This window comes from Miscanthus floridulus, chromosome 12 (genome assembly GCF_019320115.1).
Source record: "Miscanthus floridulus cultivar M001 chromosome 12, ASM1932011v1, whole genome shotgun sequence".
NCBI classification, from domain to species: domain Eukaryota; kingdom Viridiplantae; phylum Streptophyta; class Magnoliopsida; order Poales; family Poaceae; genus Miscanthus; species Miscanthus floridulus.
The window spans coordinates 67,481,253-67,542,200 of NC_089591.1; the positions used below are offsets into that span (position 1 = coordinate 67,481,253).

The 60,948-nt window shown below is 49.0% G+C and overlaps 1 protein-coding gene and 1 pseudogene across 1 annotated transcript; one reads left to right on the forward strand and one right to left on the reverse strand.

Moving 5' to 3' along the window:
- Positions 1 to 7,020: 7,020 nt before the first annotated feature.
- On the reverse strand, positions 7,021 to 8,226 carry LOC136497914 (uncharacterized). Its single transcript, XM_066493810.1, has 2 exons — positions 8,043 to 8,226; positions 7,021 to 7,943 (listed from the first exon to the last, which is right to left on the reverse strand). Exons 1-2 carry the CDS (start codon positions 8,156 to 8,158, stop codon positions 7,493 to 7,495), a joined length of 567 nt encoding a protein of 188 aa, XP_066349907.1. The 5' UTR covers positions 8,159 to 8,226; the 3' UTR covers positions 7,021 to 7,492.
- Positions 8,227 to 40,275: 32,049 nt separating this feature from the next.
- On the forward strand, positions 40,276 to 41,394 carry LOC136496042 (protein DMR6-LIKE OXYGENASE 1-like; annotated as a pseudogene).
- The last annotated feature ends 19,554 nt before the right edge of the window (positions 41,395 to 60,948 follow it).

Genomic DNA, 60,948 nt, shown 5'->3' on the forward strand with positions numbered 1-60,948 from the left:
CTCTGAATGCAAAGTGTATAAATCTGTGCTGCGGATCAATCTAGAGTGTAGCATAGAACTGATGGACCCAAGATAGAACATATAATCCTATCCATCCAAGTAATTCTGTTAGCCCTAGTAGATATGCTAGGTAGGGGCGAATATGCTCTCTAGCTGCTGCTACTATGGACTCAATGTTACACACCCTCTATGACCTTAATAGTGTCCCACTATTAAGATATACATTATAGAAGTCTTCCTTCAGTGGTGTGTATAAGCCCTCTAAAGCACGCTCATCCCGCCTCAGTGGAAACCACTGCTTAAAGTCCACAAATCAAAGCTACTGAACCTGCTTGGCCGTGGCGGCCTCAAATCTAGATGAGTCATTGGCGGTGGACCCTATGGTCTAGGAGGTGGACGAGAACCCCTCCGTTGTGTCTCTAACCTCAGTGTGACTGGAGCACTGGTACAACCAGAGCAGCGAAGCTATGGCTGAGGTGCTTGCTCTATCTCCTCGGCCTGCTCTCCCTCCTGAGTCTGCTCTGCTAGCTGTGGCTCCTGCTGTGACTCCCCCTGAGGCTGACTCTCATCAATAACCATACGCCACCCTCCAACCATGATAGTTCCAGCTGGACCACCATGACGGTGCTCAACCTGCTCTAGTGCAGCCCTCGTAGATGGAGAGAGCTGATCTACGATCTGGACTCCACTCCTAGCACTTCCTACCTCTACATGCTCTGCTGCTGCTGCTGCAACTGCGGCTGCTCTAGCTGTATCTGCATCTGGATACTTCCACTTCTTTGTTGCAAGCTTCTCCGTCGCCTTGCCTTTTGGATCTACAGGCAAGCGAGGCGGGGGCCTCTGATCCTCATCATCAGGACCTCCTCCGACATTCTTGACACGAGCCATCTAATGAAGCTAAAAGGAACAACTGTCGCTGATGAAGATCAACTGCCAACTATCACTTCCAAGGCTTGGCCTCGATCCGTACTCGCGAGCTTGGCCCTGAGTTAACTAACAACTGCAAATAGGACCTCAACATCACCGACTCGCTGCATGATAGAATAGAGGGTATACAAATAATTTTAATTATTCATCTAGAGATACAAAACCCTAAGAAAGCAAGCAATTAGGTGCGAAATTTGAACCGAGGGCTTGCTACCTGATGAACCGGCAAAACGACGAGAATAGGGACGGATCGGGGAACCACCGGGACGGCAATTAGGGTTCCAACGTCGTAACTCGGCACTAGATGAAGCTGGTAGCGCTAACAGTGAGCAATGCATCTCAAGTGCGGGGAGCAGAGGCATGGGCTTGGTGACCTAGGGCACGGCGGCACGTTCAGGTAGGGGAGGCGCGAGCGGTGGCATGGGAGAAGACGGTGCGATGGCGCGTGGACAGTAGTGCTAGAGCATGGCGTGGCGGCTTGGCTATGTGTGGGTACTATGGCGTGGAGAAGCATGGCGGCACTGATGTGGGTAGGCAGCGCGAAGTAGAGGCATGGGCAGCAACGCGCGTGGGCGTGGCGTGGAGGAGCGCGGCGGCGGCGCTAGGGCACTAGAGCACGCGGGTGAGCAGGGCGCGGGGCAAGCGGCAGTGCGGTGGAGCTTGCTACGTGGCTAGGGCTCGGGAGCATGGGTATTGTGGCATGGACAGGCAGCACTAAGAGGTTGCGGTGGCTCAGAGATGATGGCGTGGCAAGGATAGAGATTAGGTCAACGCGTGCGGAGATTATATGGTGGCTCCCATGGAGTAGAAAAGGAAACGGATGAGAAATCCTGAACCTGCACATTTTCTACTGACCGGACGCTCCGATGGCAGCGACCGGACGCTGCCACCCAATGTTCGATCAATTCCAGAGAGGTCCAAAACCCCTGGAATCGTGACCATACGTGTCCGGTGAACCCCGACCGGATGCAGCCAGAGTCCGGTGCAAGCTGTCTTCATCGTCTTCGATCGACTGGACGCTGGATCACCATCTGACCGGACGTTGGGAAAGTACTGTTTCAGCGTCCAGTCACTCCTTCTCAGCAGCAGTTCACCTCCTATGAAGTGACTAGACGCTGGACTTTAGAGTCCGGTGTAGCGTCCGGTCACTCTTTTTCCAGCAAATCTTCAAAGTCCTTCGTGCTGCCTGTTCCCAATCAAGTCCCAACTTCAATAAGATCCAAATAAACACCAATTGGGACTAATGTGAGTGACCTCTCTCAAACCCTTAAATTGTTTTTAAAAAATATTTTGCCTTAGGCTATAATTCTTTTTAAGAAAATAGGCAATAAGAGGGCAATTGAAGATAAACGACAAAGCAACATTCATGCATATGCAATGCAATACTTGAAAGTAAATCTAGTTGCTTGTCAAGTTTGATCCAAGGTTAAGCTTCTTCACACGCTTTTTGGCGGTTATCTTAACCATGTTAGACAAGCCCTATATGCATTACCATAAAGAGTAAACATGTTGTATATTACAATGCAATGCAAGGGACAACATGAGCTTATTTTTTAGTGAAGTTACTAAAATCAAGAACATTGAGCTCATTCCGCAATCGACAAAAAATCGCCTCATCTAGCGGTTTAGTGAAGATATCTACCAATTGATCCTCGGTCCTTACACCTTCTAATAAAATATCATTCTTTGCAACATGATCTCTAAGAAAGTGATGGCAGATATCTATGTGCTTGGTGCGAGAGTGTTGAACTGGATTATTTGCAAGTTTTACCGCACTTTCATTGTCACACAAAAGAGGTACTTTTTCTAGAACTACACCATAGTCTAGCAAAGTTTGTTTCATGTAAAGAATTTGTGCACAACAAGCACCCACGGCAATGTATTCCGCTTCGGCGGTGGACAAAGCCATACTATTTTGTTTCTTGAAGGACCAAGACACAAGTGATCTACCAAGCAAATTGCACCCTCCGGATATGCTTTTTTTATCCACTTTGCAACCAGCATAATCCGAATCGGAATAGCCAATTAATTAAAATATAGCTCCTTTGGGATACCAAAGGCCAATGCTTGGTGTGTGCTTAAGATACCTAAGGATTCTTTTAACGGCAATCAAATGGGTTTCTTTATGATTAGCTTGAAATCTAGCACACATTCAGACACTAAACATGATGTCGGGCCTAGATGTGGTTAAATATAACAAGCTACCAATCATAGAGCGGTAGAGAGTTTGATCAACCGTGTTACCTCCCTCATCTAGGTCGAGATGTTCATTAGTTGGTATTGGTGTCTTGATTGACTTACATTCATCCATCTTGAATCTCTTGAGAAGATCATTTGTATATTTCTCTTGAGAGATGAAAATCCCTTCTCTCATTTGCTTGACTTGAAAACCAAGAAAGAATCTAAGCTCTCCAATCATTGATATCTCGAACTCCTTCGACATCAATTCACCAAACTCTTTGCAAGAATCTTTATTTGATGATCCAAAGATGATAACATCAACATACACTTAACAAATGAAGATGTGCTCATCAAGCTTCTTGGTGAATAGTGTGGTATTGACCTTCCCAATGGTGAAACCCTTCTCGATGAGGAAGTCCCGAAGGCACTCATACCAAGCTCTTGGGGCTAACCGTAGGTCAAGCTAACTCACTAGACTCACCTAGGTCAAGCTACCCATCCATACCCCCTTTAATAGTATGGCCAAAGGAAAAATAAAGTCCTAAACTACTCTAAGTGTCTCTTCAATTCTAATCGACACTTAGAACTAGTCAATCCTTAACCATGTCGTCCATCCTTTGAAAACCAAAACGATTTCCATCGTAGGGGCATGACCACCATGATTGCCCAATCGATCTCCATTACCGTGACCTAACTTAATTACCTCTGCAAAACACACGTTAGTCACAGTAATCACGTAATTTTATTAATCACTGAAACCCTAACTAGGGGCCTAGATGCTTTCAGTTCAGAATCCACAGATGACATATTCTTGGAAGATTTCTGCATACATCGAAGAGAAGAGTGCCAAAGGGTCCCTGCATAGGGTGTTTCCTATTGGCAACCAGGACCTTGTGTACGAAGTCATGCTGCGTGACAAGGGTGGACTTGGCACTGGTCCAAGCGATATAACTATGGAGTGTCAGTTATGGCCAGAGGTTAACAAGTGCGAGTGCACATGCAACAAGCCCAAGTTCTACCATATTCCATGCTCCCATGTGCTTGCTGCAAGTGGAAAAGCCAACATTCCGATGACTTTTGTGTCGGATTATTTCAAAAAGGAAGCAGTATTTAACACATGGTGTGGTGAACTTCGAGGTTGGAGGACTGTTGCTGATTTCACTAAGGCAGTTAATGACTCAGACCGTTATTGGTCTCCTAATGTAGAACAAAGGGAGGACACAAAGGGACGTTGCAAGAGTCGATGTATTAGGAATGACATGAATGCTTCCAAGGCTTCAGACAAGCGTCCCTTCTGCCTCGCTTGTGGTGGAAATCATCTCAGGAAAAATTGTGATGCGTACCCCAAAAATAGGCTCCTAGATGGAACGGAAGTGCAGTGTATTCCAAAACGCAACTCGAGGAAGGCCACTCAACAAGGCCCTAGCGCGTAGCATTGTATGTACTGTTATGAGTTTCCAACTAAATTTGCATTACTTATTCATATGTTATTGTATTTTGAAATATGACTTGGTTTTGTAGGATGGCGAGCATGGAGCTCATCGACCCTGTTGTCGACCAGAGGCACCGCTCCAACTTGCAGGATGGGCAGCTTCCACCAGCCCTCCGTCTTCGTACCTACGACGAGTTGTGGATACTTGACCAGCGCTGGGTTCCACGGTATGTGTATTTTGTACCTTGTACGTTTGTGCCTTTCGTGTTGAAATTCGGTAATTAATATTCTTTCTTTAAAATAGGCTACGTGCTGCTGGTTTACTTCCATTTGCACGCCTGGTTGAGCGACACCGGCACAGGAGTTCGCGTTTTCCGGTCAACCGTGCACTCGTCTCTGCTTGCGTTGACCGCTGGAGACCGGAGACGCACACGTTCCACCTACCTGTAGGTGAGGTCATCGTGACTCTGCAGGACATCGCCATGCTGTTCGGTCTACCTCTCGCCGGTGCCTCCGTCGGCCCTGTAGTAGTGCCAGTGGATTGGGAGGAGCAGGTCCTGCACCGTTTTCAGGGCGTGTTGCAGCCGGGGACGGAGAGGATGAGCAGTTTGGCTTCCACGACCGCCACGGCCCTCTGATGGCGTGGTTGTCTCAGTTCCGTGCCGAGAGGATCACGGAGGACGAGGACGAGTGGAGGGTCCAGCGACACTTGGAGGCGTACCTATTGTGGCTGTTCGGCTGGGTACTCTTCACCAGTTCTCACCACAACACCGTCGACAAGCACTTCGTCCACTACGCGGTGCAGATAGCGTACTCACCACTTGAGGCGATTCTGCAGTACACTTGGGGATCAGCGGTGCTTGCAGCTACGTACCGGGCTTTGTAAGACGCTTGCACTCGCAAGACTAGGACAAGTACGTTGGCTGGTTGTCCGTTGTTGGTGATGTTGTGGTCGTTCGAGCGGTTCGATATCGGGAGGCCGACCCTTGCCTCGTACAAGCCGTACGAGGATCTCCACTACGCTTTCGACGAGGTTGGTGTGCCTGACGAGCTCGATGCCCCGACGATGGGCACACTCTGGGTGTCTCGCGACGTAAGTATTTTGTCTATACTATTTGCTCACTTATGTTCCAATTCTACTTTCATTGTTGACCAAGTTTGTTCTTTGCAGCCGAGGTGGGCAACAGGCACGGGTAGAGGCACGTACAATGTGTACGTCGCTGCGTTGGACCAGCTCACACCTGACAGGGTTCGGTGGACCCGTACACAGGCATGAACATACACTCCCGTGCTCTGCGTGGCTTGTCGGAGATGTGCTACCGTGACCAGGAGCTGTGGTGCACGAGGAAACGGTTGTTGTTGGACACCTTCGTCGAGCTTACCCTACGGCGCAGGTTCGTCCAAGGGTACACAGCCTACAGAGTCGACCGAGGGTACGCAGCAGGGGTCTGGTGTTACCCAATGTTTAAAATCAGAATGAAAAAGGCAACAGTGAAGCCATTGCAAATCTTTCATCAAGCACACAACAGATCTCAAAGTAAAAAGATATAAAGGATATTGCAGTACTAGCAAGTGGCAAACATGTTTGCTAATTCTACATGTAAGAGAAATACATGGTAAAATGTGGATGCAGTGCAGGACAGGACATATTCCAGAAAATACTTCACACATCCTACTCCGATAGCACAGATGTGCCAACGCTTTATCCAACGCAACATGTGACATTTACCATGCCTGAGATTAATGATTGATGGCACAGTAAAACAAACTGAAGACTATAAGGGCCTGTTTAGATTCCAAAAAAATTTGCGTAGTACCCGTCACATCGAATCTTGCGGCACATGCATGGAGTACTAAATGTAGACGAAAAAAAAACTAATTGCACAGTTGGGTGAGAAATCGTGAGACGAAACTTTTAAACCTAATTAGTCCATAATTAGACACTAATTGCCAAATACAAACGAAAGTGCTACGGTAGCCAAAATCCAAAATTTTTTTTGTTCTAAACGGGGCTAACTCTCACCACATAGCATAACTTTTTGTACGAGGCAGCTGAATACATGTTATTAAAACTGAATGAGAGACAGGTATATATCTGCTATCATAAATCAGGCACAACACCAGAATGATTGAACTGATGATTCTAGAAAAAAAAAATATTACTTTTGTACATAATATAGAAGTTCAGTTCAGAATATCACAATGTAGATAACTGATGCAGATCGCAGCAGCATCCAGAAACTAAATGGAAAATGATAACTAGAAATTATTCTGGAAACCCCACAAGTTTACAACTTCCGGAGGTCTGGTATTCATCAGTTCAGTTATAAGCACCTGGTATACGCTGATGCTTATATAAATGCATAACAAGAATGCAATTGCTCAGACAAGAAAGACGATCCCTTTGTTTGCACAATTAGATGTTTGAGAACTGGAAATTTAGAATCCAAATTGGATTTCCAGAGCTGTGGTATACCTCATTTCAGGAATAAACCTGGTATCAGAATTTTAGAAAGTAGTATTCAGGATTATACAATGCCAAGCGTAAACATTCATCTAGAGCAAAGGGAATTAGATTATCAGTCACGAGAATTTAACTTATACTAGTCAGCTCCTAAGATAATGAACGCCGATACAAACCAAACCGTATGTTTGCAAAGGGGTTCCCTAACACTGACAAATATGAATACAGGTGAACAAGCAACTAATATAGATACAGCATAGCAGTGCAACATACCAGCATCTGTATTTTCTTATTTATTTTCTTTTCTCAGATACTGGATGAACACACCATCCGAGCAAGAAAGCATATATAGAAGCAGACGTTTCTGAGATTGAGGACGGCGTCTGCTGCTGCACCTTCTCCCATCGCTGGATGTCTCTCGGATAAGCTAGCGCCATGGCAAAGGCCCCAGATTTCTTCCGGTTTCTGATGACACCAATAGAAAGGCCTCAGCTTTGAGGGACCCTGAGGTAGCCGAGATGGTAGAAGCCGTCCTCTTCCCTGAGTCGCCCCTCCCCGACGAGCGCACCGGTGCTCTGTTCCTTGACGCTACAAGAGTCGATGCCGAAGGTGATGACGAGGCCCTGGCGCGCGAGCTGGCGCACGGAGATGACGGCAGTGCACCCGTTCTTGAGTTGAGGGGCGTGATGGACTTGGGGCACCATGAACCGCGGCCTTCGTACGCAGCCCACGGCGAGGACCAGCAGGATTCCGCCGACGCGCGTGCGCACAATGGTCCCTTCGTCTGGTGGCTTTGGATCGGAGAGCAGATCCGCGCGGGCCGTGGCGTGCACGGCGGCGCCGGAGTCGAGGACGAAGTCGTCGCTGCTGTCTTCAGGCGCTGAGCACTCGGTCGACGATTCCCGATCGGCGGAGCGTGGCGGAGTCCCTTGCGTTTCGCTTGGATGCACATCAACGGAGAATCAAGTCAGGTCATTGCACGGTGAACCCCAATTGGGTAAAAAAATTTCAGGGAGGTGAGCGGTGCGGCGGAAGTACCTGGAGGGAGAAGGATCTGCAGCGGCGTCGATCCTCGGCGGTGCCGTGGACAAGTCAGGCATGAGGTTGTCGGGTCGAGGAGGCGCGGCGGGGCAAGACGGAGGCGGCGGCGGCATCTCTCCTACCTATGACAAAATTGGATATTTGGATTCCAAACGCTGACTCTATCATGTTAATACTTGGAAGGACAACATATGATATCTATGTATATAAATGTGAGTCCAATATTAAATCTATAAATAACCAATGTTTCAAGTTCATTTTTGCAATTGTCTCGAAGATAAGACCCATCTAAAGGCCTAGACGGCTTTATATATATATATCATGACTAACCCTAATCCTATCCCTTCGTTCATTCCTCCCGGTAGCAGCTGCCAACACAGCGCCGCCAGCCTCCGCTGCTCCGTCTCTTGCCTCGCCTCTTCCCTCCACTCCACTCTACCTTCCACACACGGCACACCTCTACTGGCCCCTTACTGCTTGGCCGCTGTGCGCGCCGGGGCATGGCAGAGCATGGAATCTGACAGTCGGAGCCGCCGGGCATGCCACCGAGCCGGAGCCTGCTCTTGCTATGCTGCACGTTCCAAGGAGAGAACTACGGCAGTTGGCAGCTCAAATCCGGTCAAAAACCAGCAAGCAACAGGGATGTGTCTCCACTCTTCTCTTGCAATTCCTTGCTCCATTTCTTTAATCCCTTGCTGTACCTGCTGCTAACACGTGGTCTGTTGAGTGTGTTACTAGATCCATCTGTAAGTGCAATGATGTATGTATAACGATGCTCCTGCCGTCTACATTTGTGTGCTGCTAGATCCATTTGTGAGTTCGATGATGTATGTAAGACGTGTTGGAATGGTTTTGCTTTTGTGTTGGAAGCTATTAGAATTTCATGGTGTTCAATTTGTTCTGCTCCTACACTTTTCTTGGCTATGGTTCCGTTCGCTGGTCTGAAACTTGGCTGAAAAACACTATTCTGGCTGGTTTGTTGTGAGAGAAAAACACTGTTTGGCTGGTTTGGTGAACAGTGTATTGAGAGGGGGATCAGCCGGGTGGCTGGTCTGATAAGACCAGCGAATGGCCCCTATACTCTTCCATGGGCTATGGCTGTGTCGTTGAAACGGGGATGGGATCCCCGTGGGGATAAATTCCCCGCTCGGGGACGGGGATGGGGCGAACTCAAGCCCCAACGATGTTGACGGGGACGGGGAATTTTGGTCCCCATGGGGATGGGGATGGTGTCGATGTTTCACCACCGATAGCCTGCCACGGGGGTACCCGGGGCAGTTTGTTCGGGCTTCAGCGTATGTAGAACTCGACGGTAAACGCAAGAAACAGTTGATTTATCCTAGTTAGGGCCCTCGACCGTGATCGAGTAATAGCCCTATGTCCAGTCGGCGTTAGCCTTTGCGTTGGATTGATCGTAAAGTGTTGTGTTGCGTTGTGTGTTGTTCTTTCCTCCAGGAACTCCGCCCTCCTTTATATAGTCAGAAGGCCAGAGTCCTAGTCGGTTTACAATGAGAGTTCCTAGTAGAATTATAGGATAATACTACTACTACTAAGATTATGAAAGCATCTAGGCCCCTAGTTGGATTTCGGTGATTAATGTCAATACAAGATTACTATGACTAACGTGTGTTTTGCAGAGACAATTAAGTTAGGTCATGGTAATGGAGATCGATTGGGCAATCGAGGTTGTCATGCCCCTACGATGGAAATCGTTTCGGTTTTCAAAGGATGGACGACAAGGTTAAGGATAACTAGTTCTAAGTGTCAATTGGAGTTGGAGAGACACTTAGAGTAGTTTAGGACTTTGTTTTTTCCTTTGGCCGTACTATGAAGGGGGGTATGAACGGGTAGCTTGACCTAGTTGAGTCTAGTGAGTTAGGTGTGGTGCACACTTGTTAAAACTAGCTCTAGGTAGCTCCTATGAATGCCTAAGATCTTTTGGAGCAAACTTCATTCACATATGTTCGGAAGTTGGAAGTGAATGAAGGGTCAAACACTGACCGGACGCTGGCTCCGGTGCGACCGGACGCTGGCCGCAGGGTCCGGTCAGTTCATTTGACCGTGAAGATCAAGTCTGGTGTGATCGGACGCTGGGAGGTCATGTGACCGGACGCTGAGAGCCAGCGTCCGGTCGACTCCAGTAAGGGTCCAGACTTGGGAAAGAGTGACCGGACGCGTCCGGTCAGTGTGACCGGACCTTGTGTATCCAGCGTCCGGTCGTTTACAGTAAGCATCCAAGAGCGACCGGACGCGTCCGGTCGGTACTGACCGGACCCTGACAGCGTCCGGTCATCACTTGAAAACTGGTTCACGGGTTGAACTGACCGGAGCGTCTGGTCATCACGACCGGAGCGTCCAGTCATCCCGCAGAGGCTCATAACGGTTCGTTTTTCAGGCTGGCTTATAAATAGAAGCTCCACTCGTGAGTGGAGTATCGTTTGCTCATTCCAACAACTGAGAAACACGTTTGTGAGTGCCAAGAAGAGCAAGGTCCTAGTGAGGTGTTTGTGATTTGAGAATCCAAGAGAGTAGCCTCACTAGCAAATCAAGAGTAGCAAAGTGTGCATCCATCTTCTCATTAGGCTTCGCGTGGTTAAGTGAGAGTTCGTGCTTGTTACTCTTGGTGATCGCCATCACCTAGACGGCTTGGTGGTGATTGGGAGTTTGGTGTTCACCCGGCGGAGCTTGTGGGTGACCCAACTCAAGTTGTGAGCGGCTTTGGGTGATTCGCCGCGACGGAGTGTCGAAGAATCAACCCGTAGAGAGCACTTGATCCTTGCGCGGATCAAGGGGGAGCTACACCCTTGCGCGGGTGCTCCAACGAGGACTAGTGGGGAGTGGCGACTCTCCGATACCTCGGCAAAACATCGCTGCGTTCCTTTCTCTCTCTATTTACTTTGAGCACTTACTTTGAGCATTTACTTTGAGCAATTCAATACTTGTTTTTACTTCCATAAGAATTGCTTGCTAGAGTAAGTTTGGAACTTAGGTTGAGAGGTTGTTGTGCATTAGTTTGATATAAACACTTTTCTAGGCACAAGCGGTTAATTGGGCTATTCGTAGGATTTGATTATTGCAAGAAAATTTAGAATTAGCCCAATTCACCCCCCCTCTTGGGCATCTTGATCCTTTCAATTGGTATCAGAGCCTCGTGCTCACGTTTTTAAGCTTAATCGCTTAGAGCAAGATGTCTCACGGGGATGGTCCTCCTCCTATCTTTGAGGGAGATGATTTTTCATATTGGAAAATCCGCATGGAGGCTTACTTAGAAGCTCTAGATGTTGGAATTCTTAAAGCCGCCTCTCAAGGGTTCCCAGCACCTAGGAATGTCGCACAACTTCAAGGCGATGAAGTGAATTATGAAAAATGGAATGCAAAGGCTCGCAACACCATCTTTAGAGGCCTTTACAAAGATGTGTTTAATCGTGTAAGGAACCACAAAGACGCCCATGCACTATGGTCGGACGTTTGTGCACTCCATGAGGGAACCAAGAGTGAGCGTGAGGAACGCTATCATCTTGTGATTAAAAAGCTAAATTCTTTTGAGATGTTTCCCAAAGAAAGTGCTAATGAGATGTATTCTCGATTAAATGTTCTTGTAGAGGAAGTCAATGGGCTTGGACTCACTCAAATGTTACCATCCGACGTTGTGAGAAAAATCTTGAGTGTCCTCCCCATTGACAAATATGGGCACATTGTGACCGTGCTACATCAAGGTGATCTTTCCGCCGCTACACCGACACAAATCTTGGGAAAGATCAATGCTCATGAGATGTACATGCACATCACACCACAAGATGGCTCATCCTCTACAAAGAAGAAAGAGAAAGACTTAGCATTCAAAGCTAGCCAAGACAAGGGCAAAGCAAGACTTGAGTATGAGAGCTCAAGTGATGAAGATGATGAAGAAAGCCTTGCCCTCATGGTGAAAAAGACCACCAAGATGCTAAAAAGGCTAAACAAGAGTGGCATCAAGTTTGATGGCAAAAAGAAGAAGTTCTTCACTAGCTCAAGAAGAAAGCCAATCTTCGAGATGGATTGCTACAATTGTGGCAAACTTGGTCATCTAGCTCATCAATGCACAAAGCCCAAGAAAGACAAGTTCAAGAACAAGGGCAAGAAAGATGATTCAAGTGATGAAGATGAAAAGAAGAAGAACAAGCCATACAAGAAGAGAGATGGCAAAAAGAGGGAGTTCTACAAGAAGAAGAAGAGTGGCAAGGTCTATATTGTCGGTGATTGGCTCACGGACATTGATTCATCAAGTGGATCATCCGATGATGATAGTGACGATGAAAAGGTGGCCGCCATTGCTATTGATCTTGCATCTTCACCACCACCATCGCCATCATCCTCTACACACCTATGCCTTATGGCCAAAGGTGAACGCAAGGTAACTAAGAGTGATGATAGTAGTGATGATGAACATGCTAGTGATGATGATAGTGATAGCGATGATGATGACTCACCTACTTATGATGATCTTGTCAAAATACTAAGAAAATATACTAAGATCATTAGAAAGAGTAGAGCTACAAATGAAAAGCTTGATACTAAAAATGATTCACTCTTAGCTAAGTGTGATACATTAGAAAAGGCTAATGATGAGCTCAAGGAAACAAATGATTCTATATCATCCAAACTCAAGGAGCTCAAATCTTCTAAGAAAGAGCTTAAAGATAAAAATGATAAACTTGAGTGGGTACACAATGAGCTTATCACTAGTCACAATAAGCTAAAAGATGAATATGCAACTCTAAAGATCAATTATGATACCCTTATTATTGCACAAGAATTCTTACCAAATGAGCCACATGATGCTACTAACCATGTTGTTAAGATTGATATAGCTACCTCATGTGATGATTTAATTGATGAAAGCATTGAGCATGGATCTAGTAGCAAGGGCAAGCAAGTGGTTGAATGCAATGACTATAATGAGTATGTCAAGCTCAAGAGTAACAATGAGAAGCTCATGAAAGATCTTGAAGAGATGAAAAGTCACAACACCATTGTGCTAGAAACTCTTGATCATGACAAAGAGGTAATCCTTGAGAATGAGAAGTTAAAAGAAGAAATCAAGAAACTCAAGGAGGAGAAGAACAATGATATTCTCAAGGAAGAGAACAAGAAGCTCAAGATGGAGAAAGAGCATCTCAAGGTGGGATTGAGCAAGTTTGCTAGAGGCAAGCATCTCCAAAGTGAGCTACTCATGAATACCGTCATGAAGATGGATAGAAGTGGCATTGGATATATGACAAGTGTAGAGAAGAAGAAGGCTCAAGCTCAACACCAACAATCAAAGCCAAAGCCAAAGCCAAAGAGATGTTTTGAATGTGGACAAGAAGGCCATTTTGCTCATGAGTGTCAAACTCCACCACCACAACCCTTGCCCAAGCATGCTAGACCCTTTGCTTTCAATGCTCACTACATGCTTAGAAAAGATTCGAGTGGAAAGATGAAAGTCATGTTCTTATGTTCCCCCAACAAGAGTAGGCCTAAGAAAATTTGGGTGGCTAAGTCACTTGTTGAGAAGGTGAAGGGCCCTCAACAAGCTTGGATCCCTAAAGCTTGAATCTCTTGTGTGTAGGTGAACTACAAGACCGGTGGAAGTCATTGGGTTATTGATAGTGGTTGCACTCAACATATGACCGGTGATCCTCGTATGTTCACCTCACTAGATGAAGAGGTAGATGGACAAGAGAAAATAACATTTGGAGATAATTCAAAGGGCAAGGTCAAAGGATTGGGCAAAGTGGCAATATCAAATGATCATTCCATCTCAAATGTGCTCTATGTTGCTTCATTGAGTTTCAACTTGCTATCCGTTGGTCAATTGTGTGATCTTGGCTTCCAATGCTTGTTCACCGAGAAGGAGGTGGTTGTATCTAAGGTAGATGACAATCAAGTGATATTCAATGGATTTAGATACAACAACTTATATCTAGTTGACTTCACCTCCGAAGATGCAAACTTGAAGACTTGCCTATTCACCAAAACAACACTTGGGTGGCTATGGCATAGAAGACTTGCTCATATTGGGATGAGCTCACTCAAGAAGCTTATGAAGAATGATTTGGTGAGAGAGTTGAAGGATGTGAAGTTTGAGAAGGACAAGCTTTGTAGTGCATGTCAAGCCGGCAAGCAAGTTGCAAACACTCATCCAACCAAAGCTTTCATGTCAACCACAAGAGTGCTAGAACTCCTACACATGGATTTATTCGGACCAACAACATATAAGAGTTTGGGAGGAAATCTCTATTGTCTTGTGATTGTGGATGACTATTCAAGATATACATGGGTGTTCTTCCTTCATGACAAATCCAAAGTTGCATCTTGTTTCAAGAAGTTTGCCAAGAGAGCACAAAATGAATTTGAAGTGAAGCTCAAGAAGATAAGAAGTGACAATGGCAAAGAGTTTGACAACACAAACATAGAAGCTTATTGTGATGAAGTTGGAATCAAACATGAAGTCTCCACAACCTATACTCCTCAACAAAATGGTGTAGTTGAGAGGAAGAACCGGACATTGATCACTCTTGCAAGGACAATGCTAGATGAGTACAACACCCCCGAAGCTCTATGGGTGGAAGCAATCAACACCGCATGTTATGCATCCAACCACCTATTTCTTCAAAAGTTCCTTGTCAAGACACCATATGAGTTGCTCAATGGGAAGAAGCCGGACGTCTCCTTCTTTAGGGTGTTTGGTTGCAAGTGCTACATCTACAAGAAGCGGCAACACCTAGAGAAGTTTCAAAGGCGTTGTGATATAGGTTTTCTTGTTGGTTACTCATTGAAGTCCAAAGCATATAGAGTATTTAATCATGCCACCGGCTTGGTTGAAGAAACATATGATGTGGAATTTGATGAATCTAACGGCTCCTAAGGAGCACATGAGAATCTTGATGATGTAGGTGATGAACCATTGAGGGAGGCTATGAAGAATATTCCGGTGGGAGACATCAAGCCAAAAGATGATGAAGATGATGTACAAGTCATTAACCAACCCTCTTCATCAAATGTACCACAAGATGGTGATAAAGTTGGAAGAGTAGAAAATGAAGATACTCATATCTCCCATGAGCAAATGGTGGTACAAGCACAAGATGTTGATGCTCCACAACCTCCTCCTCAAGTGGTCAATAGAAGAAATACACCTCTCCTACAAGATCATCCACAAGATCTCATCATAGGGAGTCCAACAAAGGGGGTGATGACTAGATCTCAAAAACTTACCTCATTTATTGCTCATCACTCTTTTGTCTCTTGCTATGAGCCTACCAAGGTAGAAGAAGCTCTAAAAGATCCGGATTGGATCAATGCCATGCATGAAGAGTTGAACAACTTCACTCGCAATGAAGTATGGAATCTTGAAGAGCGACCAAAAGGAGCAAGAGTGATTGGAACAAAGTGGGTGTTCCGCAACAAGCAAGATGATCAAGGTGTTGTTGTGAGGAACAAGGCAAGACTAGTGGCAAAGGGGTTCTCTCAAGTTAAAGGTTTAGATTTTGGAGAAACCTTTGCACCGGTTGCAAGATTAGAAGCCATCCATATCCTTCTTGCATATGCATCACATCATGAAATGAAACTATATCAAATGGATGTGAAAAGTGCATTCTTAAATGGCTTTATTAATGAACTAGTCTATGTTGATCAACCTCCCGAGTTTGAAGACCCTAGATATCCTAATCATGTTTATAGGTTGTCCAAGGCATTATATGGGCTTAAGCAAGCCCCAAGAGCTTGGTATGAGCACCTTCGGGATTTCCTTATTGAGAAGGGCTTCACCATTGGGAAGGTCGACACCACACTATTCACCAAGAAGCTTGATGGGCATATCTTCATTTGTCAAGTATATGTTGATGATATTATCTTTGGATCATCAAATGAAGACTCATGCAAAGAATTTGGTGAATTGATGTCTAAGGAGTTCGAGATGTCAATGATTGGTGAGCTTACATTCTTTCTTGGTTTTCAAGTCAAGCAAATGAAAGAAGGCATCTTCATCTCTCAAGAGAAATACACAAAAGATCTTCTCAAGAGATTCAAGATGGATGAATGTAAGCCAATCAAGACCCCAATGCCTACCAATGGACATCTCGACCTAGATGAGGGAGGTAACTCGGTTGATCAAACTCTCTACCGTTCTCTGATTGGTAGCTTGTTATATTTAACCGCATCTAGGCCCGACATCATGTTTAGTGTGTGTATGTGTGCTAGGTTTCAAGCTAGTCCTAAGGAAACACATTTAATTGCCGTAAAAAGAATCCTTAGGTATCTTAAGCACACGCCAAGCATTGGCCTTTGGTATCCCAAAGGAGCTTTATTTGAATTAATTGGCTATTCCGATTCGGATTACGCCGGATGCAAAGTTGATAGAAAGAGCACATCCGGAGGATGCCATTTGCTTGGTAGATCACTTGTGTCTTGGTCCTCCAAGAAACAAAATAGTGTGGCTTTGTCCACCGCCGAAGCGGAATACATTGCCGCGGGTGCTTGTTGTGCACAAATATTATACATGAAACAAACTTTACTAGACTATGGAGTAGTTCTAGAGAAAGTACCTCTTTTGTGCGACAATGAAAGTGCGGTAAAACTTGCTAATAATCCGGTTCAACACTCTCGCACCAAGCATATAGATATCCGCCATCACTTTCTAAGAGATCATGTAGCTAAAAATGATATATCACTAGAAGGTGTAAGATCCGAAGATCAATTAGCGGATATCTTCACTAAACCGCTAGATGAGGCTACATTTTGTAGATTGCGAAATGAGCTCAATGTACTTGATTTTAGTAACTTCACCAAAAATTGAGCTTGTGTTGTCCCTTGCATTCATTGTAATATACAACATGTTTAATTTGTGGAAATGCATATAGGGCTTGTCTAACATGGTTAAGATAACCGCCGAAAAGCGTGTGAAGAAGCTTAACCTTGGATCAAACTTGACAAGCAACTAGATTTACTTTCAAGTATTACATATGCATGAATGTTGTTTTGTCGTTTTGTTCCATTTGCTCTCTTGTTGCCTATTTTCTTAAAAAGAATTATAGCCTAAGGCAAGATATTTTGAAAAATATGAGGGTTTGAAAGAGGTCACTCACATCAGTCCCAATTGGTGTTTATTTGGATCTTTTTCAAGTTGGGACTTGATTGGGAACAGGCAGCGCGAAGGAAGTTTGAAGATTTGCTGGAAAAGGTGCACCGGACGCTGCTGTCCAGTGTCCGGTCAGTTCACAGGAGGTGAACTGCTGTTGAAGGAGTGACCGGACGCTGCGTCTGTGCGTCCGGTCAGAAAGGGTTCAGCGTCCGGTCAATCGGAGGAAGATCAAATTGTACTAACCGGACCCTGCCTGCGTCCGATCATGGACCACCAGACGCGTCCGGTCGCGATTCCAGAGGATTTGGACCTCTCTGGAATCGACCGGACGCTATGTGGTAGCGTCCGGTCGCTACCACCGGAGCGTCCGGTCAGTGGATTTCGCGCGTCTTCAGGACCCTTTTTCGGTTTCCTTTTCTGTCACGGTTTGGGGGATTATTTATACGGGCCTTCGAGTTTTTCTTCCCTGGCCTAACCAGCGCCGCCGTGACCCACGCCCAAGTCGCCGCCGCAGCCCGAGCCGCCGCACGGTTGCGCCGCCGTCTCCTCGCGCCTCACCTCGCACCCGCGCCTCTGTGCCCCTGCCTAGCCGCGCCGCCGTAGCCTCCCCGAGCCCGCAGCCGAGCCTCGCGCCCTGGCCTAGCGCGCCACCGAGCCCCGCGCCAGCTCATCTCGGAGCACCGCCATCCCGCGCGCCACCACGCCTGCTCAGCTCCTCGCCGGCCTCCTCGCGCCCAAGCTCGTCGTTCCACCGTTGCCAAGGCTGCAAATCTTCGCCAAGTGCTCTTGCCCTATCCTCCCATTGTTTGGTAAGGCGAGTTTTGCGTTTCAATCTTGATCTCCAATTGTGACCTAGATCAATTCTAAATGCACTGATTCCCCATTGCATTCAGGGCATTTGACCTAACCCTAGCCCGGTTCCGAGGATCCCCCGCGTGATATCTTATCTCTTCTCGGATCGCTGATCGTCAGGTAGAAAGCCACTCGATTCAAGTTCGCATCTACATTGCTTTCTCTGCTAGGGTTTCGCATCTATTAGACATATGGTATTTATTTGTATATCCATCTATTCTATCGTGCAGCGAGTCGGTTCCGTTGTGTTTTGTCCGGCAGTTGGCAGTCAACTCGGAGCCAAGCTCGTGAGTAAGGATCGAGGCCAAGCCTCGAAAGTGGTAGTTTGACAGTTGATCTTCATCAGCGGTAGGTCACCATCTTGTCAGTTCAGATGGCTCACACCAAGAATGTTGGTGGTGGCCCAGGTGATGATGATAGGAGGCCCCCGCCTCGCCAGCCAGCCGGATCTAAAGGCAAGTCAACCAAGCAGTTGACATCCAAGAAGCGCAAGTACCTCGATGCAGAGACAGCGAGAGCAGCAGCTGTTGCAGAGGCCGCAGAGCGTGCCGAGAGAGGTGGTACCCGCAGCGGAGTTGTCATTGCAGATCAGCCAGTTTCACCCGCAGTCAGAGCTGCTATTGAGGAGGTTGAGCGTCATCACGGTAGTCCAGCCGGGACTGCCACGCTTGCAGGACGACGGGTTGCCATTGAGGAGGGTCCATCAGCACAGCAGCAGCCCCCACCAGTAGAGCCTCAGCCAGCCCAGGAGACTCAGGAGAGTCAGGAGACCGAGCCGGCACCTCAGCTACGCCGCTCGAGTCGTACCAGTGCTGCAGTTCCACCGAGGCCAGTTACACAGCGCAGGGGTTCACGCCCTCCGCCTAGACCATAGGGTCCGCCTCCAGTGGTTCACCTCGACTTGAGGGCCGCTACAGCCAGGCAGGTTCAGCAACTGCGGTTTGTTGAGTTTGAGGTTTGGTTTCCTCCGAGGAGGGATGAGAGAGCAGCTGAGGGGTTCTACACGCCACTACAGGAGGATTTCTACAATGTATATCTCAACAGTGGGGCAGTGTTCAGATCACAGAGGGTCTGTCAGATAGAGTCCATTGTGGCAGCAGCCGGAGAGGGCATTCGGCAATACTTGTCATATTTGCTAGGACTGTCAGATCTGATTGGACGGACAGGGATATATGTACCTTCTTGGGTCCGTCAGTTTTATGCCTCGCTCTACATCGATCCTCATCACAGATTCATTCACTTTGCCTTCAACGGCAAAGACTACAGAGTGACTAGTGGCAGAGCCAGGGAGATACTGAGACTATAGGAGCAGCCTGTAAAGATGCATGAGGTTTGCTATGGACAGCAGGGGCCTCCCAGGCATCCTCATGGAGAGCAGGTGCCCCCTACAGATTTAGTGCGGCATTGCTTCAAGGAGCCTTTTGGTGAGGGGTCGAGCAGGAACCCCAGTGACTTGACTCCTATAGCGAGGATACTAGAGGCCATCATCAGGAGGACATTGCTTCCCAGGTTGGGATACAGGGAGGGCCTGACTCGCTTACAGCTCTGGCTTCTCAATGCCATCATGCAGATGACAGTGTTTGACATCTGGGACCTCCTTCTTTCAGAGATGGAGGATACTATAGCTGAGGGATTCAAGGGTCGCAGGCAGCTTCCCTATGCTCACTGGATCACGTTCCTCATCCGTAGAGTTGTGATTGATAAGCCCCCTGGCATGATGGATGAGTATACAGGTGCCACTACAGAGTTCCCAGCTTACAACCTATCATAGAGGATCAGACACACCACTCCTCCGGCACCCAGATAGCCTAGCCGTCGTCCCGACGTGCCAGAGTCCACAGCTCAGCAGGATGAGATCATCAGAGGGATTGCAGCCACTGAGGAGGAGGAGCTAGAGGCACAGCAGGAGGTGAGTGAGTACAGTGATAGCTCCGACGACGACTACCAGCCTATACCTCAGATGCCTCCACGCAGACACGATGCAGAGGCAGGTAGCTCCAATTCTGCTCCACCTGCTCCACAGACAGACCCCGCTCTCATTGCTATTCTTGAGCGGATGTAGTAGGATCAGACACGACAGGCACAGGAGACAACTACAAACTTCGCATAGTTTCAGGCTCGTCAGGACGAATTTCAGCGGCAGCAGCAGCTCCTTCAGCACCAGCAGTTACTTATGCAGCAGCAGCTCATGGGATTCATGCAGCATGTAGTGACAGCCATTGGGATCCCACTGCCACAGACTTCGCCCCAGCTTGCACAGCCTCCAACCACTTCGACGACTCCAGCAGTACAGCCCATCGGGTTTCAGAGTCAGGGACAGCCTCCAGCTTAGTTTCCGTCACCTCCTATACAGGTGTCCCAGTGGTTAGCCTCACCTGGTGTAGCCCTGTAGTTCACTCCTTATCACATGGGTTTCTCACCAGAGCAGACTTCCTCACTATTTGTGCCTAAGTCGTCCGTCTCTAGGAGTCTTGGAGCATCATTCAGTGAGTTGACCGGCATGCCTACTCCGCCTCACATGCATACTGCCGGTCCGTCTACAGCAGCTCCAGCTATCATGACTACTCAGAGGCTCCCCTCATCTGTTGCCTCGTCAGATCCTACGACAGACATACTTGTAGCTTCACAGGCAGCACCAGCCCCAGCTCAGACCCAGACCGCTTCAGCGACACTTCCTGCTTCAGAGGGTCAGTCAGTTCAGAGCTCAGGGTCAGATGATGATGGCGCCTAGTTCCATCTTGCTCCACGTACTTCAGCGCCCGACTCGTCCGCTGCAGCCCCGCCGACCGACCCTTAGGTTTTGGTGTTTGACGCCAAAGGGGGAGAGGGTTTGAGTATGTAGACTTAGGGGGAGCGAGTTTTAGGGGGAGCTAGTTATCTAGTATTAGCTTATTATATACATTTGGAGTTTTATTTGTGTGATACACTATTACTTATGTATTCGTGTGTCTACTTTCATGCATACTTTTATATATATGTGATAGTGCTATCTACGTGGTTGTGATATTTGACATGTGTGACTTCTACTTTACTTTATCTATATGTCATATCACCTATGTAATGCTCATTTGTTTTTGCTTCCGCGTTTACACTTCGAAGCAAATGAGCTTTATTTATTTGTACTCATGCTTAATTCATATTCTTTGAGTACATTGTGTTGGCTTGGGTCATATAAGCGTGACTAACTCTTTTGTTCTTATTGATAAAAGCTTATATGAACCAAGCCCGTCTAAAACCTCACTCCATAACATACTCGAGGTGGTATTGTCATCAATCACCAAAAAGGGGGAGATTGAAAGCATCTAGGCCCCTAGTTGGATTTTGGTGATTAATGTCAATACAAGATTACTATGACTAACGTGTGTTTTGCAGAGACAATTAAGTTAGGTCATGGTAATGGAGATCGATTGGGCAATCGAGGTTGTCATGCCCCTACGATGGAAATCGTTTTGGTTTTCAAAGGATGGACGACAAGGTTAAGGATAACTAGTTCTAAGTGTTAATTGGAGTTGAAGAGACACTTAGAGTAGTTTAGGACTTTGTTTTTTCCTTTGGCCGTACTATGAAGCGAGGTATGAACGGGTAGCTTGACCTAGTTGAGTCTAGTGAGTTAGGTGTGGTGCACACTTGTTAAAACTAGCTCTAGGTAGCTCCTATGAATGCCTAAGATCTTTTGGAGCAAACTTCATTCACATATGTTCGGAAGTTGGAAGTGAATGGAGGGTCAAACACTGACCGGACGCTGGCTCCGGTGCGACCGGACGCTGGCCGCAGGGTCCGGTCAGTTCATTTGACCGTGAAGATCAAGTCTGGTGTGACCGGACGCTGGGAGGTCATGTGACCGGACGCTGAGGGCCAGCGTCCGGTCGACTCCAGTAAGGGTCCAGACTTGGGAAAGAGTGACCGGACGCGTCCGGTCAGTGTGACCGGACCCTGTGTATCCAGCGTCCGGTCATTTACAGTAAGCATCCAAGAGCGACCGGACGCGTCTGGTCGGTACTGACCGGACCCTAACAGCGTCCGGTCATCACTTGAAAACTGGTTCACGGGTTGAACTGACCGGAGCGTCCGGTCATCACAACCGGAGCGTCCGGTCATCCCACAGAGGCTCATAACGGTTCGTTTTTCAGGCTGGCTTATAAATAGAAGCTCCACTCGTGAGTGGAGTATCTTTTGCTCATTCCAACAGCTGAGAAACACATTTGTGAGTGCCAAGAAGAGCAAGGTCCTAGTGAGGTGTTTGTGATTTGAGAATCCAAGAGAGTAGCCTCACTAGCAAATCAAGAGTAGCAAAGTGTGCATCCATCTTCTCATTAGGCTTCGCGTGGTCAAGTGAGAGTTCGTGCTTGTTACTCTTGGTGATCGCCATCACCTAGACGGCTTGGTGGTAATTGGGAGTTTGGTGTTCACCCGGCGGAGCTTGTGGGTGACCCAACTCAAGTTGTGAGCGGCTTTGGGTGATTCGCCGCGACGGAGTGTCGAAGAATCAACCCGTAGAGAGCACTTGATCCTTGCGCGGATCAAGGGGGAGCTACACCCTTGCGCGGGTGCTCCAACGAGGACTAGTGGGGAGTGGCGACTCTCCGATACCTCGGCAAAACATCGCCGCGTTCCTTTCTCTCTCTATTTACTTTGAGCACTTACTTTGAGCATTTACTTTGAGCAATTCAATACTTGTTTTTACTTCCATAAGAATTGCTTGCTAGAGTAAGTTTGGAACTTAGGTTGAGAGGTTGTTGTGCATTAGTTTGATATAAACACTTTTCTAGGCACAAGGGGTTAATTGGGCTATCCGTAGGATTTGATTATTGCAAGAAAATTTAGAATTAGCCCAATTCACCCCCCCCTCTTGGGCATCTTGATCCTTTCAGATTACATAGGAAGAATCCTAGTTAGACTAGGTCTTTTTCCTTCCTTGTGAGGTATCTCGTGGGTCCTGTATCGACAAGCCCCCGAGCACTTCATGGTTGAGCTCTGGAAGTGTCATCTTGTTCCTTCAGGTCTTGCCGAGCAGGAACAAGCATCATTCGAATGTTTTCTTGAGTGAAACCATGTAGCGCTTCTTGGGATCTTTGAGTGGTGTGTGCTTTTTAAAGAAAAAAGTATTCCCATCTGGGTGTAGCCCCCGAGCCTCTTGCTATTTGGAACAAGGAGCTGGAGGGTCTTGTCTTGAAATTGCTCTGATTCTTCGTCGAAGGGCTTCCGAGCATACATCCGGGTTCTTTATCAAAAAGAACTCGGATATAGCTCGGTCCAGATTCTTTTTATCGTGAGTCCTTGAAGAGGTTTGCCTTGAAGAAGTCTTCTTGGTGACGTGCGCTTTTTTCAAGGAAAAAAGTGCACTCACTGAGTGTAGCCCCCGAGCCTCTTGCTATTTGGAACAAGGAGTTGGAGGGTCTTGAATCTTACGTTGTTCAAAAGCGCTAAAAAACCTCTTCTGTCGCAGCCCCCGAGTGTATATTTTGGTTCTTTTACCCAAAAAGAACTCGGGTGCAGGGTCTTGGCATATTCTCTAGTAGTCTGCTATTGTCAGATGTGGTTGTATGGTAGTGGTTGAGTGTAAATGCCGTTTGTTCACGAGTTGTACAGTGTTGGCATATCCTTTCGAATATGCTTGTCCTTTGAGTACTATTCCTTCATGCCTGAGTCCTCTTTCATTGAATTATGTCTTTTCACTGTGCCCTTTGTTATGTTTGTTTCTGTTGGTGCTCCTGGTCCATGTGCACCGCTTCTTTGGTCTATAAATATCCTCCTGGTGTGCTATTTTGATTCATCGAGCATTTTGTTGCATGGTCTGAAATTTTCGTAGCCATGAATATGATAGTTTCTGAAGTAGAGCAGCCCCTGGGCGTATCTTGTAGTTCTTGTATATCTTGTCGTAGCTAGAGGGAGTCTTGTGATAGAGATTAGAGGTAGACTAATCTCGCAGCGGCATTGTACCAAGAGGTACGTTGCGGTAGTTGGAGGAAGTCTTGTGATGCGGGATACGTTCCTTCATCCAGCAGTTCTGGGTAAATCCTCCTTGCCTGCCCTACGACTGTCCGTTGTAGATCAATGCCTGATCTAGTGTCACATTGGACTTGGGTAGATAGATACCTGCTGGGCTTCCCTGTTTCATGTTGTCCCGCCATGCTGCTGACTTCTGCCTCGGATGTTCTGCATCCGTCCTTTGAAGAAAATAGTGTAGCCAAGTGCGATTTGTTCTACCGAGTAGCGATTTAGAACACGTAGTCGTTATAGAGCCTAGTTGTGTCTGGGTTTCTTTTTGCTACCTTGCTCGTCGTAGTACCGAGTTTGTTGGGTCTTGTAAGATGTGTAATCTTGTAATTTTTGAAGCCATTTATATTGGAAAGAATATTGTTTTCTAGGTTGTTATTCTTTTTTCAGCCGATGTCCTGGTTGTTTGTGAGATTCCCGAGTTCTTTCTTTAAGACCGAGTTCTTCTGTTCCTTGTGTGGCGACCCTACGTTGCTTTATTGTTGATGAGTTCTTTTTGTGGCAATATGTTAACTCTGCCTTAGTGTTGGATGGATAAGTCTGAAATCCACCCGTTGAACTATATCGTTGTGTAGAAGTGTGTCGTCCGTCATTTTAGCTTTGTCAGTTGTGTTGGAAAATGAACCATTGCGTTCACATGCCATGTTAAAACGAGCCTAATGGGCCGTATTCTTATTGCTGTAAAAATCTATTTAAGGGCCTTCTTTCTTCTTTTTCTTTACTTCCCTGCTTTTGCCTTGAAACCCTAGTTCTTACTCCGCCGTCGCCATTGTCGCCGTCATCTAAGCGCCACCACCTAACCGTTGTCGTTTCTCAGTTCCTTATTGCTTTCGCTAGTATATGGGTAGGAAGAAATCCACGAGCAAGTCCCAGGCAACCTTTGTAGATGAGGAGGCATCACTTTCTGTGATTGAAAATCAAGAATTCATGGCCATAAGGGCTGCGCAGAAGGTGTGGCCGGCTCCGACTACGACTGAGGATCAGTTGTGCAAGATGGTCAGTGATTGCCTGATCCAGGACAAGGAGATTGCTGAGTGGAGAGCTCCAAACTAGCATCGGGTTCCAATCTTAGGCTCTGGTGAGATTATTCTTTTTGTCTCCTTTATCCGTGCTGGTCTTTGCCTTCCTGCCTTTGCTTTTCTTCATTACTTTCTCAATTATTTTGGGATTAGCCTGAACCATCTTACTCCCAATGCTGTCCTTCATCTTTCTGTTTTTGTTCATCTTTGTGAAACTTTTCTTGGAATTCCTCCTTCTCTTTCTCTCTTTCGTTACTTCTTTTGTCTGAAGCCCCAACCCCGTAGCGATGACACCCATGTTCTTGGTGGCTGCGGGATTTAGTTTTGTCAGGGTCGTAAGAGTAGATTCTTTGATTATGATTTGGTTGATTTTGTGAGGGATTGGCGTGCCGACTGGTTTTATGCCACCAATATGATCCCTCCTCTTGCTGTCCATTCTTCTTCTGGTCCCGTGGTTAACGACTGATGGGAGAAGAATCCCATGATGGTGGATGAGCTCTAGGCAATCAAGCCATTTTTGGATAGGATATGTGTTCTGAAACAGCAAGGCTTGACCGGCTTTGGTGTCATCTCCAGTTTTCTTTGCCGTCGTGTTCAACCTTTGAAGGAGTGAGAAAACTACGATTTTGAATACTCTAGAGTAGAGGACCCTTCTCGTATGGTCCCTGCCCTTGAGTTGATTGGTGAGGAGGTGCTCGAGCGCCTTCAGAAGATGTTGAAGGGAGTGAGCGTCGTCCCACATACTATCCCTGAGTACTGTGCTAACTACCCGCCTCCTGCTGTGAGTTGTTTTTCCTTATGCTGGTACTTTTCGTATTTCCTTTGTTGTCTCCACTTTTCGCTTAATAGTTCTTGTCTGGTTGTTTTACTCTTTTATAGGAATTGGGGCGTAATTTTGTTGACCCGATCCCCCTTGACAACTGCCCCGCCATTGTGGAGCTTGGGGAGAATCTTGCTGGGGCATCTTTAACCAGTAAGTTTCAAACCACTACGATGTTTCTTGGTGTTTCTTCCGCAATTCTTGACACATATGTAGAGTATGTTCCTCGTCCAGTTCCTTGAGCTCCCCGTAGTGTCGGAAAAAGGGGGCAAGCAGATTGTTCTTCTTCCAGTTTGTCTGCCGCCAAGAATTCTCATCAATCGAGTACTCGTCTAGGTACTCAAGTTATAGGTAGCGTGCTCCTAGGTGAGCATATTGATATGTTTTGCCTTTTTGTTGTTTGCTTTTGCCTCTTAATCGAGTACTTTTCCTCTTTTACAGATGGTGCTGTGGCTACCATGCTTGAGAGTGAGGAAGAGGAGGAGGATGATGCGGCCCTTGTTACACGTCGGTGAGTTGTTTTCTTATTTTTCTACTGTTGAACACTTCTTTCTGTTCTGACTTTGACCTTGTTCTCTTGTAGTAAGCGGTCATCGACCTCGAGTTCTTCTAGAGCTCTGGTACCGACCATGCCACTCCAGTTGCAAGGTGGTGGTGATATTTTTCCTGCCATAGTTCCCCCTCTAAGGTCTTCTGTTGGTCTTGGGGATTTTACGAAGAAGAAAATAGCTAAGTGAGTGAATCCTGGTTATGTTTCTCTACTTCTGTTTTTCCTCTTCTCTGATTCATACTCTTATCGTCGATTTTCTTTATCATTTTGTAGGCCTTCGCCTTCCCTCAACCCTCAGTCAACTTCTTTTTAGTCTTCTAGTGCGCCCCTGCGTTCTGAGTCTCTGGACTCGGAATGTGTGGTCGGCGAGGTTACTATGAGGGTGATAGGTTTCTTCGGTGATCCTGATTTGCTTACTCCAGAGGTGACCGTGGCCGCGACGACGGAGCCATCTGGGGAGGTAGCCGGGGCTTCCTAGGGTACGGCTCTGGTCTTGTCTTCTTTGCCTCAGTCGGCTTCTCCCTCTGCTCCTCTTCCTAGTGGCGTTCAGCGTCTGGATGATGATGTGGTGCAACAATTCGATGCCACTCATCGGTTGTCAGAGCTGACCGCTGCCTGGGGGACCCTCGCGACTTCTTTTGGTGAAAAACTCTAGGTAAGTCTTTTCTGAAGTCCTTTCTTTAGATGTTCGTCATTCTTCTGTTCTTATGTTCTTCTATTCTTATGTCTTATTTTTCTCTTTCTGTTTTTTGCTCAGTCTTTTTCTCGGGACCATACCGGCTTCTTTTTCTCATCTGAAGCCAGGAAAAAGTTGTTTTCTGAGGTTAGTGCCCTAAAAATAGAGCTTGATCTCTGTCGGGTCAAGATGGAGACCGAGCATCAAACACACCAAAAGGAGGAGAGAGCTCTCCGTGCCCAGGTGGTTGAGGCAGGAAAACAAAGGGATGCAGCTGTGGAGGCCATGAAGAATGAGTGCAATGGTATTGTGGGTTCTTTTTGTTTCCTTTTGTATTCAAATTTCCTTTTCTGTTAACTTGTTTTTAGTGCCTGGTTTAGCTCTCCGAGTTGAAAAGCAGAAGCTCTCGGAGGGTATTGAAGAAATGAAGACACTTGCTCGCAATAGTCACAATAGGGCTGAAGAGGTAAATACTCGTGCTGAAGAAGAACTTGCGCTTGCCAAGTTGATTAGGCGTGGAGCTGACAGAGATCTTGTGCAGGCCTAAAAAATAGTTGAAGCCTTGACTGGTAAGTTGGTGACGGCTACTGAGAACTGGAATGCTTTGTGGAAATCATTTCGATCAGTAGCCGATCTTCTCCGGACTCCATCGGATGATGGTCAATCTTGGGCTCAGTTTATTCCCCAGGTTTCGACCCATTTCCAGGAGTTCGTGAATAGATGTGCCCAACTATGTACCAGGAATGTTCTTGCTCAGGTCCGGGTTCTTGCTCCAGAGATGCCCCTGTCCAAGATTGCGGAGGAAGCCGAGAGTCAAGAATATCTTGATGCTGTTAAAAAGATGGGGCCTGAGGTCGAAGATTTGGCTAGGAGGATTGTAGACAATCTTGATATTGATATTTCTTCTCCTGATGGTGATGCTTGATGTATTTTGACTTTAGTACTCCAGCCTCTATAATAAGGATATTATACTTCTTTTTTGAATGAAAATCCTTTATTTTTTGTTGATGTCTTCTTTGTCTGGATGTCTTTGATTTAGTCAAGTGTTTGTCATGCTTTTGACCGTGCTGTGTAAACAACTTGGTATTTGTAGATCATTGTCTTGACAAACTTTCTTGATTTGTCAAGTGCTTGTCTGACTACCATATGCGTCGTGTAAACAACTCGGTTTTAGTAGATCGTTGTCTTCACAAACTTTCTTGATTTGTCAAGTGCTTGTCTGGCTTTCATATGCGCCGTGTAAACAACTCGGTATTTGTAGATCATTGTCTTGACAAACTTTCTTGATTTGTCGAGTGCTTGTCTGGCTTTCATATGCACCGTGTAAACAACTCAGTTTTAGTAGATCGTTGTCTTGATAAACTTTCTCGACTCGTCGAGTGCTTGTCTAGCTTTGTTCTGGTTGTAGAAACATCTTAGGATTGGTTTGGGTGTTAGCTTATTAGCTACCCTCATCGGTGGGCTCAAGCATCTTTTGAGCTCTTTTGCTCTCAGCCGGTATGCTCAGGCGTGATTTCAGCCATTTTGCTTTTTGGATCGGGTGTCAGCTTATTAGCTACCCTCATCGGTGGGCTCAAGCATCTTTTCCGCTCTTTTGCTCTCAGCCGGTATGCTCAGGCATGATTTCAACCATTTTGCTTTTTGGATCGGGTGTTAGCTTATTAGCTACCCTCATCGGCGGGCTCAAGCATCTTTTCAGCTCTTTTGCTCTCAGCCGGTGTTCTTAGTGAAAACAACTCGGGAAGATTCGTAATAAGATATCTGTTGTCGAGGAGAACCATCTTTATTGATCATGATCGTTTACATGATTATTTAAAACAACTAGGGGAAATCCATAGTTATACACGTATTGTCGCGGAACACCATCTTTATTGATCATGAACGTAGATCTCTTGTGGCTTGTACGTGTATTCTTTCTTGATTTTTTTTCACGCGTAGAATCTTCTTAGTTGGCTGATGTGCCATGTATTGTTGACTTCTTTTCCATCTTCATTTATCAACTTGTACGTGCTTGGTCCGATAACTTTTGTGACAATGAAAGGACCTTCCCATGGACTGAGTAGTTTATGGTGTCTGTTAGTTTTTTGTATTCTTCTTAGTACTAGATCTCCGATTTGGAGTGATCGAGGTTGGGTATTCTTGTTGTAGTGGCGTCTTAAACCTTGGAGGTATCTGGCTGATTGAAGGGTAGCATTTTCTCTGGTTTCTTCCGTACTGTCGAGTTCTAATCTCCGGGTGTGTTCTGCTTCTTCTTCGTCGTATTGTTCTATCCTTGGTGACGTCCAGATTAAGTCGATCGGTAGTACTGCTTCTAATCCATAAACTAGGAAGAAAGGTGAGTATCCGGTGGCTCTGCTTATTTGAGTCCGTAGCCCCATACTACTTTGGGCAATTCTTCAATCCACTTGGATCCATAGTCCACTAGTTCTTTATATAATCTTGGTTTTAATCCAGCTAGTATAAGTCTATTAGCCCTTTCCACCTGTCCGTTGGCTTCTGGATGTGCGACCGATACATAATCTATGCCAAAACCACAATCCTGTGCCCAACTTTGGAATTCTATAGCTGTAAAGAGAGAACCCAAATCTGTTATGATTCGATTGGGCATGCCGAAGTGGTGCATAATGTCTTGGATGAACTCAACTGCTTTGGTTGCGCTGTATTTTGCGAGTGGTTTGTATTCAATCCATTTGGTGAACTTGTCGATTGCTACGAAGATATACTCAAAACCGCCTTTTGCTTTCTTGAGAGGTCCTACTTGATCCAGCCCCCAACAGGAAAAGGCCAAGCGGGAGGGATGCAGATGAGATTGTGAGTTGGTACATGAGCTTGTCTTGCGAACATTTGACAACCTTTGCATTTTCCGACGAGTTCTTCTGCGTCTTTCAAAGCGGTTGGCCAGTAGAATCCGGTGCGGAACACTTTGCCGACTAGTGTTCTTGAAGCAGCATGATTCCCATAGCATCCTGAGTGTATTTCGACTAAGATCTCTTTGCCTTCTTCAAACGAGACACGTTTTAGGAGTACTCCTGATAATGCGGCTCTTCTGTACAGCTTGTCCCCTACTAGGACGTAGTTCTTGCTTCTGCGAACAACTCGGGTAGCTTCTGCTTTATCTGCTGGCAACTTATTCTCTTTGATATAATCGATGAAAACCTAGGTCCATGAGGTGGTGATTACCAAAATCTGGGTGCCTTTTGCTGGGAGTTCAGGGGTTATCTCACCAGGTTGTTTGATAGAGGGAGCTGATAACTCCTCTATGAATACGCCAAGTGGGACCTTTGCCTTGTCCGATCCATGCTTGGCGAGGACATCTGCTGCAATATTAGAATCGCGCAGAACATGTAGAATTTCCAATCCTTGAAATTGTTTTTTGAGTTTTCGTATTTTAGCGCAGTAAGCGCCCATATTTTTTCTTTGGTGCAGTCCCAATCTTTATTGACTTGGTTGATGACTACTGCCAAATCGCCATATACGAGTAATCGCTTGATTCCAAGGGTAATTGCTATTCACAGTCTGTGGATGAGGCTTCGTATTCTACTTCATTGTTTGTAGCTTGCCATAGTATCTAAAGGACATACTTGAGTTGTTTTCTGTCTAGACAAATGAAGAGAATGCCTGCACTGGCTCCGCCTAGCTTGAGCGATCCATCAAAGTACATCTTCCAATGGTCAAGGATGGTATTTGGCATGGGTTGTTGAATCTCTATCCACTCGGCCACAAAATCAGCAAGGGCTTGAGATTTAATTGCCTTCCGTGGGGTGAAATCGATATTCAGAGCACCAAGTTCAACTGCCCACTTAGATATGCGCCATGTTGCGTCTTTATTGTGTAGGATGTCTTCGAGTGGGAAATCTATCACCACGGTAATCTTATGGCTTTGAAAATAGTGATGAAGCTTGCGTGAAGTGATCAGGAGGGCATAGAGTAGTTTTTGCACATGCGGGTACCGGATTTTTGATTCTGACAGTACCTCACTGATGTAGTATACGGGTCGTTGTACTTTATATGCGCGCCCTTCTTCTTCTCTTTCTACGGCTATCGCTGTGCTGATCACAGTAGAAGTTGCCGCAATGTACAATATCATGTCTTCGTATTTCTTTGGAGGTGTGAGAACGGGTGAGGTTGTGAGGTACGTCTTGAGTCTTTTGAAAGCTTCGTTGGCTTCTTCTGTCCATTCGAACTTGTCTATCTTCTTTAGTAGTTTAAAGAAAGGTAACCCTTTTTCGTTGAGTCTTGATATGAAGCGATTGAGGGCCGCCATGTAGCCTGTTAGATTCTGCACATCATTGATACTTCGAGGAGGGCCCATCTCTGTTATGGCTCGAATTTGCTTGGCGCTGGCTTCGATTCCACGATGACTGACCAAGAAACCTAGTAGTTGTCCTGAAGGAACTCCGAATACACACTTGCTTGGGTTCAATTTCCACCTCCACCTCTTCAGGTTTTCGAAGGTTTGCCTTAAGTCTTCAATTAGTGTGTCCGGGTTCTTTGTTTTTACTACTACGTCCACAAATGCTTCTATGTTTTCGCCAATCTGATCACCAAGACATGTTTGGATAGCTCTTTGGTACGTGGCACCAGCATTCTTGAGTCCAAATGACATGGTCTTGTAGCAGTAGGCGCCGAACGGAGTGATGAAAGATGTCTTACTTTGGTCTTATTCTTTAATGCAATCTAGTGATATCCTGAATAGCAATCAAGAAAGGATAATAGGGCAGATCCTGCTGTCGAATCAACTATCTGGTCAATGCGTGGTAGCCCGAATGGATCTTTCGGGCAGTGTTTGTTGAGATCTGTGTAGTCGACGCACATGCGCCACTCGTCTATGTTCTTCTTTTGTACTAGAACTGGGTTTGCTAGCCAATCTGGATGAAGGATTTCTCTGATGAATCCGGCTGCCATTAGCTTTGTGATTTCCTTTTTAATTGCTGCCTTCTTGTTGGGTGAGAATCGTCGTAGTCATTGCTTCACAGGCTTTGATCCTTCATTGACATTGATTCTATGCTCAACCAACTCTCTTGGGACACCTGGCATGTCGACCGGCTTCCAAGCAAAGATATATTTGTTGTCCCGAAGAAAGTTGGTGAGCGCGAGTTCCTATTTTGCCGAGAGGTGGGCGCTGATGGTTGCCGTTTTGGAGGGATCACCAGTGCCCAGGTCGATTTGCTTGACATCGGCTTCTTTTGGTGGTGTGAGGATGCTGGGCTTTTTAGCCGGTATCTCTAGTTCTTTTGGGCTTATTTCTGCGGCAATAGTGGCTACTTCTTTTCTACCATCGGCGGCTTGTGCCTTGGCTGCAATTTGAATTGCCTGAATGTCCCAGTCAAAAGTGTGCTGTAAATCACTTCGAAGGGAAAGGACACCGTTAGGCCCTAGCATCTTAAGCAATAGGTACGGGTAATACGGTATTGCCATGAATTTTGCTAGTGCTGGGCGCCCAAGGATTGCATGATATGATGAATCGAAGTCTGCAACTTTAAACTTGATGAACTCTGTTCGGTAGTTTGAGGGAGTGCCAAAAGTAACCGGTAGAGTGATTTGTCCAAGTGGCATAGCTGCCTTGCCAGGTACTATTCCATAAAAGGGGTGCTTGTTGGTGTAATCATCCTGTCGAGTTGTAGTCCCATCTTCCTTAGCGTCTCTGAAAAGATAATGTTGAGTCCGGCACCCCCATCGATTAGTACTTTAGTGACAGTCATGCCAGCGATAGTTAGATCTAGAACCAGTGGATAATGGCTCGCGTTCCCTACGCTAGTCCATTGGTCTTCTCTTGAAAATTGAATTGGATACTGTGACCAATTGAGATATCTTGGAGTAGCCGGTTCTGCTGCCATGATGGTTCGTAGAGCTAGCTTTTCTTGATGTTTACTTCTAGAATTTGGAGCTCCAGCGAAGATTACTGCTACTGTCCCCCTGGATTTTTGGAATTCCTTTCCTTCATGGTTGTCTTCATCTTTCTCTGATTGTCTTCCTTAGTGTTTACCTTATTATCCTTTCTCATGTATCGCACATTGAATGTGTAGCAATTTCCAGTGGTGTGATTTCCTTTAGGATACAAAATGCAACGCATATTTTCAATGTCATCATACCCTCTGGGTTTGGAAAACTTTCTTGATTTATCAGCCATCGCCACGGTGTTGTCTGGTCCACGTTTTCTTTCCTGATGTCTGAAGTTTCGATGATTTTGCTTGTCCAAGTTGTCTTGATTGTTTTTATCTGGGAACCTTTCTCGTGTCTTCTCCTCTGCAGTAATCATCTTTTCTACTGTTAGTCTGAATTCTTCATTGCTTCTCGGGTTTTCTTTGCAGAAGTCTTGAAATTGCCATCTAGCCATAATTTCGTGAGAGAAGGCTTCGATTACTTCTCGCTCGGTGATGTCATGTACTTGGGCACATAGTTCGCCAAATTGTCGATAGTAATTTCTAAGAGTTTCGCCTCCTTTCTGCTTAAGTCCTTTTAATTCTACATGGGTGATGGGGTGCGTGATGATACCCGTGAAATTTCCATAGAAAACTCTTTGCAAGTCTTCCCAATTTCTGATTGACCCTGGATTTAATTTGTCGAACCATTGGAGGGGCATGGTTTCTAGTGCCATGGGAAAAAATAAGGTCTTGATATCATCGTCTCCTCCGGCTAGTTCAATCGACTGAGAGTAAATTCTGAGCCACTGCTTTGGTTTGGTCTTGCCATCATATTTAGAGTGGTTGGACGGCTTGAACTTGTGAGGAAGTCATATTGAAGCAAATCTGTTTGCAAAACAGGGGAATCTATCGTGCGTTCTGCCTTCTTTGTATTCCGATTCGGCACCTCCTTCCTGCCAACTGTCGTCTTGGCGAGAGTAGTCCTGTGGGGATGTCTGAATAGGTGCTTCGCTTCTGATTTTCCTTGGTTGTTCGATTCGGTAATTTTGACTATGGTCCCTTCTACTTTCTCTGTTGTGACTTCCGCCTGGCCCAAGTCTCTCGAAAGCAGACTTCTTTTGGTTTTGATCTTCCTTCATATGAGATGTTGACCTGGCAGGTAGTCTTGAGCGGGCTCTTCTGTCGTGCGTCCTTAGGGCTGCTGATTGGAGGAGGTCTCGGAGCTATTCCTGTTTTTCACTGGGAAGTGATGTCGCTCCGAGTTCTTCTAGTGCTTCTCGGATTCTACTGTAGGGTGTATTCGCCGTGCGTCTTTCTTCGACTTCTTGTTCTGATTTTCTTCTGTCATACTCAGCCAGGTCTAACTCATATTTAATCCAAGCTTCCTTGTTCTGCCTAGCACGACATTGGCGTCCTTGTTTCAATTTGTTTCTTCTTTCTCTAGCTTGCCTCTGACTCTCGGTCTCACAATTGTGCCCCTGGATAAAGGGTGATATGTTGGACTCAGATTCGTCCGATGATCTGATGTCGGGTGCTTCTGGGGGAACCAGAGGTGATCGAGGATGGCGAACCATGAATACTTCTCGTGTGTGAATTATTCTGTTATTGGTGTTGGTTTCCACACTGTCGGAGTTGTTGATGATTTTAGTAGAGGCTTCAAGGTCATAGATCGAGTCTCCTTGGTAGGGTAGAATTGCTGTAGCCGTCATGCTGACTAGTTGGGTACCGCTGTCTTCAGGAACATAACCTGGCCAGTGGACAAAGCAGTCTTGAGATGTTACAGTTAGTACGAGGCCTTTCTGAGCTCCTTTTAGTGGCATTCTCAGCATCGGATCAAGGGATCCTTCGGGCCGTGCCTGATAAGATTTTGCCATGTTGTGGAGTCCGAACGGAAAGGGTTCTGACTTCTTGAAAAACTCTAAGTATACTCCGAGTTGTATTTTTGATAGGCCGAGGCCGCGTTCTGGAGCCCCGCCGAAAAAGAACTCGGTTTCCCAAAAGAACTCGGGTAAGACTCCATCTCGAATGCGGAGCCTGAGTTTGAGTCGGATGCGCAAAGCCACGAAATCTGAGTTGGATCGGACATCACGAGCTGCGCGAATCTTCCGGTGAGTTGATCTGTCGTAGTCGCCGAAATAAAGAGGTCTTCATGGTGATCCGAATCTTCAAGGAGACGGCTTTGGAGCTTGTCATCGTTGCCTGCCTCGCAGATCCATGAACCGAAGATGAAGGTCGATCCCGTCGAGAAGATCATGTTTGTCGAGGTCCGTCGAGCTCTCGGATGCAAATTCACCGAAAGCCTCTACCTGGCGCGCCAGCTGTCGATGTTTCACCACCGATAGCCTGCCACGGGGGTACCCGAGGCAGTTTGTTCGGGCTTCAGCGTATGCAGAACTCGACGGTAAATGCAAGAGACAGTCGATTTATCCTGTTCGGGCGCTCGACCGTGATCGAGTAATAGCCCTACGTCCAGTCGGCGTTAGCCTTGGAGTTGGATTGATCGTAAAGTGTTGTGTTGCTGTGTGTGTTGTTCTTTCCTCCAGGAACTCCGCCCTCCTTTATATAGTCAGAAGGCCAGAGTCTTAGTCGGTTTACAATGAGAGTTCCTAGTAGGATTACAGGATAATACTACTACTAAGATTATATGGGAAGAATCCTAGTTAGACTAGGTCTTTCCCCTTTCTTGTGAGGTATCCCGTGGGTCCTGTATCGATAGATGGGGAGCCATTGTCATCTTTAATTTTGATCTGTTTATTGGTTTTGCATAAATATATACTATTTCTTTAGAGAGCATGAAAACCTCGAGAAAGGCACTCATAATACTACAGTATTGTTCGGTGGGTATGTCGTCATGAAAGGGAAAGAAAAAGGCAGTGTGACAACTAAATATTCATTCAAATAGAATTTCGTGGGTCCATAGTGCGTGGTGGATGGTACCGCCGAGATGGTGTATTTTTATAAAAGAAAAGTCATAAAATTTAGATTTTAACTTTTAGTTTCTTTTACATTATTATGTTGTCAGTTGCTAAAAAAGTACATATCTTAAAGACTTTAAGTACAAATCTATTGATACAAGTTTTAATTATGTCCTAAACTTACATATAATTTGACTAATTGTTTATTCCAATTTTTGTATTTTTAAGCTTTTTCCTTCTCTTGTCAAACTACGCTTATCAATCCTACATAAAAGAGAGTAGGGAATATATTTCATAAGACATGCACATATTTAAAGAGTCAAGCATTTGTAAGTTTAAAGCAACATTTGGTCTCAGTGATATTTAAGTCGGTTATTCCGTCCAGGCTACAGATAAGACGTTTTGGGCAAGGTCTGACTAAAAATATTTTTAGTAATATTTTACAAACTTGATGCTCATATGCATAAATTTGTCAGAGTATTTTTATACAAGCACAAATTGTTTTTTTTTTTGCGAAAAAAGCACAAATTGGTTAAGATGTTTATTTATATCCTAACAGAAAATAGTGGTCGAAGCTACATTTTGGAGATTGTGTCGTTGTCCAAAACATCAATTAATTATTTGAAAGCTGAATGGAGTATATGTTTATGTCACTGGATTTATATATAAAGTATTTTCTTAGAGTTGAAATCAAGAATTAAAATCCAGTTTTATAGACCATGATGAGTCCAAAACATGCTTTATCTGATGAAAATATTGAGGGAGTATATATTCACAAATTGCAACTTTGCAAGCTTGAATGAAGAATGGCTACACCAAAATTATTTGCTAAAGCAAATCCTCAGAGAATCAACTTATACAAAGTTCAATATGAGAAAAAATGTAAATTATGTAAAGATGAACGCCACGGAACGAAAAGAGCGGAAAGGTACCGAATGACGGCTTTCTTGGTTTAGTCTCAGAATATATATGCTTGTTACTACAAATTTCATTTATTGCAAAATGATGTACACAAATAAAAGTCAATTAAAGAGGAAAACCAAATTCCAAAAGAGTGGGAAGGCACGAAAAAAATGTTTTTTTTTGGTAATGACTTATTTACGGCCAAATGTTTTCTAGGGAGACTGCACGGCCACCTCCCCAACTCACGTGCACGTCCACACACGTCCGTCTCTCTCTCTCTCTCTCTGTGGTGACCTTCGAGCTCCTCCCCGCGCCCGCGCCGTCACCCGCACCGGCTTGGGGTTCTGGTGGGTTCAGCGGCGGTGGGTTTAGCTCCTACGGCCGCGACGCTGGTGAGGTAGGCGGCTTCCTCCTCCTCCTCCTGGATCTACTAGTTAGGGTTCCAACGAACTCTCCTTCTCATCTTCCCTAACCCCCGCTTGCTTAGAAGGGAAGGTTTGGGGGAGGAAGGTCGACCAGGTAGTGGGGATGGCTGGCGAGAGGTTTAGGGGCCCTAGCGGCGGTAGGGGTGGTCAGGCCAAGTCAAGGCGGGGGAGCTCCGGCGAGTGGGGGGAGGGGGAGAAGGCGGCTGCCGCGGGCGCGCTAGGGCTTCGCCGGAGCTCTGTGGCCGTGGAGCTCTGGTGAAGCCCTAGCGCGCCCGTGGTGGCGGGAGGGGGCAGCGGCAGGGGCGAGGTTTGCCGGAGATAAAGAAGACACCGGGCGCGCGTGAGAGAGAGAGTGGGTAGGAGTGGCCGGCCATGCGGCTAGCCTAATGCATGGCCGGCCGTGCGTTAGATGTGTCCTTTTTTTTACTCTACTACTATTATGTTGAGCTACTTGGCAAGCAGCTGTTGGCAAGACAAAATTACTCGTACCACATTCAGGCATTCCAACTTAATGCATAGAATTAAAGATAAATCATAGTCAATATTTTAGATAATAATTGCCTTAAGACAGCTCAGAACATCAGTTATTTGTAATCGGAGGGAAGCAATAAATTCTACTGTAGTTCTCATCCATTTAAAGAATGCAATAAAAACGCAGGTGTATAGGTTATTCTTGATTAATTGTTGCTGAGAAAAAGCTGGTACCATCGCTTGACAGCACAGCGGTACACTACAGGGAGCTATCACAACGTAACGCACAACGCATTTTTACAAAGTTGATTATATTATTTTCGAAAAGCTGAGTTGATTATATTATAAACTGAAGACATGACCATACGTTCCCCGTAAGTCCGAAGTGACAACGGAGAGAACACGACAAGTGCAGAAATCACTACAGGCCCTGCTAGTGCTAGGGTTGCGATTCCACTGCGATGAGAAGATGGAGGCGGTAGCCTCCTATCAGGCTCAGCTTTTCTCCCGTCAGCCGATTGCTGTCGTGCAGGTCTTTCACGAGATGGAATGTAAGTGGAACGATTCCACTGCTGGCTGCTGCCTGCCTACCGTGGACGCCGAACGTGGAATGCCGCCGCAACGCAGCCGATAAACCAACCGGTGGACGGAACCATTGGAAGCTTTTTGCAACGCCGGCACGGCACCACCCGTCGTTGTACTTTGTATAAACCGCCGCCTTGGACGCCGCCCAGTCAGTGTTGGAATTGGTATCCTACCTGCACACACGTAGCCGGTTGCCTACTACTAGTAGCCTCCATGTAGAAGAAAAAAAAATTTGTCATGGATGAGGTCATCGAGCAAACGTCACTGGGACTGACGACAGCAGGTCAGCATCTCCAACATCATCAGCAACTCAGCAATCTCCCGGCCCGGCCGTCTTCTCAATCTCACGGAGATGCCAAATTGCTCGCCGCACTACTCAGCTCTTGGATCCGGCGATCGGCCGAGAGCAACCTCCATCACACGTCGGCAGATTTGATGGGGCCGGGCCTCTCGCCGCGTCAAGCTCCAATCAAGACGCGATGCTTTCTTCTTGCGTGCACTGCACAGGGGGTGCTAGCGAGGCCTAGGCTAGCGGCTAGCCCCGGACCCCGACCGGGGCCGCGAAAGATCGATCGAGTCGTGATCGTGAGGCATGCAAGCCACGGCCGACTAAATCGGCCGGTGGCTCCCCCACAGTCCTTGTACGTGAGGTCCTGAACCGTGGAAGAAGACCGGCCCCTACCGCTCTGTGTTTTGCGGCTGTAGCGTGCGATGCGTGGGGCGCGCGCCGACGATATTTTTCTCGGCGATCAAATTCGCGCGCGACGGCCGGTCACAGAAAGAAGGTTGTTGGCCATCGTCCGGTACGGTGGCGCATCCGCCGCGGCACATGCGGCCATGCGGGTGGGCACCGCCTAGTAGAGCGCGTGTCGGTGCTGTGGCTCCGGGACGGCGACGGTGATAACTCGTGGTCTCGTGGAGCGTGCATGTGTATACTAGACGTCTCGTGTGGCTAGATTTCCATCGTTTTCGTAATGCCATGCGTGGCAGATGACGGACCTCCGGGGCCGGGTATGCGTGTCGGGCTGATCCTCTCCCGGGCAAGGGTCTAACTGCGCGCTGACGTTCGCGGCACGACGGCGACCCGTCGTCACTCGTCACGGCCGGGTTGGAGGCTCAGGTGGCATGGGTAGGCACGGCGAGTGCTCTAGACGGAGAACACGGGCGGCGCCGGCAACGGCGGCAACCAACAAGTCCTGGTCGGCAGCCGACTGGAAACCTTGGGTTCGTTCTCCAGGCTGCCAAGATTAATCACGCGGCATTTTTCGAGCTGGATGAAGGTGATCCGGCGTGTCGACGTGTCGTTCTCTCGGTCGTTTTCGCTTGTGAAATTAAGCCACAGCTCAATTACGACTCCGACAAATCATAGTGGAGCCACCGGGATGCCTATAAAAAGAGCAGCAAACCGGAGCATGCTATGTCACCAGCACAAATTCGCCATTGCACGAGCTAAACCACAACAACTAGTAGCTAGTAAAAATTGCCAGCACACAGCACAATCCAGCTTCGTCCAGCCCCAAGAGCGAGCTTAATTAGCTCACGGTAACATAACATGGCCCCAGCCATTTCCAAGCCTCTCCTCAGCGATCTCGTGGCACAGATCGGGAAAGTCCCATTGAGCCACATCAGGCCTGTCGGAGACCGCCCGGACCTCGCCAATGTTCCGGCTCCGACTCCGGCAGGTGGAAGAACTCCCGCGCCACGCGCAGCATCCCCTCCACGACCGCCGCCGGGATGCCGTGGTTCGTCACCTGTCCACGTACGCTAACCAGTGTCAGCCTGGTTGTTAGTTTGTTCCATAAGGTTCGGTCACTTCGTCGTGGTCCGTTACGGTCAGTACGTACCATGAAGAAGCCGTCGGATTCGCAGGCCCTGCCGATGGCCTCCACCACCTTAGGGTGCTCCGGCCCGTTGAGCTTCTTGAGGTCGATGAGCGGGATCCCGGTGCCGGACTCGTTGTCGAAGGCCCCATTCGCTGGTCTGAAACTTAGCTGAAAACACTGTTCCGGCTAGGTTTGTTGTGAGAGAAAAATATTGTTCGGCTGGTTTGATGAACAGTAACTTGACCGTCGACAACGAGTCCGGCGCCGGGATCCCGCTCATCGACCTCAAGAAGCTCAACGGGCGGGAGCGCCCTAAGGTGGTGGAGGCCATCGGCAGGGCCTGCGAATCCGACGGCTTCTTCATGGTACGTGCTGACCGTAACGGACCACGACGAAGTGACGAACCTTATGGAACAAACTAACAACCAGGCTGACACTGGTTAGCGTACGTGGACAGGTGACGAACCACGGCATCCCGGCGGCGGTCGTGGAGGGGATGCTGCGCGTGGCGCGGGAGTTCTTCCACCTGCCGGAGTCGGAGCGGCTCAAGTGCTACTCCGACGACCCCAAGAAGGCGATCCGGCTGTCCACCAGCTTCAACGTGCGCACGGAGAAGGTGAGCAACTGGCGCGACTTCCTGCGCCTGCATTGCTACCCGCTCGAGAGCTTCGTCGACCAGTGGCCGTCAAACCCGTCGTACTTCAGGTGACCATCCATTCTCAATCCGTCTCTGAATTTGTGTTTTCTCGATCTGCAGTGCAGCTAGCTGACTTTACGGCTTTCTGTTTGTTCTCTGCACAATGGTGTCTTTGGTCCGTTCGTACCAAATCAACTAGATGACCTGTTAATTTGTCAAACTCAAACTTTTTCTTTTTTCTTTTCAACAAAAGGAAGGACTTGTCAAACTGAAACTTGAAATGAGTACATGTTCGACGTTGACCATTCCTGAAAGCATGAATGAAAAAGACAAACAATTGAACGACTATGACAGAAAGTCGACCTGTTGCTATTCCTTCACCAAAATATACAGCTCGACGCATGCAGCATGGCAAAATTGACAAGTCGTACGTGGTGGTTGCTTGACAGGGAAGTGGTGGGCACCTACGCGACGGAAGCGAGGGCGCTCGCTGGCGCTGAGGCTGCTGGAGGCCATATCGGAGAGCCTGGGCCTGGGGCGGAGCCACATGGTGGCGGCCATGGGGAGGCACGCGTAATGTTAGATAATCTTCTGTATCTCTTATGTGAGTGTACAGCAGGTGAAGGCGTCGTCGAAAAGGGCTCTTTGTTGTTGCACTGTAAAGCTGCAGGGGTAGACGCCGAGCGGCTCACTTGTCGCACTGTAGCCACAGCAGGGATAGGCACAAAGTCAGCCCTGCTGTCACATCTAGTAACTGTTGCAGCATGTTTATTGTACTAGGATTAGATGAATAGAATTGTATATATATAGTTTGTCACTGTAACTCAGTAAAGAGAGAGTTCAGATTACCATCTCCTATACATAGTTCTGGCCAACGCTGGTCTCTCTGCTGTGTGTGTATACTCTGTTCTCTCTTCCTTCTTCTATCTCTAGCCATACAAGCGCCGTCGCCGGACTAACCGCTGGCGATGACGGACGGTTCGGAGATGGACGACAGCAGTGGCACTGCTATGGCTACCCAGCCACGATAGGAGGTCGTTGTTCGCACGGTGCGGGAGGTCAGCGACACTAGTTGGTCGACGTTGACTCGCACCAACTATGAAGAGTGGTCAGTGACCATGAAGGTCAAGCTCAGAGCCCGACAGCTCTGGAATGCTATTGACAATGGCACCGACAATGAAGAAGATGACATATCAGTGTTGGAGGCTATCCTCGCTGCTGTACCGGCGGAGTACAGAGAGTCGTTGGGGGCAAAAAGCTCTGCTAAGGAGGCGTGGGAGGCTATTGCAGCAATGCGCGTCGGTTCCGACAGCGCAAAGAAGGTGATGACTCAGCTTCTGAAGCAGGAGTATGCCAACCTCAAGTTCAAAGATGGTGAATCGGTAGAGGACTTCTCCCTCCGCTTATAGACGCTCATCAACAAGCTGAAGAGCCACGGCGTCACCATCGACGAAGAGAATGCGGTCTCCAAGTACCTCCACTGTATGCCGACAAAGTACATCCAGATCGCTCTCTCCATAGAGACGATGCTGAACTTGTCCACCCTCACCATCGAGGATGTGATAGGCCGTCTGCGGGCGGTGGACGAGCGTCCTGGAGCAGGCAACAGCAACGAAGGACAGCGGTAAACTGCTGCTGACAGAGGAGGAGTGGGCTGCACGAAAGAACTCCGGGGTAGCCTCCTCCAGCCGCGGTGGCGATGGCAAGCGCCGCGGCAAGGCTTCTTTCGTGAAGAAGAAGCAGGTCCACCCAACGCCTGCCAGCGCTGCGAGAAGACGAGCCATTGGGCATAGGAGTGCCCAAATCATAAGCAGGAGAAGAAGGCTGAGGCTCATCTGGCGCAAGCTAATGATGATGATGAGGCCACTATCCTGATGGTGATGTTCTGTGTACTGCACGACGTCGAAGCTGAGGAGAAGGGAGAGGTTACGACGGTGGAAGGACCTAGAAAGGCCCTGAAGGCTGTCAACCTCGACGAACCGCACGCCCAAGTCCACCTCGGACGTGTGGGCGGCGAGTAGGAGCAGCGATGGTATTTGGACTCTGGTGCTAGCAACCACATTACGGGTTCCAAGGCAGCCTTCTCCGAGCTCGACAACGATGTTATCGGTACGGTGAAGTTTGGTGATGGCTCAAGGGTGGCTATCCGAGGACGCGACACCATCATCTTCAGGTGCCAGAACGGCGAGCACCGCGCGCTGATGGATGTATATTACATCCTGTAGCTGCGTTCAAGCATCATCAGCATTGGTCAGCTGGATGAGCGTAGTAGCGAGGTGCTGATCAAGGACAGAGTCCTTAGGATCAGGGACCGGGAGCAGCGACTTCTTGCCAAGGTGAAGTGGTCCCAAAACCGGTTGTACCTGCTCAACCTAAAGGTAGAGCAGCCGGTGTGCCTGGCGGCAAGGCACACCAAGGAATTGTAGTTGTGGCATACCCGGTTCGGACATCTCAGCTTCGACGCACTTGGTCGGCTAGAGAAGATGGTCCAAGGGCTACCCCACATCGAGCACGGAGACGAGCTGTGTGACAGCTGCCTGGCCAAGAAGCAGAGGAGGCTGCCGTTCCCAAAGGCCGCCAAGTATCGCGTGGAGAACGCTCTCAAGCTCGTCCACGGCGACCTCTGTGGGCCGATCACGCCAGCCACAAATGGTGGTCGGCGGTACTTCCTTCTGCTCGTGGATGATTGTAGTCGCTACATGTGGCTGCAACTCCTGACAAGCAAGGACGAAGGGGCAACGACGATCAAGAAGTTCAAGATGCACACGAAGGCCGAGAGCGGCAAGAAGCTCCGCGTGCTAAGGATTGATCGTGGCGACGAGTTCACTTCGGTGGAGTTCGCTGCATACTGCACGGATCAGGGTGCGGTACGACACCACACCACGCCATACTCGCTACAGTAGAATGGAGTGGTGGAGGGTTAGAACCATACAGTGGTCGGCATGGCTCGATCCATGATGAAGGCCAAAGGCATGTCGGCAAGGTTCTAGGGTAAAGCGGTGACCACGGCGGTGTTCATCCTCAACCGCATGCCCACCAAGGCCCTAACGGGCAAGACGCCATTCGAAGCTTATTATGGGCGCAAGCCGAGCGTGTCCTTCCTCCGGACATTCGGCTACATCGTCCACATCAGGAAGACGAAGCTGATCCTCACTAAGCTGGAGGACGGGAGCACACCGATAGTGTTCCTAGGCTACGCGGAGGGTACCAAGGCGTACCGGCTCTATAATCCACGCGGAGATAAAGTACTTGTCTCACGCGGCATCGTGTTCGACGAGAAGGCGGCTTGGGACTGAAATAGTCCGAGCATGGGGGAAGCTGGCGGCTTCACTAGCACCTTCGTCGTCGAGCACTTGGTCATCCACGGTGGTGGAGACACTGGGGAAGAGGTGCCGAGAACTCTAGGAGGGGTGCCGAGCACTCCAGCGACAGAGCCGAGCACTCTAGGAGGGACGTCGAGCACTCCAGGAGTAGTGTCGGGAGGTCCTACAGTGGTGGTGACCACTCTAGAACGGATGCCGAGCACTCTCATAGCGGAGCCAAGCAGTCTTGTAATGGTGCCGACCACTACAAGATGGGTGCCGAGCACGCCGTGAGGGGTGCAGACCACTTCAGGAGTGGTGATGAGCTGATCAGGAGTAGTGCTGAGCACCGCAACCGGGGTGCCGAGAACTCCAGGTGTTGTGCCGAGTACTCCAGTGGAACAAGAAACTCCATCGACGCCGATTGAGTTCGCCTCACCTCCAAGTGACATTACCGAGTTTGTGGATGCCTTCCATGATGGTGAGGAGGTGCGGTTTCGCAGGCTAGAATACATCGTCGGTGGCATAGGGCACTTAGGCCTAGCGAGTCGATTGCTCAATGACCCAGAGCTACTGCTCGTCAGTGTAGAGGAACCACCCACGTTTGCGCTGGCCGAGTGTGATGGAAACTGGCGACGGGTGATGCTGGAGGAGGTGAAGGCAATTGAGGAAAACGAGACATGGGAGCTCGTCGATCCACCTCTAGGATGTCGTCCGATCGGCTTGAAGTAGGTGTACAAGGTCAAGCGGGACGAGCTCGGTGCCATTGTCAAACACAACGCGCGCCTCGTCGCCTGAGGCTTTGTCTAGCGTGAGGGCATCGACTTGTAGGAAGTCTTTGCTCCAGTAGCGCGCATGGAGTCTGTCCGTTTGCTACTAGCCTTGGCAGCAGCAAAGGACTGGCTCGTCCATCACCTAGACGTAAAATCGGCCTTCCTCAATGGTGAGCTGGTGGAGACGGTCTTTGTCAGGTAACCTCCGGGTTTCGCCGTCAAGGGAGCGGAGCACAGGGTGCTCCGACTGCGCAAGGCTCTCTACGAGCTGTGGCAGGTCCCACGATCGTGGAATGCAAAGCTTGACTCCATGCCGGGCGAGCTTGGGTTCATGATGTGCGCAACCGAGCACGCGCTCTACACGCGGCGACGGGGGAAGGAGGAGCTCGTCGTCGGCATGTATGTGGACGACTTGATCATCACCGGTGCGCGTGCAGAGGACATCAACAGCTTCAAGCGTGAGATGGCGGCTTGTTTTCGAATGAGCGATCTTGGCGCAATCTCCTACTACCTCGGCATCGAGATGAGATAGGGGAAGGAGGAACTCAAGCTCGGTCAGAGCGTGTATGCCTCAAAGCTGTTGGAGCGGAGCGGCATGGCTAAGTGTAAGCCATGCGTGACTCCGATGGAGGAGCGGCTAAAGCTGACTAAAGACAGCACCGCGGCAAAGGTGGATGCAACACTCTACCGGAGCATCGTCGGCGGACTGCGCTACCTAGTCAAAACAAGGCCGGACATTGCGTTCATCGTGGGCTACGTCAGTCGCTTCATGAAGGATCCTTGAGAGGATCACTGGGCTGCGGTGAAGCGGCTGTTGCGCTACGTCAAGGGGACGGTAGATCAAGGGATCGTCTTCCCCAAGACAGGCGAAAGCAGGCTGCAACTCACTGTGTTCAGCGATGCAGACATGGCTAGGGACATCGACGGACGACGGAGCACCTCTGACGTGCTCGTCTTTCTCGGTTCGGCTCCAATTTCATGGCTGTCGCTGAAACATAAGGTGGTGGTGCTGTCTACGTACGAGGCAGAGTACGTAGCGGCAGCCACAACGGCGTGCCAAGTTGTGTGGCTGCGCCGGCTACTGGGTGAGCTGACCGGTGCGGAAGTTCACCCACCAGCACTGATGGTGGACAACCAGCCCACCATCGCCCTCACGAAGAATCCGGTTCTCCACGACCGGAGCAAACACATCGATGTGAAGTTCCACTTCCTCAGGGACTGTGTCGATGGAGGACAGATCGTCATCGAGTTCGTCGAAAATGGTCGGTAACTCGCGGACATCCTCACCAAGCCGCTCGACCGTCATCGACCCACGGAGCTGAAGAAGATGATCGGCATAGAGGGGGTTCAAGGGTAGCAGAAGGATTAGGAGAAGAATTGTTAGATAATCTTCTGCATCCCTTCTGTGAATGCACAGCAGGTGAAGACAGTGCCGAAAAGGGCTCCCTGTTGTTGCACTGTAGCAGATGAAGGGGTAGGCGGCGAACGGCTCACCTGACGCACTGTAGCAACAGCAGGGGCAGTCGCAAAGTCAGCCCTGCTGTCACATCTAGTAACTGTTGCAGCATGTTTACTGTACTAGGACTAGATTGATAGAGCTGTATATATAGTTTGCCACTGCAACTCAGTAAAGAGAGAGTTCATATTTGCCATCTCCTATACATAGCTTCGGCTAATGCTGATGTCTCTGCTGTGTGTATGCTCTGTTCTTCCTTCCTTCTTCTACCTCAACTATAGTATGTGGTCGGACAACGTCTCTCGTGCTCGACCGTGGTCGGCAAGACTAGTGAATGATGACTTATCTGAGCCGGTGATCCCACGGGCTTACGCGCAGCACATGGCGGTGAACTACTACCCGTAGCACGGATTCTATCATTTCTTGCAGTATTTCTCTAAACGTGGGGGTTCTGTAACGAAGATAGAGGATCGATTCATTAAAAAAAAAAGAAGGTGATAGATGGTCAAAATTCATTAGGAAAATTGTACTGAAGAGATTACATGCATAGGCTACACGTTTCCCCAGAAGGGAAACCATGATAATTTTGGCAAGTATCAAGATAGTAATTTTACTTTCTTTTCTATGATATATACGATGAACACAAGAAAATGGTTCTGCTTGAATCGAACCTGGCCGTATCAGTAGCACGACGCAGAGCCCCACCTGGGGCACCAAACAGATCTTCGATCTGAGCCATGGCGAGGCCGAAACGTCCTGTAGTGATTGAGGAACTGACCCTACTGAACTTATCTGCTCTTAGGCGTTAACTGGGATCAACAAATAATGATGACTAACGATTCACAGATGCAGCTGATACACTCAACATCCTTTGTATTATACTTCACTATTTCTTGCCTGGATAGCTGAAAGTTGGGGGTGGGGGGATGAAATCCACTAGCAACGGTCTTTCAAATTTAAGAAAATTTAAGGAAGTTAACATTGTACTTCTTTCATAAAAAAATAATAATTCATCAATTTGTTTTTTATTTCCTTTCCTGTACATTCTACAAATTTTGCTTTTATGATAAGTACATTCTATAATATATTGATACTGTCAAGGTCATTGTGCAGGTGTACATTTTTGGATACATGTGCGCACAATACTGATAATATTAAATTTTCGGTTTTCTCCTCACAAAAGGGAGGCACTGACATTAAGGTTGGTTCTACCACTATTCATGTGCCAAAATGTTGCAGGTATTGCACAGAACTGAACCTCTCTGTTCATGAACCCTTTGCCATCAACAGTTTTGCAATCATTTTTTATATGTTCCGTTTTTCTTCTATTTACTGAGTACTCAAATATTTATCAGTGTGCACCACCCAGCCGTAAGCCTGGGCAAAATACCTGATACCCATTACCCGTACCCGAATTATCCGAACCCGGACCCGAATTACCCGAACCCGAGGTACCCGATCCCAAATTCGGATAGCGATTTTGATTACCCGAAATTAGTTTGGGTAATTCGGGTAATATCCCCCGGTACCCAAACTACCCGAACTACCCAAAGATTTGTTTTTGTCTTTGTATTTATCATGTGTTGTTAGCTGAACCATTTAACTTATCACTTTATTAGAATATAATTCTCTCTATTTGAATGAGTGACTGTAATATATTATTCTCTACAAATTGCTATTGAAATTCTATACAAATTGCTGCTGAAATTATGTATAGATCGCTACTGAAATTTAGTGTAGTTTGTTGTTTTCTGTAAATTTGGGTATATCGGGTAATACCCGAACCCGAACCCGAATTATCGGGTACCCGAATTTGCGGGTAGTGTTTTTTCGGGGGTAATATTGGGTAGCAATTTTCATTACCCGAATTTTGAATTACCCGAATTACCCGACCCGAAAAAATTGGGTAACCCGAACGCCCAGGCTTACCCAGCCGTCCAGATGTTGTTGTTTGCTGAGGTTACCTTTTCCAAATCCTTTTACTGCCCGCGTTCTTCGGTGCCTAGAGGTGTCATTGACCTTATTAAGAAATCAGGCTCAGATGAGTGTAGCAGTGCTGTGCCAACTGTATATAAAGCCGGTTGGGCTGATGCAAGAGATCATTCAACCAATTCACACAATGGAGATGCAATTTCTGAAGTAAGATCCCAGAAGGTCGTTCACCAGACTGACAGGATAAACTGGCGATCTTTGCCAGTGCTCATTGATGTGTCCATAACGAGTGAGACATTGACATCTAAACAACCACCTTCAGATGAAACTCAAGAAGCTGGCAGAATGGACACTGCAGGTATAGTTCGTAAGTCTGTGCAACTGAACTGTCAACATGACGGTTTAGGTAATTCATCATGCTTACAAGAGCCTGAAGAGCAGCACTTCAGCCTGAAGAATCTAAACGCATATGCACTTCCCACAGCGCAATCACTGACCCCTGGTGATGGCACCTCTTCCTCCACAAGTGCCCCTGCAGCTGACAATGCTGGCACAGTTGCTGATTTCATGCAGTGGCACTGTCGACCTGAGGGTGAAGTTAATGTACAGGCGCAAGAACAATAAGAAAAGCAATTCAAAGTGAAGAATCTTGATACATATGCCCTTGCCACCACAGAAGCACAGACTCTTGGTGATGGCAACGGGATGCCTGCTCTCTGGTTGGATTCAGGTGCTGGGCACCATACTGTGGGCGATGCCAGTGTTCTATGCAACCTTCGGGATCCACCTGCTGGGACGGCAGTCAGAATGGCAGATGGCTTCCGACTCCCCGTCACTAAGATTGGGGATATACGGACGGATATTTTCCAAATTCCAGACGTGTACCTTGTGCCTGGTCTTGAAATGAATGTCATCAGTGTCCGTCAGTTTGCAAAATGCAAAATTTTCCCCACGTTCTATGAGAACCATGCAGATCTGTGCCGAGACGGAGAACAGGTCGGTGGAGCGATTGTTGACGACAATGCGTCCATCTATCGGCTGTACTACCTGGCAGCAGTCGGAAATGCTGGAGCTTCCACAAGCTAAATCCACTCCATATGTAGCACTCTTGGACCTGTTGTGGATCTTTGTACACAGGATTACATTTTTTGTGTTTTCTCATAGAAAAACTCGACTCATATTATAATTAGATAGCAATCATCTTTAGAGGAAGTGGGATATCATGTTTGTAGCGATACAATGCCTTGGCTTTTCATGGCTGGGAGTTTTCATGAATTCTTGGAGGGCTTTTGCCAGCAATACAATCGCCAGTGCAGTGCGACTATGCGCCTTACTATTGCATCTGATTTTTACCTCTGCATTCTCGATCTTGTAGCATCGTTTTTTCCATTTCTGTTAGTGTCTGTGTGTCAGTTTCATAAATCCAGGGTCCCTTATGAATCTGCTTCTCAGTAAAAGACTCGGCCCAGCAAACAAACGTTGCGAACAATGCGCAACTCATGAGCCGGCCCAAAAACCTAACGGCAGGTCAGAAGGACGATCCAGTCTCCGACTGGAAGGCCTAGCCAAAGGAGAACAACGCTCGCTTCCAACTTCGACCTGCCTCTCCGACCAGAAGGCCTGGCCAAGGAGGACCGACGCTCACCTCCGACTCCAGCCGTCTCTCCGACTGGAAGGCCTGGCCGGCTCGCCTCCAACTCCGGCGCTCGCTTCCGACTATGGTCCGCCTCTCCGACCGGAAGGCCTGGCCAAGGACGAACGGACTCCGGCCTGCCTCTCCGACCGGAAGGCCTAGCCAAGGAGGAACGGACTTCGGCCCGTCTCCCCGACTGGAAGGCCTGGCCGAGAAGGAACGACGCTCGCCTCCGACTCGCTTCTCCTGACCGGAAGTACATCGAACCTCTGCTTACAGCTCTTCTCCGACCGGGAGGCCAGAGCCGACTGGGGAATAACCGACCGAGGACGCCCGCTCAGTAAAGAACCAGAAAACGGACAGAGCAAGTAAGGCAGGACGCTCCAGTCAACCGCAATATCAGGGACCGTACCCTGCAAACCTGCAGGACAGTACTGTCAGGCCACGTTAGAAGGATGCACCGTAACCTTCCAAACATGTCAGAACACCAACTAGTGTTATAGGCGCCGATATTTATCCTATAGTATGGTAGGCGCTGACGTCAGCCGTACCAGAAGATCACGATGGAGCCTATCATATGCATCAGGACATCAACAGTGTTATGAGCACCGACAAACCGCCTTGTACCCGACGACGTGGGCAACAAGACTAGGAAACACACACTCTCTTCCTCTCACACTCTCTCTTGTAAAGCCATCCCCTTCATCTATAAAAGGGGATGCGCTCTCTCTAATAACAGGACGATTCACACACGATCGGTACAGACGATTCGACCACCAGGATCAGACGAACGATTCCAACAGAGCACACACTCAAATACTTAGCGCACGTAGGAGCTCCCGTCTCTCTCGGCCCTTCGGTCCAGAGTTCGACCGGACCTATTGCACCCCCATCTTACTCCCTCAACCCCATAACAAACTTTGAGCACCTAGACTCAGGAATAAAGTCTCTGCCCGACTCAGACTGGACGTAGGGCACGTTGTCTGAAACAGTATAAACCCTATGTCATTGAGTGCTAGGCCATATCCGATCGCAACATACGGCAAAACTACAAAGTATAAACCCTATGTCATTGAGTGCTAGGCCACATCCGATCACAACGTACGGCAAAACTGCAAATATTTATGTGTTGGTCACTTTCTGCACCGACAGTTGGCGCCGTACGTGGGGAGGACGCCGTACGTTCACGCTTTTGGTCATCGGATGGCCCACCTTTCCACCACCTTCGCCATGGCGGGCTCAAGCGATACGACTCGCTTTGGCTCGTTGGAGTTTCCCGTACTCCCACCTGTTGGGATGTGGGTTCCACCCATCTTCGAGCCGTCCCAGGCCTTCCTCTTCGGAAGCCTGGACTTCATCGCCGACCGGCTCGGCGTGCTTCACCTCCACGAGGAGGCACTCATTCCGGCACCCGTTGGAGGGGCGCCCTCCGTCGCCTTTGGGACTCCCGGCGACCTCAACGACGAGGCACCTGTGCTTCACTTCGAGCCTATGCTAGGCTCAAACCCCACTGTGAGTAATACACATACTATTATTTACTCGCTATTTTATATCTTCCACCAAATATCCAGAGGGACACCACTGTCCCCACCACGATCGCCATGCGACTGGTTCCCCTACGGCCTCGCGTCCCCCGCGGACGTGTACACCCAGGGGCTCCGAAGGATGCTGGCGCCGCCCCCTCTCACATCTGAATTTATGGGGATGGCGAGCATGCTCCCGCTTCTTTCCACGACCTCATAGATGACGAGGTTGAGAGCGACGGCTCCAGCATCGGTGACGTCGTGGCACCTAGACACCCTCTGTCCTAGGAGTGCGCTATGGCAGACGCCTCGAGACAGCCACCGATGGTGGTGGAGTCTCTACAAACCCACACCCCTCTAGACCCTCGCACGGAGGCCCTTACATGTGCGCAGGAGCATGACGAGGAGCTACGACAAAGGCGGCAGAACCAGCCATCACCTGCGCTGGCGCGCTCGGTGTAGCACCATGCGCCCTGCGCGCGTGACCCAGCAAGCTGCACCCGGGGCCGCGCCCGCCAGGTCCAGCGCAACATCATGGACGGGGGGAATGATCCCCCACAGTTCGCTCGGGCAGGGCAGAACATCGCCGCTGCGGCGATGCTTCTGCGCGGCCTTCTAGAGCCTACAGACCCCCAGGATCAGGCGGTCCACCAGAACCTCCGGGCACTGGTGGAAACCGCCGTCGTTCAACAGGCGAAGAGCTCCACGTCGTGACATCGACTCGCGGCCTCACTCCCCACCAGGGGAGCGGGGACACACCAGACACATCGCTCCATCCGCTCACCTCTATAGCCGCTAGGCGCGGAACAGGAGGCTACTGGCCGCACCACGGCCTGCCCTGGCGCCTGCTCCACACTGGCCACCTGTGCGCGAATGCCTCGGGCCTGAATTGAGACGCTCGTAGCATCATCGACAATCGGCGCTAGGCCTGGCATGACAATGACGTCTATCGTGTGGCGGTGAGAGCAGGCAGCCTGGGCTCTGGCTGAACCATCGAGGAAACCAGGGAGATGCACCCTAGACATGGTTGCCGGCCAGACGACTGGAGTCCTAGCACAGATGGCCTGAGACCACGGGCCTTTGGCCGACGCATCTAGAGAGCGCCGTTCCCACAGCGGTTCTGATCGCCTACCAACATCGCCAAGTATATCGAGGAGATGAACCTCGGTATATGGCTTGAAGACTTCCGGCTCGCCTGCCGAGCTGGAGGAGTGGATGATGACCACTTCATCATTCAGTACCTCCCCATCTACGTGGGGGAACATTTTCGAGCATGGCTCGAATTCCTCCCGCACGATAGCATCCGTGATTGGGCGAACCTCAAGAGGATCTTCGTCAGGAATTTTCAGGGGGCGTATGTCTGCTCTGGGAACTACTGGGACCTCAAGAGCTACCAGTAGGAGCCCAACGAGTCCCTACGGGACTACATCCGTAGGTTCTCAAAGCGGTGCAACTCCCTTCTTGATATCGTCGACACGGACGTCATCAGCGCATTCCTCTCTAGAACAACCTACGAGTCCCTGATCCACAAGCTTAGCTGCCTAAAACCCCGAACCACCCACGACCTGCTCGACATCGCCACGAACCATGCCTACTACGAGGAGGCGGTTGGAGCGGTCTTCAACGGAGGCCAGGACAAAGGCAAGGCCAAGCACGAGGATCAAGATGAGGGTCCCTCCACGTAGAGGGGCAAAAAGAACAAGAATGATCGGCACCGACTGGCCAACTCCGCGTTGGTCACCATGACCGATCGCATGGGCAAGCAGCCCCAACTGGTCCAGCCCGACCACTTCGACAAGCTCATGGATAGTCCATGCACCAACCACACCTACCCCATCAAGCACCTCTACAAGGACTGCGAGCTCCTCAAGTGCTTCCTGCGACACGCTGGTGGACCAAAAGAAGGAAAGGGCAAGGAGGCAGCAGCCTAGCAAGGAGGCACTGGCGGGCAAGGATGGGAATGACTTTTCCGACCCTAAAGAATGCATCATGATCTTTGGGGGATCCGATGCCATCTACTCCAAGTGCCAGCACAAAGTGCGCTATAGAGAAGCATGTGTTGCCGAGACAGCCGTCCTCACCTTCCTTCGCTGGTCAGAATCTCTGATCACCTTTGATTAGAGGGACCACCCATATCACAGTCGCTAGACTGGGTCGCTTCCCGCTCATCATCGACCCCATCGTCTGCAAGTAGCGCCTCACCAAGGTGCTGATGGATGAAGGCAGCGGCCTCAACATCCTCTACGTCAACACCCTCGACGCCATGCGTATCCCCTGGTCGGAGCTCCGCCAAGTGAGCTCTCCCTTCCACGGCGTGATCCCAAGGACGTAGGCGTACCCACTCGGGTAGATCGACCTGCCTGTCACATTTGGCAACCGAGCCAACTTCCGCTAGGAGGTGCTTACCTTCGAGGTGGTGGACTTCCTAGGGCCTTACCACGGCATCTTGGGGCGGCCATGCTATGCCAAGTTCATGGCGGTCCCCAACTACACCTACCTGAAGCTGAAGATGCTGGGTCCAAACGGCGTCATCACTGTGGGTAGCACCTTTTCGCATGCCTACACATGTGACCGCGAGCATTTTGAGCTCACCACTGCCATCATCAACTCTTCTGAGCTCTTGTGGCTCGAGGAGTTGTGGACCCCGATAGTCCTATACTATAGCAAACCAACCTCCTCGACTGCCTTCCACCCACTCGAGGAGACCAAAGCAGTGGGGATCAACCCCACCGACCCTACCAAGATGGTGTGGATCGGGACCCAGCTCTCGGCCAAATAGAAATGCGAGCTCGTCGACTTTCTATGCGCCAACCATGACGTCTTCGTATGAAAACCTTCTGACATGCCAGGCATACCACGGGAGGTCGCCGAGCACACACTATGCCTCATTCTGGGCTCAAAGCCCCCTAAGCAATGCCTGTGTCGCTTTGACGACGAGAGGCGTAGGGCCATAGGCGAGGAGATCACCAAACTCCTAGCAGCCAGCTTCATCAAAGAGGTATACCACTTCGACTGGCTTGCCAATCCTTTTCTTGTTAAAAAGAAGACTAGGAAATGGAGAATGTACATTGATTATACTGGCCTCAACAAGGCATGTCCGAAGGACCATTTTCCTTTGCCACGCATGGACCAGATAGTCGACTCCACCTTAGGATGCAAAATCCTCTCCTTTTCTGGATGCCTACTCAGGCTATCACCAGATCGCGATGAAAGAGTCCGACCAGCTCACAACTTCATTCATCACCCCATATGGTTCATACTATTACGTAACCATGTCTTTTGGTCTGAAGAATGTTGGCGCCACCTATCAACGGTGCATGCAGCAATGCTTCGTCGATCAAATCGATCCGCTCGATCAGCCTGATCAAGCTGAGCGGCCAAAACCAACGATCACTGTCTATGTTGATGACATAGTGGTCAAAACAGCTCAAGCTTGTGATCTGATTGCAAACTTGGCCACAACATTCACGAACCTCTGAAGGTTCAACATCAAATTGAATCCCAAAAAATGTGTTTTTGGGGTTTCGAAGGGGAAGCTGCTTGGATACATCATGCCCAAGCACGGCATCGAGGCCAACCCCCAAAAAATCATGGCCATCTCCAACAAGGGCCCCATACGCAATGTCAAGGTTGTACAAAGGCTCACCAGCTATTTGGCCATCCTGAGCCGATTCATCTCCTGGCTTGGTGAACGGGGGATGCCTCTCTACAAGCTCCTCAAAAAGATAGATGCTTTTGTCTAGACTGAGGAAGCACAATAGGCTTTGGAGAGCCTCAAAGCATCTCTGACATCGGCCCCAATCCTCATCGCTCTCGAACGGGGAGAACCCCTCCTCTTCTATGTCACGGTAAGCAACCACGTGGTGAGCGCCACCCTGGTCATCGAAAGGGAGGAGCCAGGACACCACCTTAAGGTCCAATGACCCATGTACTTCATCGGGGAGGTACTCACCGATCCCAAGGTCTGGTACCCCTAGGTGCAAAAACTCCTGTACGTCGTGTTGATGGCGACCCAAAAGCTGCTGCACTACTTCACCAACCACAAAGTCTTGGTCTCCACTTCATACCCGCTCATAGATATCATCTGCAACCGCGATGCCACGGGGTGAATCTCCAAGTGGGCACTCAAACTAATGGGCCACAACATCAGGTATATCCCCTGTACCGCTATTAAGTCTCAAGCTCTCGCAAAATTTTGTCGCCGAATGGATGGAGGTCCAGCTGCTAACTCCGGACGTCACCCATGAGTACTGGACGATGTACTTCGATGGGTCCATAATGGCGCATGGCTCGGGGGCTGGAGTGATTCTGATCTCCTCGGACAGAAGTAAGCTCCGCTATGTAATCCGCCTCCACTTTTTGGCCTCAAACAACGCCGCAGAGTACGAGGCCCTCATCAGCGGACTGTGCATCGCCATTGAGCTCGGCTCTATGCGACTCTACGTTTGTGGCGACTCGAAGCTGGTTGTCGACTAGGTCTTGAAGGAGTCGTCTTGCAAAAGCCCCCACATGGCAGCATACTGCTAGGAGGTGCGCAAGCTTGAGGACAAATTCTAGGGGATCGAGCTACACCACGTCCCCTAAAAGGACAACGATGCCACCAATTTTCTTGCAAAATTGGCTACCAGGTGGGTTCTATCTCCAGATGGGGTCTTCATTAATGACCTTCATGAACCATCTGCTCGCATCCTAGAAGGACCAATCTAGACACACCCTAATGCTGACCTAGCGCTTGGGGGCTCTGACCCCAGTGCCTCTGTGACGATGACGCCCGCCGATGTCACCGTGGTGGCACTCGATCAAGCCAACTGGCGAGTGTCGCTACTCACCTACCTCCTCGAGGAGGTTCTCCCACCCAAAAGGATTGAAGCGCGATGAATCGCTCGACGCGCCAAGACATCCATCATGATCGGTATTGAACTCTACAAATAGAGTCCGTTAGGAGTACTCATGAAGTGTGTCCCTACCAACCAAGGCAAGCAGCTCCTCCTCAAGATCCATGCCAGAATATACGGACACCACGCGGCCCTAAGGTCGCTGGTCAGAAAAAACCTTTTGTCAAGGTTTTTACTCGCTCACCATGCTACGAGATGTAGAGGAGGTCATCCGCAGGTGCAAAGGATGCCAGTTCTATGCTCGGCAAACTCATTTGCCGACATAGGATCTCTAAACCATCCCCATCACTTGGTCGTTCGTGGTCTAGGGCCTCGACATGGTAGGACCCCTCAAAAAGGGCCCGGGTGGCTTCACTCACCTACTCGTAGCGGTCGATAAATTCACCAAGTGGATAGAGACAAAGCCCATCACCAACATCTGCTCGGAAGAGGCAGTCAAGTTCTTCCTTGACATCATCTATCGGTTCGGTGTTCCTAACTGTATCATCACTGACCACAGGACTAACTTCATAGGGAAGAAGTTCCTAGACTTTAGTGATGGATATGGCATCAGGATCGACTGTTCCTCGGTCAGACATCCATGTACTAACATGTAGGTTGAGCGTGCTAATGGTATGGTCCTCTAAGGACTCAAGCCACGCATCTTCGACCTGACTCAACAAGTACACCGGGCGATGGGTTGCAGAGGTCCCAGCGATCCTCTAGAGCTTGACAATGACCCTAAACTGATCCATAGGGTTCACACCCTTCTTCCTAGCCTATGGAGCTAAAGCAGTGCTACCCTCCAACCTGGACCATGGCGCCCCAAGAGTGAAGGCCTTCGACCATGACCGAGCCGTGGAGGCTCAGCAAGACGCAGTCGTCCTACTCGAGGAGGCCCACGAGACGACCATCATTCACTCCACTCACTACCAGCAGACTCTCTGCAGGTACCATGAGAGGAAAATCAGAGGAAGGATCCTCGAGGTCGGGAGACCTCGTGCTTCGAAGGACCCAATCAACCAAGGAGAAATACAAACTCTCTTCGCCTTAGGAAGGACCCTACACGATGACCGAAATGATCCAATGTTCGCTCCTACAGAGCGCCCTGGCCCGAACACTTTTGGCTTGGGTCACTCTAGGGCTCCACAAGGGTGCGATACCACCTCTCTTTTTTTACTATCTTATGGTAAATACTTTTTTACCCGAATGAAAGGGTAGTCCATTCCTTTAATTACCTTACGTAACTTTGCTTTCAATATTCCGACCACGATCGCACCCTATCATGGCCTATGGTTATGAGCAGCTGAGACTCGTGGGCCACACCCGAGTTCTTAAGGTTGTAGCCTACGGTTCGAACGGGCAGGTGCGAAAAAAAGAATAAAAACAAAGTTATGCTGGGGTAAAAATAAGGAACGGATGGGACAAGCTTCCCTGAACAAAGTGATTCATCACAAAAACAAAGTTGCTGTATTCATGGATACACAAAAATGTTCCATAGAACATCCCATCAGAGATGAGGGCCCGAACCTCATCCAAGACCTCTACCAGTCGGATGGCGGGCATGCTAGTACTTGGTGCTGACCTAAAGATCTCTGAGACGATGACCTGGGCGATGTTGTGAAGTTGGTTGAGCTCCCCCTTGAGAGCACGTCGCTCTTCAAGGGACTTGGCCAGTGCCTCCACATTCTGGCCAATTGTCACCTTGGTCGTCTCCAGGTCCTGCTCCAGCGCACCAACCTTTCCGCCCAGCTCTGGTAGAAGGAGGACGAGCTCAAAAGCAAGCTAAAGGAAAAAACCAAGACATCAAAGAAGGATAGGTACATACCAAGGTGGGTGTTCTCTAGGATGGAGAGTCCTTCCTCCTGTCGAGTCACCTGCTCACGTAGCTGAGCGTTCGACTCCTCTAGCCCCAGCACCTAGACCCGGAGTGCGAGCACTTCTAGGTCGACCTTAGATCGGGCCTTCGCTCCAACTCCTGGGTCTTTAGGGAACTCTGGAGCACTGCCTCGGTCTCCACTAGGGACTTCTAGAGCGCCACCTTAGTCTCCTCCCAGCGGACCTTCATCGCCTCAAGCCCTAGCTCGGCGGTAGTTGCTCGCTCCGCCGCGAGTAGCTCCAGCACCCGTGCCTCCATCGCCTTGGCCGCCCAGCCTTGAGACTCATGGTGGGCAGACTCTAGCTCATGCCCTAGCTTGGTGACCTGTCGTGACATCGCAACCTCCTGAGTGTGCTCCATCCAGAGGAAACAAGACTTGTGCCTCGACATCTCCTCCAGACCCTACAAAGCGAGAAGCAGGCATGCTGAGACAACCAAAAGAAGACTAAGGAGTCAAGGACAAGCGCAGAAAACTTACCTTGATGATGCGGGGTAGGTCGATAGTAACCACCTACTAGAGAACCTTGACCCGCTCCAAGGCTTCCTCGAGCTTCACCTTGGTTTGGGCGAGATCGAACTCCATGGCGAGTCCTCTCCCCCAAGCACGTCCTAGAGTTGATCGTCCTGCTCACTATAAAGGATGAACCGAACCTTCCTCAGGTCCTTGTGGTAGGGCCACACTAGGTCGGTAGCCCCTAGCCCACTGGAAGGCCTACCTTGTTGACCGGACCACCACTAGCTCCTATGAAAGCTGAGTGGCCAGTGGCTCCACCCTGATGCCCACCTCGCCAGGGTTGGGGATCTCCACCTCCTCGACCTCATGGCCCATCGATGGTTGTTCCACCTCTGGCCGAGCCGCGTCGCCTCCCGACGCCGACAGCTCTGACCAGGAGGGCGAGCCGAGCATCCCTCCGCTAGGCGAGGTAGGGAGCCCTGTACAGGAGGGATCGCGAGGGTCACCTTCAACCTGGCCTCCATCATCGGCGCCGGGATCACTGCCATCACCTCCGCCACCGTTGTCGCCGTAGTCGCGACCAACCCGAGGGGCGTAGCTCCCAAAACTGAAGGACGCACCACCGCCACCTTGCTCTTCCCGTCGCTCATCACGACGCTGATGCAAAGTGGGCCTCCACTCCTCCCAGCATATGAGGTGGGGTGATGCTCAACCCTAGCAGTATCTGGCCACTATCGAAAAAGTACAGGTCAGACACACTCCGAAAAACTCAACTATGGGATCGAAAAGAAACTGAAGAAAGCATACCAAGATATAAGCGGCAGGGGTCTGAAGCCCTGACCCACTAGCAATGGGCCCACCTGAACGAGGGCCACTCGTGGGATGTGACCCACATAGCCTTACTTCAACCAGGGAGGGAGTTGATCCTAGTTAGTTCTTCGACTAGCCCACGAGTCACCATGATCGCTGGCTCGAGGCACGCCGACCGAAGCAGCTGGCGGGGCATCCCCTCGTTGTGAGTCATGCACCGGCACCAGCATCGAAGATGCGTGGGTGCGAGCTCACTCCTACGACCGCCTGGCCTGCCCCACCATCCCTAGAGCAAGTAGGGGACAAGGCCAGGACAGCCTCTGAAGGGCGCAAGCGACTGCGTCCGCTTTGCCTCCCGCTCGCTGACAGGTGTCCGAGCTTGTAGCATGCTTCCTTGGCATAGGAACATTGCCACACCACTCTGTGTCCCGCACACTATTGGCAGACGTAGCTGTAGGCTCATGATGCTCCACCAAGGTCATGATGACCTCATCTTTAGAGGAGATCATGTCGTCACCCATCTCTGTGGGATCCGTCAACTCGAGCTTCGCCTCGACATCACTCCTGTTTTCCCCAGCCCACATGCGATGAGCGATCTCCATCTCCCTCCTATGCTTCCACCAAGCCTTCTCAGCTTTCTTCTTCTTCTTACCGTCCACTGCCTCCTTCAGGGCCGCTTGTCGAGCCACACCCTCCGGCCCCTTCGAAAGGTATGGCAAGGATTTATAGCTGGTAAGTCCCTACAAAATAGATGACTTGAAGTCAGAGTAAAGGAGACCGAGATTGAGAGGGACACAAAATAAAGAAAGGAGAACAGTACCAGATTGGGTAGCTTCCCGGCATGGAAAGGCCCGGGCTTTCCTTCAATGGTCTCCTAGACCCTCAGCTGTAGCACTAGGTCAAGTCAGCTCCATACTTTGTCCTTGGCCAACTCCACCGGCGACGCATGGTCGGGGTTCAGTCGGGCCAGAGTACAACCACATCGGTGTCATCCTCTCTGCCAGCGGGGTGACCCGATGGTGGAAGAAGGTGTGAAACACCCACACCCCATCAAGGCCGCACTGCAAGAGCTTCTAGAGCTCCACCCTAATTATCTCCACCTTCTTGTTCTGCCAGCAAGTAGGGCCCCATGACCAGCTCTCCGGCCTCCTACCAATGAAAGGCTGGAATGGCGCCTCCATCAGGGTTCCGAATGTAGAACCATTACCCATCCCACCCCCTGATTGGAGTCACAGGGGATGTACGCGGGGTACAAGCCCGACGAGCTTAGCTTCTTCTGCAAGGCAAAGCCACCAACCAGCGCCGGCCTGGCCAGCTTCCCCTCCGACAAAGCTCGCTCGGTGAAGATTCACCGGAAGAAGTCCACGTGCGGCTCCATCTCGAGGAAGGCCTCGCACACTGGTGATGAATCCGGTGACGTGCAACACCCCAGTCAGGTTGAGGTCCGATAGCTCTAGGCCTCACTCATTGAGGAGCCCGCGTAGGAACCAGTGCGTGGGGTATCCTAACCCGCGCTCATGGAAGGCGAGGAAGGAGACAACCTTGCCAGCTCGAGATTGTGGGAAATCCTCCCCTACGGGAGCCCTCTAGTGTGCCACCTCCTTCGGTAGCACCACCCCCTTATCGG

What these genes read in the sequence shown, in the direction of transcription:
- LOC136497914 (XM_066493810.1), bottom strand. Translation starts at nt 8,158, where the DNA reads ATGCCGCCGCCGCCTCCGTCTTGCCCCGCCGCGCCTCCTCGACCCGAC. An exon ending in GCAGATCCTTCTCCCTCCAG is followed by an intron (nt 7,944 to 8,042) that starts GTACTTCCGCCG and finishes TGTGCATCCAAG; the next exon opens with CGAAACGCAAGGGACTCCGC.